The following is a 72089-nucleotide window of genomic DNA, read 5'->3' as shown; positions in this document are numbered from 1 at the left end:
TCATGGTCTCTTCATATTGTAGTTTCTTCAACATCTAGCTTTGGTGGTTTTTCAGGAATTTTTTTTTTGAGGATCAACTTGAGAACTTGGAAGATGGTTCCTTGTTCTTCTTGGATTTATCATTCAGGGGAGGAATGTTAGCCTCACTCTCTTAAAAATCAATAATAAATCCAATTATTAAATTAAATAAATAAAATCATGAGAATTCCTCAAACTAAGGAGTCTAGTTTTTATGAGAGATTCTCTCCAACTAGTTCTCCTAAATTAGTATGTAAGTTGAAAAATTGTCTCAAACAAGTGAGTCTAATATAGACTCGCTATCTTAATACCACTTACTCATGTATTTAAATGTAGTATTAAATTATTTGAATAATGTGAATTATATGAGCATGAGAGACCAGATGATGGCTCTCTGCCTTTTCAGCAAGTTTAATTTTCGTGTGTTAATTTACTGTGCATATGGTTATATGGATTTGTGATTAATTTTCATTTAATCAACCTTTTATTTAAATAGAAGACATCAAGTAAATAGAAGACATCAAATAAGGTTGCGTTTTGAATCGAAGGTAGATAGTATTTTTTATGGTGCTTTCACTCATATCTATAGTGGAAGTAGATATCATTGGGAAAGAGAACTACCATGAGTGGTCCAGGAAGATAAAGCACACATTGATTTTCAAATAGTTGTGGGAAGGAGTTTGTGAAGGAGAAGGGAACAATGCACCAAAAAATACCACTTCAAACAAGGAACTTGCCATTTAGGAAAACAAGAACAACAAAACCTATTCTTTGATTGCAGTGTCGATAAATGAAGAGGTGAGTGGCCATATTTATCCATTTTGAAAGGCCTTTGATGCCTTAAAGAATTTGAAGGAATTGTATGACTCACACTCTGAACTTGAGGTTTCTCTATTGATGATTAAGCTGTTCAATCTTGAATTAAAAAATGATGACCCTCTTGCCTTAGCATCAGAAGTGAGATCCATTATGCATGACATAAAAGCCACTAGTGTTGAAATAGATATACCTCTCATAACTTATGTGAAGGAACTATATCCCACTTATTCACATTATCTTGAGTCATTTCAAGCAAGTGGAACTCAAGGAGATTTCCTTTGACTCCCTTGATAAGAAGTTTGTTCAAAGAGAGAAGGCTTTTGGGAAGAAGACAACTGCTCAATATTTTGAAGAAGTTGTGTGTCTTTCACAAAAAGAGAATAATCATGCACAATATTCTTCTAGAGGAAGAGGTGGCCGAAGAGGAAGAGGAAGAGGAAGGAATAATTTTAGAGGCAAGGGGGGCAGTCATTTCCAAGGAGAAAGGTTTGATCCTCATTGCATACAATGCAATAGAGATGGACATGTTGCATCCACATGTAAGCTACCTTGGGAAAAATTTGAGTAGGAAATAAATGAAGGAAAGGGTAAAACAACTAATAAAGGGAAATAAAATTACCTAAGTCCGCTCATTATGTTGTAGCACATTGCAACATTGGAGTAGCAGAATAGTTATTCAATGATTCACTTGCTTCATGGAAAGATGCTTAGTTTCTTGATTCAAGAGAAACTTGCCACGTGACTTTCAAAAGAGATTTCTTTGAATGATTCACTGATAATGTTGATGGAATAATATACTTTGCAAACAAGTTGAAACTCAAGCCATCAGGGTTTGGCACCATCAGGCTCAAACTGTATGGTCTTCCAAACTTTCTTCTACATGATGTTCTATACCTCATGGAGTTGAGGAGAAACTTGTTGTCTTTGGTACACATCTGCCAACAAGGACACTCTGTTCACATATTTGATGGCAATGTTAAGGTCATCAGATCAATCACTTGTCATGACTGGGATAGAAGAAGAAAGACTTGTGAAGCTACAATGCACCTTTGCTCGTGCACAAAATGTTTCATCAAATTATCGCTATGATGAAGGTACACTTCCATCAAGTCTTTTATGGTGTTGTACCTTAAGAAACCAATCTCCTGGCTGTAGAGAAATTATGCTTAAGACATTAATAAATATTATTTACTGTCACTTATTTGTCACTTAGATATATGTTGTGTTCTCAAATGAAGGACCCGGAGACTTGGTTTTTACTCTCAATACTTAGGTGACAAGGAAATATGAGAATGCCATTTGCTAGCTAAATATGAATGATAAATGAAGAAAGCTTGAAGAAGTTAAAAATATTATGTTGCCTTACGCAGAAACTACTCTCTGTAACTTAGAAGAACTATGAAGGTGAGAACTGAATCATGGACAATATGTTGTTTAACACAGAACCTACTATCTATGACTCTTGGAGAAGTTAAAGATAACATGCTGCCTTGCACAGAAACTACTATCTGTAACTTAGAAAGAAAGGTGAAAATTTCAAGTACAGGAGCATTATTTTAAGGAACTTTAACTTTATCTACCGAAGAAAATAAAAATTTGTAGCTTCATTACCATACTTTAAGGAAGATAACATAAGACAGCACATAACAGAGAGTCATAAAATCATACCCAAAAAATGCATGGAAACTTCTGATTCTCCATTAATCAATAATTATATCATGAATACAATGGCCTTGTCTCTAGGTTCTCCAAAATTCAAACCACAACCCTTTTCTTTGTAGTTTTTCTTCTCTTATACTTTGGTAATACTTACTGATCTCTGAAACTATCAACCTACTTAACTTCTTCTATAACTATTTGAAGCAAAAAATATTATAGAATTTTATAGAGGGTAAAAGACACCTCAAAGAACATACAATAACAAGAAATAACTGAACTAGAAGATGACGATAACTGCTGCCTTTTCAGCTCTGTTAATCGGCTCTTGAGTTCCTCTGTGGATGCTTTAATAATTCTTAATCCGCTTTAACTGCGTTAGAATTTGACTTGTGCGAAAAATGTGTTATGAAACCAGCTCACAAAAAGATAGAAAAGATAGTTGAATGCCTTAGAATTTAGCCTCTTCAAGGGGGCAACCTCCTTTACATTACACAAATGAAAAATTCTTGGATGATTCAAATGACAAAACCTCCTTTCTATATATAGGAGTCTAAGGAGTCACAATATAACCTAGCCGACCTAACAATAATAATATAAAGCCACAAAAATAACAATAGAGGGATTTTATGGGGCACAGTAATAACAATATGGGGACAATAGGGGCACAAACATATTAATAAGGGATACAACTACAATAGTAATGGGGTAATCACTAGTATTATAGGGACCTAACATGCCCCTCTCCTTCAAAAAAGTGTTGTCCTCAACGCTTGAGTAGTTTTGGATACTTCTGTATAAAATTCTCATCCTCCCATGTGGAATCTTCAGTGGATAAGTTCTTCCACTTGATGAGATACTTTGAAATTGATTGATTTCGTAGCTGTCAAGTTCTTGTTTCTGTGACTGCTTCCGGTTCCAATATAATTTTTCCTTCTTCGTCAAGTTCTGACAATATTGTTTGAACTGGGAGCTTGTCGCCTATAACCTTCTTTAAACATGAAACATGGAAAACTGGGTGCACTCGAGAAGCTACAGGAAGCTCCAATTTGTATGTGATAGTACCAATCTTTTGCAACACCTTGTACGGACCATAATACTTTGGTGATAATTTATCATCCTTCTTAGCTTGCTTGAGGGACATTTGTTTATATGGTTGTAGCCGTAGGAATACCAAATCACCTACATCAAAACTTCTTTTGCTGTGATGTTGATCTGCTTGTTGTTTCATTCTATTCTGTGCCAACACGAGGTTATCCTTTAAGAGTTGGAGGACTTGTTGTTGATGTTCGATGTGATGTTCTACTACTTAAACCTGAGAATTTTCTCTTAAATATGATGTGATGGATGGTGGCTGATATCCATAAAGTGCCATAAATGGGGTCATTTTTGTTGTTGTATGGAAGGAAGTGTTATACCACCATTCACCAAGAGACAACCATTTGACCCATTGTGTCTATTTATCAGATACAAAGCAACGAAGATATCCTTCCAAACATTTGTTTACTATCTTAGTTTGCCCATTAGATTGAGGATGATAAGTTGATCTATGAGCTAACTAAGTACCAAGACAAGAAAATAATTCTGTCCAAAAATTTCCAGTGAAAATGGGATCTATGTCACTTACAATAATCTTTGGATTTCCATGTAGCTTTTGAATTGTTTCCATAAATGCAGTAGAAATTGTACTAGATTTAAATGGATGTGATAATGCACAAAAGTGTGCATACTTGGTAACTCTGTTAACTACCACCATGATGACACTCTTTCCCTCAGACTTGGGTAAACCTGTGATAAAATCCATTGAAACCTCCTCCCAACATTGGCTTGGAATGGATAAAGGTTGTAATAGACCCGGGGTCTTAATTGTTTCAACTTTATTTTGTTGGCAAACCAAAAATTTTGCCATAAACTTTTGAATATCTAATTTAAGGCCATCCCAAAAAAATTCCTTCTTAACCCTGTGGTAAGTTTTTAAAAATCATGAGTGCCCTCCTAAGGGAGAAGTGTGCAATTCCATAAGAATCTTTTGTTTGAGTTGGGAATTGTTACAGAGGTATAAGCGATCTTTGTACCATAACGAATCATTTTGCCAGCTAAATGTATCAGATGTACTGGAATCTTGTTGTAACTTTTGAATAAGTGCCCACAATTCTTCATCATTCTTCCATTCCTCCCTTTCTTCGTTTATCCAATTTGGTTGGATAATAGAAATGGTGCACAACAATGCTTCCACATCCTCATCCTTTCTTGAGAGTGCATCTGCCACCACATTTTGCTTCCCTTTTTTGTAGATGATCTCAAAGTCCCCACTTTTGTTGCTCTTTAGAGGATAATCTTTGTTCTAAAAAGTATTTAAGGCTATCATGATCCGTTTTTACCTTGAAGTGCCTTCCCATTAGGTATGGTTGCCATTTCTTAAGTGCATGTAGTATTGCCAACATTTCCTTCTCATAAATAGCTTTGTGTAAAAACTTTCCCTTGATTGGACGACTTTCAAAAGCAATGGGTCTTTCATCTTGCATTAAAAAAACACCAATTCCATTTCCTGAAGCATCACATTCCATAATAAAGGTTTTTGTGAAGTCCGTTGTAGCTAAGACTGGTGCTTGGCACATTGCCTCTTTAAGATGTTCGAAGGCCTTTGTTTCTTCTGGAGTCCATGAAAATGCATCTTTCTTCAATAATGTTGTTAAAGGTGCTGGTATTATCCCATAATTCTTAACAAACTTGCGATAATACCTTGTCAACCCAAGAAATCCTCGCAGATGCTTTATGGATGTTGGGATTTTCCATTTCTTAATGGCTTTAATTTTGCTAGGGTCTACCTTAACTCCTTCATGAGATACTATATGACCCAGATATTCCACCTCTTGTACTCCAAAGAAATATTTGGATCTTTTTGCATATAATTGTTTCTCCTCCAATAGTTGTAGTACCCCGTCAACATGTTCAACATGATCCTTCCAAGACTCGCTGTAGATTAGTATATCATCAAAAAATACTAACACAAATTTTCTAAGGAAGGGTTTGAAAATGGAATTCATCAAACATTGAAATGTAGAAGGTGCATTGGTAAGGCCAAAAGGCATGACCACAAACTCATAATGACCCTCATGAGTTCTAAATGTTGTTTTCAGAATGTCTTCAGTCTTCATTCTGATTTGATGATATCCTGAATGAAGATCCAACTTGGTGAAGTAAATTGATCCATGCAATTCATCAATGACAGGAATGGGAAACTTATCTTTAATAGTGAGCTTGTTGAGCTCCCTATAATCTGGACACATGCGCTGTGATCCATCCTTCTTGTGCACCAATACTACTGGAGCAGAGAAATAACTTTGACTAGGTTGAATTATACCAGCCTCTAGCATTTCTGCAACCATACGTTCAATTTCACTCTTTTGGGCATAGGGATATCTATACGGCCTAGTGTTTGGAGGAGCACTTCTTGTAATCAGATGAATAGCATGAGCATGATCATGAATAGGTGGGAGACCTTTGGGAGTCTCAAATACCTTGGAATGATTGTCTAAGAATTTTGGAGATATGGAGAAATAGATGATTCTAATATGGAAACATCTAGCAAACATAATTGTGCAATTACACATCTTTGTTCCTTTTTAAGAAGCTTTGTCATATAATTAGAGCTGATTATCTTTCCCGATTTCCCTGCAATACCCCTTAATTCAACTTCCTTTCCTTTCGCAGAAAATTTCATGAAAAGTTCTTGAAAATTAAAAACTATTGTACCCAAGAATTGTAGCTATTGGACTCCTAGTACAACATCAACACTTCCCATTGGAATGGAAAGCATTGGGCTAGTCAATACATATTCTCCCATGGATAGCTTGATATTATGGCACTTTCTAGAGCAATTTATCGTTCCTCCATTTGCAACCATCACTTGACACTCTGGTGCTAGATATAGGAAGAAATTCAATTCTTTTTCTACCTTGCAATGAATAAAATTGTGGGTACTTCCTGAATCAATCAACACTATTACCCTTTTCTTCTTGATTTGTCGTTCTATATTGATGGTTTGAGGAGTGGTAATTCCAGCCAATGCATTACAAGATATGCTCGGATTCATTTCTTCTTTATCTAGGCTTTGTTCCTGGAGTATATCCTCTTCTTTTGACCTTTCTTGCTCCTTTTCTTCTTCCTCTTCACAATCTATGTAGAATAACTTCTCTCAGCACACTTATGACGTTTAGTGTATTTTCTATCACAATTGTAACAAAGCCCTTTTGCTCTTTTTCTTCTAATTGTTGTGGTGTCAACCTTATAGGTTGTGGAAGACTAGGGGCAACAACACTTCCATCTTTATAGTTGTGAGTGGTATGCTTCTTGGTTGCCATAATTTTGCTTTCCATTTTTCTTGCTAACTTGAATGCCTTCTCTAATGAATCAGGTTCCCAAAGGCAAACATCATGTTGGATATTATCCTTTAAAGTTCCTATGAACACATCAATCCTATGCTCCTCTAGAATATTTTTTACCCTTATATTCAATTTTTGGAACTCCTCAATGTGCTCCATTATTGAACCATTTTGTTTGAGACTTATCAATTCGTTAAAAAAAGTGTTACTTTTTGTATCCTCATAATGCACTACCAATTATTCTGTAAAAATTGCCCAAGTGATAATTTGTTTACGAGAGCAAAGCCATTGATACTATACAAACTGATTTGGTTCCAAATATAAAGTTGCAAAATGTACCTTTTGTGTGTTTTGCACATTATTGAGATCGAAAAATTGCTCCATCTGTAATATCCATGTTGCAGGATCCTTGCCATCAAACTTCCTCATATCGATTTTTGGAATATGGTGGGTCTTCGATCCAACATTAGAGTCTATGAAATCATGATTAACATTTCTTTTGTTCTCATCATGAGTTTCCTTTACTACCCTTTCACCATTAGTAAGAATTTATTGTAGAAACTTTGTCAAATCTGTTTTCAAATCTGTCTTCAAATGTTCCATGCCTGTCTTCAAATCATCCATCTTAGCTTCCACGTCATTCATCTTAGCTTCTACACCTTTCTTTAAACAATCCATCTTAGCTTCTACGCCTTTCTTTAAACCATCTATCTTAGCTTCTACATCTTTCTTTAAACCATCCATCTTAGATTCTGTTACTTTTTGTGCAAGTGACAATTGTTGCACTTGGTCTCGTAATTTTGATATATCATGTTGCATTTCTTCCTCTTCTTCATGAGTCATGCTAGAGCTTTCAGGTTGATTACTAGCTATTTGCATTTTCTTACCTCGAGGCATCAATTACCGATAATAATGCTTTACTATGCCCTTTGAATTCCTTCAAACTAATTTTTCAAACCAAGCTTATGCAAAAATTTAAAAAAACTACACACCTCTTTTCACTTTGTAGGAGCTTGATATTGAATTTGATGTATCTCTGTAATTTCGTATCATCCAGTTTTGAAATTGCGACCTGTGGTATCCCTCTATGTCCTCTTTCCAATACCACCAGTCTGATCCAAATTAGATTCTCGAGGGAAGAGTTATGCCAAATCTCCCACAATGACTTGATTATAGACAAGTTCAGTAGAGCAAACTTGTACGATGTGCCACGAGTCACTGTTTCGACCTTTGGCTCTAAAAAATATATACAGGAAAGTACAATCCATCCTATTTCTATACCTTCTTACGAAATTTCAATCCAATTCTCAAAGAGAATTTTATGACAATTTTCCCCAGGTCACCTGTTTGGAATGTAATTCAGGAGTCTGCAAAAAGACCAACTTCTTCAGATCATATCTCCGCAAATATAGTGCAAAAAGCTCTGAAATTCAGACCCGAGGCTCAGCGCGTCTCAAATGGTTTTTTGTTTTAGCTTCTGAAACGTCGCAGAAAAGAAGTTATAGCATAAATTCCACAACGACCTATTTGGAGCAGCAAAACCCTAGAATCCAAAGCTCTAATACCAAATGTTATGAAACCAGCTCACAAAAAGATAGAAAAGATAGTTGAACGCCTTAGAATTCAGCCTCTTCGAGGGGGAACCTCCTTTACATTACACAACTAAACAATTCTTGGATGATTCAAATGACAAAACCTGCTTTCTATATATAGGAGTCTAAGGAGTCACAATATAACCTAGCCGACCTAAAAATAATAATATAAAGCCACAAAATAACAATAGAGGGATTCTATGGGGCACAGTAATAACAATATGGGGACAATAGAGGCACCACAATATTAATAAGGGATACAACTACAATAGTAATGGGGTAATCACTAGTATTATAGGGACCTAAAAAAATGGGCTTATTTATATATCGGGCATTTTGATTGGCCAAAATACAAAGAAAACATGCCCAACTGCCTTTTCTTCGGATTTGGTTTTAACACTGATTTTCCCTTTATACAATGAAATTAACACAAAGCAGAACTCAAAAAGAATTAACTCTATTTCATAACCCATCGGATCTGCCCATTCAATACTCCATTGACTTTCCATCGCAAATCACAATCGGCTTTCAGTTGGTGTATCAATCCAAAACTTAACAATATGCGATATAACGAATGCGATGGGAAAATTGAACATAATATATGTAATATCGGGTCCGGCCTATCGCATATCGCAACCATATACCCAAACCTTAACGATTTGCGATACGGTGGACGTGCCAAGTTATAAGAGATAACATATAAACTACATAAAAGGCGCTCTGTGTTATTGCGGACCCACTAGCATTATAAACATAATATATATCTTTCCGGGTCCGTCATCGCAAATCACGATCGGCGGAACACATATGCATGTATATGAGGGACTTTACTATACAACGGACCCACCAGAACTTTACAACATAATATATATATGTTTTGGGTCCACATGCTCAACGCTTTATTAACTGCTCACTGCATTTTGCAATTGTGATTTAATAGCATTGCTAACACAAAATATCGGGTCCATTCTCCATCGTAGATTTCAACCCTAGGATTCGATGCCTAACATCGATTTTGGGTGGACTACTTGCACGAGAGTTACCCGCCCAAAATGAGTGGTTTTTCTTACTCATCTAGTTGCTACATGTCAACCATTGAATGGAATCGGGCGCTCTCCTCTAAAAACCACTTACCATTTTGCATTCGCTCGAAATCTCGCTTATAGCATTAAAACCATTCTTGGTCTTGGTTAATGCTTAGAATTGATTTGCTTCCGATGAGCGTAGATCTTCTACCATCGACGACTCCAATATAATGTTCCTAGTCTGACACGATTTGACTTGATCGCCTCGGCCAATTCTTTAACAATTTTATGAGAAAAAATATTTCGGTGTAAATCACATGATAGTACATTTTTCGACGCGTTTCGAACCAACGAGTGTGGTTCATCATCAGGACAAGTTGAAGCATCAGATCATGGCTACATCTTAAATAGGGAGAGCAGACTTTCCAATGGCTAGGTTTGACTGAAAAATGGCTATATTATACTGGACATGGAAAATGACTATAATTGACCTAGAAACAACTATATTTGACTATTTAATTAAAATAATATTATTATGTTAAAAAAAATCTTATTTTAATTTTTATTTTAAGCAATTTTTTTTTTTTTTTTATCAATTATGAGTAAAAAATCTAGGGAATGTGATAAAATTGTTAACTTGTATTATTAGAATAATCTTAATATTATATTAACATAATAAAATTATTCTTATTATTAATGGCTAGGTTAACTATTTAATATAAATTAATTAGTAAAAGACTAATAGATTAGTGTGTGGGGATTTAATGTATTATTATTATAATAGTATTATTATTAAAGGAAGAGTAACTCATTAATATGAATCTATTGGTAAAGTTGTATAAATATTAAATGTTAGATAATTTAATCTAATTAGATAGTTATGAAAAAGAATATATATATATATATATATATATAGAGAGAGAGAGAGAGAGAGAGAGAGAGAGAGAGAGAAATAAAAAATTCAAGGTATATATATTTAACAATTGATTTCAATATATAATAAATAAAATACTTCATTTCTTTTAGAGTTTGCAGATGTAAAGAAAGTAAGGTAGCTTCATTTAGGATGAACCCCTGCAATGATTTTAGATCGCGCATGGTGATAAAAGTGATAAATAAGCTTAAACACAAAATAAGCTACAACATATGACATGCTAGATTCAGGCACTTGAACTATGACAACCTCCACTTGTTGAAGAAAAATTGTGTTATTGGTTTGCTAACTATTCCTGGGAAACTTAAGAAATGTGATTCTTGTGGCTTAGGAAAGCACAACAAATAGTCTTTTCATGATTATCATTCTAGAGAACATAGAAATACTGAAATCATTCTTTTTTATTTGTGTGGAACAATGCATGTTACTTCTGCAAATGGTAATAAATATTTGATGACATTGATTGACGACTACACTAGAATGTGTTGGGTTTATTTATTGAAACAAATCTAAAGCGTTTGAAACTTTTAAGAACTTTCATGCATGGATTAAAAATTATGCATAATATCATATTGGATCTATTCGTACTAATAATGGAAAATAATACACTTCAAATGAATTTGAAAACTATCTTCACAAACATGGGATCAAACATCAAACAACCATGCCCTATAATCTCCACCAAAATGAAGTAGCTAATAGAATGCACAAGACAATCTTAAATATGGTACATTCCATGATGTTTTTCAATAATATTAAACTGATGTTTTGGGCTTATGTAGTTCTATGTGTTGTGTATATAAAGAATAGGTTTCCATCTCATGCTATAAAAAACAGACTCCCCATGAAATGTGGTATGGCCACATTCCTTCGGTGATGCATCTAAGGATTTTTGGTTCCACCTATTATGCCTTAATACCAATGGAATAAAAAAACAAACTCAGTGCAAGGAGTCACAAATGTATCTTCTTAGGGTATTTAAATACCTCCAAAGCATACCATCTCTATGATGAAGTGAATAAAATGTTTGTAATATCTAGAGATGTGATCTTTCTTGAATCTTCCAAGACTGACAATATTGTTGAGTGGTAGCTTAATCATTTGGATAAATTCAGACATGAAAAGTATAATCAAGAGTTTGATAATGAGATTCCACATCTTAAAGGGGGGATCCCTATACTGGATCAATCTATGGAATGTTCTTCTGAAGCACTCTCTCCGCCGCATGAAGATCCAACCACTAATGACACTTTGAGTGATGTGATTGATAAAATTAGGAGACTAAATTTTAATTCAACCCCATTTTTGTCAATTGAGAAACCTCATCCATATCAGAAAGGTCCTCCGAAATGGCTTACAAAGACACTTTAAAGTGTTTTTCATGATGAGGTTTGAAAGATAGGAACCAGAAGCTCAACTAGACAAAATGGAGGTGATGTAGACGATTTTTATCTACTTGTCGATATGGATGTTTCTTATATTGTAAATTAAATTTGTTTACAAATTTTGAACCAAATTCCTTAAAATAAGTTGTTTCTCGTGATGAATGGAAAGAAGCATTGAAAAAATAATATGATTCTTTGATAAACAATGGCACCTAGAAGTTGGTTGATCCTCCATTTGGAATGAAACCAATAGGCTGCAAGTGGGTCTTTAAGAAAAAGTATAAAGAAAATGGCTCACTTGACAAGCATATAGGAAAGCTTTTGGAAAAAGGTTTTGCAAATAAGGAAGGGTTGACTATGAGAAGACTTTTCCTCCACAACAAAATGGGCTACCATCAGGATACTGTTTACCTTGGTAGCTCGTAATGGTTGGAAAATCCATCAAATAGATGTAAACATTGCTTTCTTGAATGGAGATCTGAAAGAGAATACTTTTATGTCCTAATCAAAAGGATTTATTATGAAGGGTTAGGAACACAAAGTATGCAAGCTTGTAAAATGATTGTATGGACTCAAGTAGGCACCGTGAGCGTGGTACGAGAAGTTAACAGAGCATCTTCTGTAACTCAATTTCAAACATTATGATCTTCATGATGCAACTTTGTTTGTCAAGGAATTTGGAAAAATAATTTTATATCTTGTGGTGTATGTAGATGATATTCTAATGATAGGGAAAACTGAGAGCTACATTGCATCCATAAAAAAGGAATCGAGGAAAGATTTTGAAATGACAAATTTAGGCTATGTTAACTACTATCTTGGTATTGAAGTAACTCAACATCTCAAGATTATATTCCTCTCTCAGAAGAAGTACATTGGATATTTGTTGAATAGTTTTGGCATGGATGAGAATATTTATTTGTTGAGAAGCGTTTCTCAAGGAAAGACATGTATTCTATGTTCTCAAAAATAGTTGAAATATTGATCAATGAAAAAGAAATAGTTAAACAATCCACTTTCAAATTTATGAAACTCCTTGATAAAATTCCTTAAGAAAAGTTTCCAAACAATTTCATCATTTTCAATTACTATGAAAATGCTTTACCTACAAATAGTATATTTTTATTGAAGTAGGAGAAAATTTGGAATAGGAAAGAGTTAATGTAGGAGGCTTAAGTCATTGAAGAAAATATTCATGGAAGCAATGGTGTCTCTTAAAATTTCCAATGTGGTTCCAACAAAATAAGAAATGAAATCTAGAAGAGAAATCTAATGAAAGATGTGAAAATTTTTGTACATCACATTATGTTCCTCAAGATGAGAATTAAATTCTTTCATAGGAATACCATCAACCATGTGTTGAGAATCACTTCAAAGATGGAATGAATGAAACTCCATTAGATACACATGACGAATTTAGTCAATATCATTGTGGTGAAAATATCATAGTGGCTTCTTGGTGTAGGACTACCACCCGCACATACCCACAGTATGCATTAACAACAATAATGCATCCTCAACTGTCCCAGGATATCTAACTCTACAATGGAGCTAAATCTTTAGACCATAAATGGTCAAGTGGCCCTTTTCTACAGTTCCTGTGTATAGGAACTTCAATCACCCCAGTTAAAACCCTCTATCAAGGCTCTATATGCTCTTATAACCTTCACATAAGACTTTAACAAAGCCTTCCATTTAATCTCTCTCATCGGGACTTAAAAACCCTTCTTAAATATATATATATATATATATATATATATATATATATATATATATATATATATATATATATATATATATATATATATATATAACCAGTCCTCTCGACCTTGGTTAATATATATATTAACACAAAAATACTCTATCAGTGCTCTTCCTTAGAAAATCCCTATATAAAGGGAAAATGATCAAAACACAACTTTCTCTGCCACTACACGAGTTATGCACACACCCCGAGGTTATACCCCAATCACAACCGGCTGTCAGCTTATCCAAGGGTCACACATATATGCTCCTATCCCCCCTCCTCTTCCGATATGCAACTATTGGAGCGTTAACATATAACTTTAATGCAACATAATTTTACACATGAACCTTGCTCCAAATAGATATATTGGACTTCAAAGGTTATACAATTGCCACTATAACCTTGTCGGGTCCTCTCTTTAGTCGCCACTCCTCCGATAGGCCGAACTTCGCCAATGCCGATACATGATTTGTGATCAGATCTTGACCGTCGATTTGATCTACGATCCAACGGTTGAGATTAAGTCGCACTATCGCATATCACTCAACTTTAATGCTAGTTCCTTCCTTTTCCACACACCGATCCAATAACTTTTCGGACCTAATGGGTAAATAAACCAATCCCTAAAATATTTCAAGTTCGGCACTTGACCTTGACTGTGGTTTTCACCATTTCTTAATGTAATTCAGGTTTTTACATTCACGTGAGTTAAACTGTGTAATGACCCCGTCGATGCGATAGTTCGTCTTCCCGATTTGATCTCAGCCGTTGATCTTCTCAGATCCAATGGTTGCTGAGCATGAGTTCTTTAATTCTCTGCTCGTCCCTTTACTTGGGTTTTTCTGCGTTTTCAATGGTTTTCCTTCGGTTTCTTCAAGGGATTCTTTCTTCTGCTGCGCTGCTCAACTTCTCTGAGCTTTACTCCCTCACTCTGTTACCTCTCTAGTGCTTCTCTTCGCTTCCTTAATTGGATTCAAATATCCCTTTTTTATTCTTCTAAATCATGTTACGCATCTATGTATCCTTAAGGATTTTGCCAAGAATCTCCTGCATGAGAGCCTACAATTCAAGTAATTCATTCATGGAAACATTCTTCAATACTCTGATATAGTCAGAAATAAACTTTGAATATATATTAATGCAAAAGACATAGATTACATTCAAGACTCCTCGGTCTCACTCACACACATACACAGGCCTGATTCTACTATTGGTGGCCTCTTCTATGCCCGTAGGCTTACATATGTTTTTATATGGAAACTAGGATTGGATTACTATGAAGGACCTTATCCCATCCTTTAACAAAAAGCCTAAAGCTCGCTACATGCAGGCATACGTGGCAAACTTTATCCACTCTAGCTTTTTCTCTGTTTTAAAACAGAAAAGTCTCCTTATCAGCTCAATGGTCCATATCTACTCTAATTAAATCCTAAAAGCTCTCTCTTTCTCTTAGAGAGTTGGATTTGACTTTTACCACCCATGTTCTCATTTATTTATTTTGAGAGAATTTACATATTCTCCCATTATCTAATTAACTCACACTTAAAGGTCTAAATATTGCCTTAACTTGATACCTAGGAAAACTATTTCCTAAAATGCATGACCCCCTATGTCTACTATTTACAATGATTTTCCTTGGGCTGAATGCTCCTGCATCACTTCTCAGAGGCTACTACCAATTTATATAGATCCAAAAGAGGAATATCAAACTAAGAGGAGTAAGCATTATCACTTTACATCCAACTTCCAAGCTATTGGTTTCTCATCTCAAATAGAGTCTAATGAAAAGGAGGTATTTCCAATATCAACACCAAAGGGAATATACAATGAAAGGGATGGATTGCATGCTATATTTTATAACACAACAAGATTGTTGGTAAACAACAAGATCCAACCCTCTAGTGCTCCATGGATTCTTAACATCAATTCATTTTTGTAGCTTAATCATGGAATAGTTATAATTTTTTTATGGGGGAGTATCTTTAGAAGACTTCCAATCAACCAAGACTTTAAAACATTCTTGGAATGAAGCATATAAGTTTGTTATGTGTAAATGTCTCCATTTGAAGTCTACTTCTACTTGAGGTCTCCCATTCACTCTTACTATGTTAGGGTAGGTGGATATTGTATATAAGTTTGTTATTTTAGGTAATTTTTCATAAAAAGCATTTGTAAAATAAATATGATGGTTCGGGATAACTCCATTGCCCAATGATTAAGGAATTTACTTTGATTATGGGGTTCTCATCAACCCACAGGAATACACTATCTCTTAGTTGGAGCCAAATGTTGATGTATTTTTATGTCACACATCTAAAAGAGTGATTATGAAACAACATGCTTTTAGTCAATTTTAATGTTTCAAATCCTTTCATCCAAGACTGGAAATAATGGTGTCTTTGTTCAAAAGATGAAAGAAGAGAAAATATATTATAAATAATGAAATTACCCATGTCATACGTCAAATACAATGGTGTCCATTCAGTTAATTTTTAGTACAACTAATTGAGCATATTTTCCATGAGTTCTATAAATTCAATATATTTTTTATCAAAGCGTATACAATGCACTATGACCAATAATATTGCATCTATTAACTCTGTGAATTTAGATATATATGTTATATAGTGTGGCTCTAATAGTCAATTAAATCATTAATTCCATTCACACTTAAAGAATACATGGGAATATCTAATAGGTTGGACACATTAGCATGTGGTTTATCTAGCCCCGAGGGTTATCTCAATTGGTCGAGCCCCCTTCATTAAAGCACCTATGTTATTGAGAGGTAATGAGTTTAATTCTGTCAACACTCTCAAGGTCACACTCTATGGTTGACGCAACATGAAGTGATCACTTTAGATGGATATTCAGGGTAAATATTCCGTGAACATAGTGGTCACTAATCTTGGAGGTCTATGAACCACACAAAAAAAAGAACAGGGTTTATCTTGTATATATTCAATAAATATATCACGTAGGTGCTTCGTAGAATCTCCAAGTCCTATTGGATTGTTTCATCAATGGCCTTGCAGGGAAGTAATTGGAGAAATGAACTCACCACTGTGTTTTGTATTATGCTAGTATACACATCATATTGCAAATATTGTTATCACAACACAATAATGTACACACCATATTTTCTACCCGATATGATACCTTCTCTTGAATGGAAAGCACACAAACAAATCTATTAATTCTCTTCTTTGCAGGTGCCTTCTTCTCACTATGTATTATATACTATCTTTCTTTGGGTTCCTTCAACTACAATCCATGTGGAGAAAATGGTTGAGTAGGTTTTACATCCATTTAAAATCTAAGTAATTGTACTTCCTCCCTCTTTCCTAAAAAGAATGCATTTTTCTCTTAATTGTTGGTGTTGTTATTGATGGAAAGTAAATTTACCTAAATTTGTTGAAAAATGGAGGGCATACTCTTATCTTCAATGATATTTGGGATGGAAACTGTGATGGAGATAATTCACCTATGAAACATATAACAATTAAATAGCTTATAATATGGATGAATGAAGATAAGAAAACAAATCCCTTGATTTATACTTCTATAAGTGATGAGGTGAGTCATCATATAAGATCTATAAAATATTATTGGGTCGCTTGACAAGCATAAGGTGAAATTTGTAGTGAAATGATATTAGCAAAAATAAGGCATGGAGTATGAGGAAGCATTTTCATATAAAACAAAATGGGATACCATTCATGCTTTATTGGCTTTGGTATGACATAATAGGTGGAATTCTATTCATCACATGGATGTGAATACAATATCGTTGAACAAGGATTTAGAAGAGAATGACTAGATGTATTAACCAAAAGGAGTTGTTTTGAAATATCAAGAACATAAGTTACACAAGATTATCATTTATTGCATATCCTAAAGAGATCACCTGACACATGCCATGAAAATATAACTTAGCATCGTCTAAAGATAAATTTTAAGAAATTTAATATTCTTGATTATGCAGCATTGTTTGTCAAGAAAGTGGGGGGAAATGTAGTTTATCTTTTATTGCATCAAGATGATCTTTGTATAATGGAGAAGAATGAAGCTTCTAATGCCTATTTAAAGAAAGAGTTGTAGAAGGGATTTGAGATGAATGACATAGGACATCTTCACTACCATTTGGGTATTGAAGTAACTCATAATCCAAGTTACAAATTCATTTACCAAAAGAAGTACCTTAGTGATTTGTAGGGAAAACATTTAGGGACTAAGATTCACAATTGGGCTAATTTTGCATGCTTTTTGCAAAAAAATGATAATCTAATTTCCTTTTTTCCAAAAAGGATTCGCCAATATTGTATGATATAAAATGATTTTACTTTAGATATCACCAAAATTTTACAAAAGACTATATAAAATCATTATAAATTTGAATATTTTTACAAAATTATAGCCACAAATTTTATATTTTGCATGTCACGGACTAGTAATATTCATCAATATTTCTAAGCTTCAAGATATATTTCTATCCTTAAAATTTGCCATGGAGATTTGTTGAATAAATTTGTCATGGTAGATTATAATTCTCTCTCTAGTCCAATGGAACAAGATTTCATTCTAACACCAAAACGAGGGAATGAATTTGATGATGCAACTAAATATAGATAGTTTATGAGGAGTCACATATACCTCACTACTACTAGACTAAATATTTCATTTGTAGTTGGGATCCCTTCTAGTTTCATGCAAAACTATTTGAGGTACATTGGTGTGCTACAGAGTGAATTCTAGGGTACATGAAGGAAGATCAAGGCTTTAGTATAAAATACTCTAACACAAAGGACTTTTTAAAATAGTTAGATCTATGTTTTCAAAGATTGATGTGAATAAGGAGAATGAAGTGTATACTTTAGGATACCTCATGAGTCTTTGATCAACAACTACCTCTTCAAGATGATAGAAACTATTTATTTAAATAGATTCCACTATACAGGCAAAGTATGTGGTTGGCACAAAGGGAAAAATGAGATTTTGTGGCAAAAAAGATATTAAAGTATTTTGAAGAGAAATAAGTGAATGTTACTTCACTTTTGATTGACATTTCTTTAGAAATAAAGTTGGCTTAGAATCCTAGATTCCATTATAAAAAAAGTACATCAACATGAAGTACTATTCACTTTGACATCATGTAGAGGCCAAGGCCACTCACTTGATATATTGTTCCACAAGTGAGAAAATTTCAAACATCATCACAAAACACTTGAAACATAAATATTTGAAAAGTCCAAAAAAAATACATAAAACTAGAAAAACATCTTTGGATTAAGGGGTTAACACTGGTTACCTAATCCTATTTTATTATAAATATAATTATTCATTTATGATAATTATGAAGAGAAAAAAAGGAATAGGAATAGTCATCAAAATTGTTGGAATATAAAACTAAATATCATATTTCAATATATTTATTTGTAGCTGATATTAATAAAATTGATCCGTTCCTAAAGTTATTCAAGGCTTCTCATACATTGTTTGTTCCATTTCTATTTCTCATTATGTTTATCATTTGTTATTTTGAGTAGCATATACTATCACCTTTAGAAAAGCCTAAACATTGTCATTGCTCACGTATACTCTCATTACCAGTGTTTAGTCTCTAAACGTGATAATTCGTGATAGTTCTATTGTTAGGTTTGATAATGAGTATTTTTTTTTTTTCCATTCCTAAAGTTATTCAAGGCTGGTCAAACATTGTTTGTTCCATTTCTATTTCTCAGTATGTTTATCATTTGTTATTTCGAGTAGCATATTCTATCACCTTTAGAAAGACCTAAACATTGTCATTACTCACATATACTCTCATTACCAATGTTTAGGCTTTTCTAAACGTGATAGTTCTATTGTTAATTTTGATAGTGAGTATTTACTCTCATTACCAATGAGGCCTTTCTAAAAGTGATAGTTCTATTGTTAGTTTTGATAGTGAGTATTATTTTTTTCCGTTCTAATTATTGAGTAGATTTTTCAGTTGATTCCAGAGTAAAATTTAACACCTCTTTAAAAAGATATGAATCTACTAAATTCTTGTAAATAATATTCTTTCTTTACACCATCATAATATTCTTCCTTTACACCATCTCATTATTCATACTTCCACTAATTTAAGGAGATACGAATCACTAAATTCTTGTGGATAATATTTTCCCTTTACAGCATCTCATTATTTATGCTTCCACTCATTTTTCGAAGATTATTTTTATGTCCTATTTATTATGCTTCCACTCATTTTTCGAAGATTATTTTTATGTCCTATTTATTATGCTTCAACTCATTTTTCGAAGATTATTTTTATGTCCTATTTATAACCAGTAATGGTATATATCTTAGTAGTTTTTGGTGATCAAATTTATTATTATTGAACATCCTACTAAATCCATTTCCCTAATTTTCTTGACATATGTTATAGTGTTACTATTTTCATTTTTACACTTACATAATATAATTTATAATTTTTCTTTTTTATACTTCTATAATATAACTTCTTAGAATATCTTCAAATTGAGATCATTTTTAACTGCTTGAATTGAGACTAAGCCTTAAAAATTTATACTCGTTTTAGAAACTGCACCACAGAACCGTAGTTGGAACATGAAACTACTTGGGAGAACAAGAGTATGTAAAGATGGGAAACACAAAAAGGGTCGAGGCACCCACAGGAAATGATTCATAGCATCGAACTATGACCACAACCGAGTCATGGAAGTTTGTTGAAGGCTTGTGGTACTAATTAAACTTTTTGCGGGTATTACTGGTACCTTGATAGTATTTATGGGTGATTTCTATTTCCACCACAGTTTTTTAATTAATGCCTCCTGACATGGGGCGTTATAAGAAAATATAAGGCGAGAAAAAAATTAGAGGAAAAAAAACAATCTCATTATATTTCCTTATTGCGCCCCATGTAAGGGGGCATTAATTAAAAAACTGTAGACGAAATAGGAATCGCCGTATTCATGGGCCACATCGATATATTTGTGATCTACTCCCGCTATTAAGTCAAAAGTCAAATTTGTAGACGTCAAAGGTTGACTTCGGTGTTGACGATCGGTTGCCGCGTCCGCAGTGCCAGTGTATTTTAGGAGGGCCATTCGTCCGGATAGTTTAAAATTTGATGATATTGTAGATTTAGAACTCGGAGATTTGACTTCATCTCTATCCAAAAAAAGTCAAATTGTTCCAAAATCTACGCTCAACCTTTTACGTTCCAACGACTTATTCAAATTATTTCAAAATTTACGCTCAGCCTTTTATCTCCGTTGTCAATATTTCGCTGCTTTGAATGGAATTACGTCTTTTCAATTAAAGCACTTAAAGCTTTGACTGTCACTCAAAACGATAACGGACTTCATTTTGACAATGGTTATGTATGGTAGATAATGGTTGCGTTCAAATTTGATCACATTTAATTTATTTCAGAGTTGGTGCTTTCCTAAAACGTCGTCTAAACTACTATAATTTTGCTCAGGAAATAATAGAAATTTTGATTATAGCAATCAAGTTTTAAGAATCTGAATTCTCAGAGTTTTTTATTTTAGGGTGCTAAATTCATTTTTATTATAAAAAATAAAATAAAATAAAATTTAAACACTCCTCAATCAAATCTCACTGAATTCTAAAGAGAATTTCACCCTCCTGTCTAAATCTTATAGTTCAGTCCTTTAAACGCTTTTACCCCATTCCGATAATAAGTTAACGGTAATCCGTCGAATCCTTGAACCACAAAAATAATATCAGTAATATCTCACTCCCTCGGGCTAATGGTCTCGCTTATCTTTTTGTAGGATATCTCCTTAAAAGTTTGTTTCTCAATGAGAAATCGAATTGAACAAAATTTAATATTTTAGGGTTTTGAGGCCATTAGTTAGCTAAGGCCTGTTGGTAAAGGAGGTTTCGGAGGTGAGTGTTAGAAGGAATAATTCTCAGTTAAGTGATTGATCCCTCCTTTGCTGTCATCTCGTCCTGGTCCTAGTAAGGGAAAAATTCAAACGCTTTTTAAGAAGACTTGGTCATAGGAACCCGAAGATCTCACTTAGAAAAGTTGTTGGTGAGTCCAGGAACAAGAACATAGGTAAAACTCTTAATGGAAGAAAAATTATGAAATTTCCGTGTGATATTACCTAAGAAATATTATAATGTTTTTTTGACATTTATAGAATGAAAATATTCATGTTGAAGCTTTACGAGATAACTAGAAGTTTATGTTGAAAAAAAAAATGTGATAAAAAATATCTCAGAATAAATTTTTATAGAGTGATATATCGTATTATTGAAAATGGAAATGTGGAGAAGAAAATAAAAAAGCGAGGAAGAAATGCAGTTACCATATGAAAGACAAGTTAACTGCATGGTATCTAAGAATACATGGGGATATATCACAAGTACCTCAATGTACTCCTCAAGTGTTCAAGTGATCTCCATAGCCATATATTGTTCAACCCTATAATGGGGGATGAGGCTTCTGTATAATCACAATACCCAGAAATCATGGGCCAAAAGAAAGTCCAGTTGAGTGGTTAAGAGAAAAAGGATCACACGGAAGCTTCCAAGGATGGATGAAAAAGTGGAAATGGGTGAGTAAAAGAAGATAGTTTCCACTGCACATAAGTGCAAAGAGCCTAGCCAACATTACAACTATAACAACATTGATGGTCTCATAGAGAAGAAATACTAGAAATTACATCTAGAGTTGAATTCAAAGAATCAAAATAAGGATGCAAATAGGAAAAAATCATAGCAATAAAGGCAAGCAATCAAGTGGAAAACATCTTAGATGTGGATGATAATATTTCTTCACATTACTGTAGAATGAGGTCAATATGAATGGCGTTCATTAATAGGAAGAGAAAGAAGTGACCAAACTCTTCCATATAAATATATAAGGTAAGAAGACACATATTGATAATATGTTTGACTTAGGTTCACAAGAAAATATCATTGCAATAGAGTTACTCAATCAATTTGGATTAGAGTTATGAGATCATCCTATCCCATTTCCATTGGGATGGGTTAACAAGGGGGCAGAAATAAAGGTAATCAAACAATGTAAAATTAGATTGCTATTTTTGTTGATTTTATTAATGAAGCAAAATTGGATGTGTTTCCATTCGATGTATATGGGGTTATGTTTGGGAGAACCTATATTATATAAAATATTCACTATTCATGCAAATAACCAACCAATATCTCCTTATCAAGGATGGAAAATCATTCATCGCTAACACGCATAAGGGAAAGACAAATATTTCACTAGTAAATGCCAACCAAGCTAAGAAATTGATCAATTCTAGCAATAATTATGTTTTATTATTATTAAGAGAGAATGAGTCCATTGAAGGGTCAATTAGAGCAATAGAATCCCTAGAGGAGTGTACTAAACAATATAGACAACAATTGAAAGATTTTATACAAGCATACTGATGCAGGAGCATCCAGCTCCGAGGAGACTAATGACTATTGACAACTCACGGGAGAACAGAAACAAGTCAGAGGCTACAGAATTGGGTGGACAGACCACCGAGTTGGTTATTGTTTTTTTTAACTATTGTTTTATTTCCTTTTATCTCATAGCATTTAAGATTACAAAGTTGTTTAGGCCCAGGAAGGGAAAACTGTTTAGTTAAGTTTTTGTTAAAGAATAACTAAAATGACAGTTAGAATTCAGGTAGAGCAGTTTATCAATTAGTTATGTATCCATGTAGATTAAAAAGGAAAATAAACATTTGTACAGGGACTTCTTCCCTTCATGAAAAGCAAAAGAAATAGAAACGAGAACAAGAAACCCTCTGTACAGAACTACTGTTATTTTATCTGAGATAATCTATTGCTAACGACTCTTTTCATTATTATGCACATAACTGTTACTGTGTATTACTGTATCTAAAAGCAAATTAAAATAGGAGAAATTGTTGAAATGCAAGAGCGTTACAGACTTTGAATCAAGACCATAATATTACCAGAACCAGCATACAAAACGAGACAGAGTAAGGCGGTCACAGCACAGCGTATGAGCAAGGTGGATTTATTAACAGCATAAAGTTGCAGAACAAATACAAGAACGAGAGCGTTACAGGCATTCAAGGAAAGTCAGAATGCAACTGTAATAACCAGAACCCGTATGCCAAGCACGAGGAGAACGAGGTCTCGCAAAGTCCATATACAAGATTACAAAAAAGGTACCAAACCAACCATACTGTGTCCATTTAACTTAAATTAAATATTTCATAGTCATTGTGTACAGTAAGGACGAAAGCCTTACAACTTCATGTAACAAACCCCGGCATCGCCGTAAAGAAACACAAGTTCCAAACCCTTGCTATATGACAACCATCAACTGACACAAAAGAGAAGAGTACAGAGATTGCAAACGCCGGCAGAAGGCACGGCCAAACCCCAACAACCCAAACAAACTAAGATCTACAGCCACGGTCATAGTAAACACACTACAGGCAACTGTAACAGGAATAGACCCTACCCGTTTGCAAAGGGTACGAGGCCTGGAAAGATGTGAAGACTGCACAGCTCGGAACCCTCGGGAGCCAGCCCTCGGTTCAAACCTGTACACAGAAGCAACGAGAGGTTAGAACCACCAACAGCATACCGAAAACGAAGGAACAAACAAATGCAAGCGTGAAGGAACTCACCCACAGGTCGACGGAGAGCTGTCGAGGCAGAAACCCATTCCATAAACTGTAAACGGCACAGAACCTGTAAGTGTCGATAAAAGACAACCAAACCGGGTGAATCATAGCACGAAAGTTTACCTTCAAGGGCGGGAAGAGATTTGAAGAGCGGCAGCTTCAAGGACGCAGCTACCTGTACAAAGAATATAACTCAGTGACAAAGAATGCAAACACTTATACAGTGAACCCACAAGACATAAAGCAGCTTACCATAACTTCAGAACAGAAACCCTGAGCTATACAGGCCCACACAAATCGATAGACAGCATCGAAGACAGAGGAATAGCTCCTCAACAGAAACTGCAACCAGTGTAGCCATTGACCGAATGTAGAGTTCATCTACTGGATGTCACAGTGACCAGGGTTCGAAACCGGAAGCATCGCCACAGGATTACAGAAAGAGCAGCGGTCGAGTGATAGGCGGAAATGAGCCAAAGGCAAGACCTGAGGGTTTAACAAAGGCGGGAGTTGACGGAACCAGCCGGTAACTAAACCCTTAAACCGGCAGAGGTGTGAATTAATGAGCCTTGGGTTGAGGGCCGGGTAAACCGCGGGAGTTTTGTCCGCACATAAAGTGACCACCGGGCCTGAGGTGAGACCACGTGGTCTCACGTGACTGTGTGTCCACGTCACCAAGGGCTGGGCCATCAAAAGTGGTATCAGAGCAGGTTTTGAGTAAAGGAAAATGGAGGTTGGCAGAAGAGGAAGAGGAAGAGGAAGAGTCCGGAGGGTAGCAGAAGAGGGACTCCGTGAGGAGGTCCGTGTCTTGCGAGAACGTTTAGAAGCAATAGAAGCTGGGGGAAGAAGAAACCCGGCAGATAACAGTGATGAAGATGAGGCAGAACCAGAGGAAGAATTAGAGGGGGTGACACCAGAATTCAGACTGTTGAAGTCGGTTTTGCTATCAAGTCATAAGCCAAAACATGAGCTGTCAACTTACGACGGAAGTCTGTCCGCAGACGTGTTGTTGGATTGGCTAAGTGAAGTCAACAAATATTTCGAATTCGAGGAAACCAGTGAGGATAAACAGGTGAAGTTCGCCGCCACCAAACTGAAGGGACATGCGTCCTTGTGGTGGGACAGTATTCAGGCGGAGCGGAGGAGGCTTAACAAACAGCCTATAAAGAAATGGTCTAGAATGGAGGCCAAACTGAAAGAGAAATTCCTGCCGAAGGATTACCAGATTATGCTGTACCGGTAGGTACAGAACTTGAAACAAAGGGGAATGACTGTGAAAGAATTTACAGAGGAATTTTATAAGTTGAATTTACGAGCAGGATATGTGGAAGACACCCCGGAGAAAACAGCCAGATTTGTGAATGGTTTAAGGGGGGAAATCTTGGATGAAATTGGTATCCTTTCACCCCGGACATTGGATGAAGCCTATCAGTTTGCGCTGAAGGCAGAAGAAAAAATTAACCGGAAGCAAAATGCCAGAAGAGGAGGTGGAACTGGCAGGGGGAAAGGTAAGATGTTTGGAAGAGGCCAAGGTGCAGGTTCAGGTGAAGAAAGCAGCAGCTCTAAATCTGCTGGAGCAGCAGAAAAAGACAATAGCACTAGAGGAGGACGACCACCTCAGCGGGGGCGAGGATATGGTCGGGGCAGGGGAGCTGTCCAGTGCTATCGCTGTCACAAATGGGGACACAAGTCGTATGAATGTCCTGAAGGTGAACCAGCAGGTGGAAGAGGAGCTTATGTTGCTCAGCCAGAGGATGCTGAGGCAACACCTCAAGAAGCGGAAAATGCACCTGAGACAGGTGAAGCCTTGGTGTTGAATAAAGTGCTGTTGAAACCAGCAAAGGAGGTTGCAGAACCAGATCAACGGAAAGCGTTGTTTCGCACTGTCTGCAAGTCGCGAGGCAAATGTTGTAAACTGATCATAGATAGTGGGAGTACTGACAATTTAGTAGCTGTGGAGATGGTAGAAAAACTGGGATTAAAGAAGTTAAAACATCCCACTCCCTACAAAGTATCATGGCTGCAAAAAGGGCATCAACTGTTAGTTGACGAACAGTGTGAGGTGGAGTTTCAGATTGGTAAGTACAAGGACAAAATCCTTTGTGATGTCATGCCAATGGATGTCTGTCACCTACTGTTGGGGCGACCTTGGCAGTTTGATAGAAGTGCAGTTCATGACGGGAAAACGAATTGCTATAAGTTTGTGAAAGATGGGATCAAGCATACGCTTGTACCCATCAAGGAGGAAAATACAGCAGAAGCTAGTGGAGTGAAAGCACTGCTGTTAGGCGGAAAAGAGTTTATAAGACAGATTGAGGACAGCGAGATAAATTTTGCTGTCATAAGGAGACCAAAGACAGTGGTACTTCATACACAGGTTTCGGATTTACCTGAAGAAGTACAGAAGCTACTGCAGGATTTTGGGGATATTGTGGTAGATGATCTTCCAGATGAATTACCACCAAGGAGAGGTATTAGTCACTGTATCGACTTTATACCAGGAGCAAGCCTACCGAATAAGGCAGCTTACCGCATGAGTCCCAAGGACCATGAAGAAATCAGGAAACAGGTCCAGGAGTTGTTGGACAAAGGTTTGATTCGGGAGAGCATGAGCCCATGTGCAGTACCAACTGTTTTGGCTCCAAAGAAAGGAGGAGAGTGGAGAATGTGTACAGATTCCAGGGCTATTAACAAAATTACTGTTAGGTACAGGTTTCCCTTACCTAGGATGGACGATATGATGGACTGCTTGAGTGGGGCAGCTTATTTTTCGAAGATTGATTTGAAAAGTGGATATCACCAGATCCGGATTCGGGAAGGAGATGAATGGAAGACCGCTTTCAAGACAAACGAAGGGTTATATGAGTGGCTGGTGATGCCATTTGGATTGAGCAACGCTCCCAGCACATTCATGCGATTGATGAATGAGGTACTGAAGGAGTTTAACGGTAAGTTTGTAATAGTTTACCTGGATGATATTCTGATTTTTAGCAAGACTAAGGAGGAGCATTTCAGGCATTTACAGAGTGTGTTGAGGAAGTTACAGCAGAACAAGCTGCTGATTAACCTGAAAAAGTGTACCTTTTTCCAGCGAGAGTTAGTATATCTGGGATTTGTTATTGCAGAAAATGAATTGAAGATGGATCCAGAAAAGGTGGCAGCTATAGTTAGCTGGCCTTCTCCAAAAAGCTTGTTTGAAGTCCGCAGTTTCCATGGACTAGCCAGCTTTTACAGAAAATTTATCAGGAATTTCAGCGAGATTTGCGCACCTATGCTGGACACAATTAAGAAGGTAAATCAGCCTTTTCACTGGACTGAAGCAGCAGAAAGTAGTTTTCAAACTCTGAAAAAGAAGATTACAGAGAGACCGATATTGAGGCTACCTGATTTCAACAAACTTTTTCAAGTTCGTTGTGATGCCAGTGGGACAGCCATTGGGGCAGTCCTTAGCCAGGAGGACAGACCGGTCGCCTATTTCAGTGAAAAGCTAAATGAAAGCAGGCAAAAATACTCAACCTACGACAAGGAGTTTTACGCCGTTGTGCAGGCTTTGAAACATTGGAGACATTACCTGTTAGGTAACGAGTTTGTCTTATACTCTGACAATTCTGCGTTACAGTACATTATGCAGCAGCACAAATTGAATCATAAACATGCAGCTTGGGTTGAGTATTTGCAAAGTTTCACGTTTGTACTGAAACACATTAGCGGACAATCAAATAAAGTAGCAGATGCACTCAGTAGGAGGACGTTGCTTCTCCAGGAAAGCACGATGCAGATTTTGGGATTTGAACACCTAAAAGAGCTGTATCCGACCGACACTGAGTTTATGGAAGCCTATGAGGCTTGCCAAAACCCGCTGTTACGAAATGACAGCAAGTGGCTAGACTATAATCTACAGGAAGGATTGCTGTTCAAAGGAGGGCAGTTATGCATACCCAACTGTTCTATGCGGGAAAATATTGTACAGGAAAAGCACAGTGGAGGACTGGCTGGACACTTTGGTATAGACAAAACGATTGCTCAGGTACGACATTTCTATTTCTGGCCGAAATTGCAGCGGGATGTGCAGAGGTACGTGAGCAGATGTAAAGTGTGTCAACTAGCAAAGGGTCACAGTCAAAATACTGGTCTTTATTCGCCATTGCCGATTCCAAGCCGACCATGGGATTCAGTGAGCATGGACTTCGTTCTGGGTTTGCCGAAGACACAACGAGGTTTCGATTCAGTAATGGTTGTAGTTGACCGATTTTCAAAAATGGCACATTTTGTACCGTGTAAGAAAACCAGCGATGCTACTTATATAGCGCATCTTTTCTTTAATGAAATCGTTCGGTTGCATGGACTCCCGAAATCCATTGTCTCTGACAGGGATGTCAAATTTACTGGTCACTTTTGGAGAACTCTGTGGAAAAAGTTAGATACTCAATTGCAGTTCAGCTCCGCTTACCACCCGCAGACTGATGGTCAGACGGAGGTAGTGAACAGAAGCCTAGGAAACTTACTTCGAAGTTTAACAGGGGAAAATTCCCGGACGTGGGACCGTGTACTTGCTCAAGCAGAGTTCGCGTACAACGATTCACCGAACCGCAGCACCGGGTACAGTCCGTTCCAGATTTTGTACGGCATGCATCCGCGAGGAGTGCATGAATTGCGAGATTTGGGGAAACTTGAGAAACGGAGCGCTGATGGGGAAGAATTCGCTCAAGCTATGAGCAACTTGCACGAACAAGTCAAGCTGAAATTGCAGGACAACAGCCAAAAATATAAACAACGAGCTGACACAAAGCGTCGGGAAGTACAATTTAATGTTGGGGATGAAGTACTTGCATACTTACGTAAGGAGAGGTTTCCAAAACGGGAGTACAATAAATTGAAATTCAAGAAGATCGGTCCCTGCAAAATTGTCCGAAAGTTTTCTGCGAACGCTTACGAGATACAGTTGCCACCTGGAATTGGGATTTCTCCCATTTTTAACGTGGCAGATCTGTTTCCCTATGTCGCTGGTTCGGAGAATGATGCAGCAGCAACAATGCCACAGAACACCAACCATGGAGAAGACACTTGGATGAGACAGTTGCCAACAGCACCACCCCTTGAGGTCGAAAGAATTCTGGATACGCAGGTAGCTAGACGCACACGCAGGAAAGAGTATCTGCGATATTTAGTCAAGTGGAAGAACCGTCCAATAGAGGACAGTTCGTGGCTCAACTCAACGCAGATACAAAAGGCGGGCTATTCTATTGACGACCTCATGGAACGGAGCCATGACTTTTTGCCACCCCGGGAGCCTGATGCAGGAGCATCCAGCTCCGAGGAGACTAATGACTATTGACGACTCACGGGAGAACAGAAACAAGTCAGAGGCTACAGGATTGGGTGGACAGACCACCGAGTTGGTTATTGTTTTTTTTAACTATTGTTTTATTTCCTTTTATCTCATAGCATTTAAGATTACAAAGTTGTTTAGGCCCAGGAAGGGAAAACTGTTTAGTTAAGTTTTTGTTAAAGAATAACTAAAATGACAGTTAGAATTCAGGTAGAGCAGTTTATCAATTAGTTATGTATCCATGTAGATTAAAAAGGAAAATAAACATTTGTACAGGGACTTCTTCCCTTCATGAAAAGCAAAAGAAATAGAAACGAGAACAAGAAACCCTCTGTACAGAACTACTGTTATTTTATCTGAGATAATCTATTGCTAACGACTCTTTTCATTATTATGCACATAACTGTTACTGTGTATTACTGTATCTAAAAGCAAATTAAAATAGGAGAAATTGTTGAAATGCAAGAGCGTTACAGACTTTGAATCAAGACCATAATATTACCAGAACCAGCATACAAAATGAGACAGAGTAAGGCGGTCACATCACAGCGTATGAGCAAGGTGGATTTATTAACAGCATAAAGTTGGAGAACAAATACAAGAACGAGAGCGTTACAGGCATTCAAGGAAAGTCAGAATGCAACTGTAATAACCAGAACCCGTATGCCAAGCACGAGGAGAACGAGGTCTCGCAAAGTCCATATACAAGATTACAAAAAAGGTACCAAACCAACCATACTGTGTCCATTTAACTTAAATTAAATATTTCATAGTCATTGTGTACAGTAAGGACGAAAGCCTTACAACTTCATGTAACAAACCCCGGCATCGCCGTAAAGAAACACAAGTTCCAAACCCTTGCTATATGACAACCATCGACTGACACAAAAGAGCAGAGTACAGAGATTGCAAACGCCGGCAGAAGGCACGGCCAAACCCTAACAACCCAAACAAACTAAGATCTACAGCCACGGTCATAGTAAACACACTACAGGCAACTGTAACAGGAATAGACCCTACCCGTTTGCAAAGGGTACGAGGCCTGGAAAGATGTGAAGACTGCACAGCTCGGAACCCTCGTGAGCCAGCCCTCGGTTCAAACCTGTACACAGAAGCAACGAGAGGTTAGAACCACCAACAGCATACAGAAAACGAAGGAACAGACAAATGCAAGCGTGAAGGAACTCACCCACAGGTCGACGGAGAGCTGTCGAGGCAGAAACCCATTCCATAAACTGTAAACGGCACAGAACCTGTAAGTGTCGATAAAAGACAACCAAACCGGGTGAATCATAGCACGAAAGTTTACCTTCAAGGGCGGGAAGAGATTGGAAGAGCGGCAGCTTCAAGGACGCAGCTACCTGTACAAAGAATATAGCTCAGTGACAGAGAATGCAAACACTTATACAGTGAACCCACAAGACATAAAGCAGCTTACCATAACTTCAGAACAGAAACCCTGAGCTATACAGGCCCACACAAATCGACAGACAGCATCGAAGACAGAGGAATAGCTCCTCAACAGAAACTGTAACCAGTGTAGCCATTGACCGAATGTAGAGTTCATCTACTGGATGTCACAGTGACCAGGGTTCGAAACCGGAAGCATCGCCACAGGATTACAAAAAGAGCAGCGGTCGAGTGATAGGCGGAAATGAGCCAAAGGCAAGACCTGAGAGTTTAACAAAGGCGGGAGTTGACGGAACCAGCCAGTAACTAAACCCTTAAACCGGCAGAGGTGTGAATTAATGAGCCTTGGGTTGAGGGCCGGGTAAACCGCAGGAGTTTTGTCCGCACATAAAGTGACCACCGGGCCTGAGGTGAGACCACGTGGTCTCACGTGACTGTGTGTCCACGTCACCAAGGGCTGGGCCATCACATACAGTGGAGTGTTTCAAGAGACTAAAGGGCTATCTCCCAAAAGGGAAGTGAAGCACAAGATCCAAATTTTTCTAGAATTCCCATTTTCAAATATCAAGCTTTAAAAGTAGTCCATTATAGAAGAAAATTAGGTGAATAAGTAATTGGAGTAGTTGGTAGATCATGGTGTTATTCGACCAAGTACATTATCACATTGGTCAGCGATCATGATTATGACAAAGAAGAACAAGACTTGGTGAATGTGCATTCATTATATGGAATTAAAAAACTATTCTCAAGAATAGTTACCCTTGCCTATGGTAGAAGATTCTTTGGATTAGTTGCAGTTGTTCACACTTAATCTTTGGGATTAGGTAAACTAAAGTAAATATTGTAAATAGTAAAAATAAAACGAAGTTGAAAAATGAAGAGACATTGGGAGATGAAACTCAATAGTCTCCCTCTCCTTGTATATACTCATATTCTCCCTTAATGCAAAATAATTCAATTCGTAGAATTACTCTAGACCTGACATGGTATTAGATCCAACTACCAAATTTAGCTCTCTGCTCCTATATAACTCCGGGTACTTTCTTGCCATTATACTCTATCCCTCTGTTCTCTATCTATTTGTGTGTTAACTCCAAGACTATGTTACTCCTGTGCATTGGTGGAAAATCATTTTTGATGCACTGTGCGTAACTCCAATGTGTTGGAACAAGCTTTGCCTTGAATAAGCTTCGCATTGTTTTTGAAAGGGTCATTGGTTGAATTATTCTTGGTTTTGAATATTGTGCAAAAACATTTTTCTCTGATCTTAGCGTTGGTCATCGCCAAAAAATCCTATTGTACGAAGGTTGAATGTTCTCACTGATCTGACCTGCCAAAATGGTTGAATGGTTTGTTGCATAACTGGGGTGCTACGTTGAGGTGTGGCTATTGGGATGCGAGCCCAAGTATCGTATTCTTCCTCTTTTGGTGCGTATGATCTTTAGTTCGTATGTGTTGAAGGGAGCAATGTATGATGCAATGAGCATTGAAATCAATTTTGTTGTGTTGAAGCAGTGGTATATACAACAAATTCTAATTTCAACGAATTTCATTCTTATTTGTTCGAATAAGATAGAAGTTGTTTTTATGGTGTTTTAAATCATTTTTCGATGCTTGTATGTTAACCATTTTTGAATATCGGGTATTATATCAGTCGTGAAGTCTTGTTCCATTAAGTTCTTAAAGGGTGCACATATATAAACAATGAGTTTTTAAAGAGGAAATATGGTCATTATAAGAGATGGCATATTTAATTACTCATAAGCGAAGTTTTATAATATGAAATGTTTTATGTCCCTTTTTTGAAGACCATAAACTGTATGAGTGTTGTAATGAATATCACATGTAGTAATATGGTCTAACATATTATATGATGTGACTATTATATGGCGTGACTATGGTGTGGCATCACATTTATATGGTGTGAATAATTAGATGCATAAAAAAGAGTGAAGGTATGTCATTTACATATTCAATTAGCCTTTTATTTAAATAGACGACATCAGGTAAGGTTGTGATTTTGAATCGAAAGTTGATATTTTTTTATAATGCATTCACTCATATCTATAGTGGGAATAGTTATCACTGGCAAAGAGAACTACCATGAGTGGTACAGGAAGATAAAACACATCTTGATTTTCAAATAATTGTGGGAAGGAGTTTGTGAAGGAGAAGGAGACAATGCACCAGAAAATAGCACTTCAGACAAGGAGCTTTCCATTTGGGAAAACAATAACAACAAGGCCTATGCCTTGATTGCAATGCCAATAAATAAAGAGGCGAGTCACCAAATTTATCCATTTTCAAATGCCTTTAACGCCTTAAAAAAGTTGAAGGAATTGTATGACTCACACTCTGAACTTGAAGTTGTTCAATCGATGATTAAGTTGTTCAATCTTGACTTGAAAAATGATGACCCTCTTATCTTAGCATTAGAAGTAAGATCCATTATGCGTGCATAAAATCCACTAGTATTGAAATATATATACTCTGATATCCTATGTCAAGGAACTATATCCCACTTATTCATGTTATCTTGAGTCACTGCAAGTAAGTGGAACTCAAGGATATTGCATTTCAATCCCTTGAGAAGAAGTTTGTTGAAACAGAGAAGGATTTTGGGAAGAAGAAAACTCCTCAATATTTTGAAGAATTTGTGTGTCTTTCACAAAAATAGAATAAAAATGCACAGTATTCTTCTAGAGGAAGAGGTGGCCAAACAGGAAGAGGAAGAGGAAGGAAGAATTTTAGAGGCAAGGGGGGCAAACATTTCCAAGGAGAAAGGTTTCATCTTCATTGCATACGATGCAATAGAGATGGACATGATGCATCCGCATGTAAGCTACCTTGGGACAAAATTGAGCACGAAAGAAACAAAGGAAAAGGTAAAACAACCGATAAAGGGAAATGAAAAGTACCTGAGTCCACTCATTTTGTTGTGGCCAATTGAAGCGTTGGAGTAACTGAATACTTATTCAATGATTCACCTGCTTCATGGAAAGATGCTTGGTTGCTTGATTTCCAAGAAACTTGCCACATGAATCTCAAAAGAGATTTATTTGAATATTTCACTAACAATATTGATAGAACATTATACTTTGCAGACAAGTCCAAACTCAAGCCATCAAGGCTTGGCACCATCAAGCTCAAACTGCATGGTCTTCCAGACTTTTTTCTACATGATGTTCTATACCTCTTGAAGTTGAGGAGAAACTTGTTGTATTTGGTTTAGATTCGCGCGTAAGGACACTCCATTCACATATTTTATTGCAAGGTTGAGGTTAGAAAAACATCAGATCGCTCACTTGTCATGACAAGGATAAAATAAGAAAGACTTTTGAAGCTACAAGGAACCTTTGCTCATGCACAAAACTTTTCATACAATTCTCACTATGATGAAGGTACATTTCCATAAAGTATTTTATGGAATGCTATATTTGGACACTTGAACTATGACAACCTTCATTTGTTGAACAAAAAATGTGTTATTGTTTGCCAACTATTCCTAGGAAACTTAAGCAACGTGATGCTCATGTCTTAGGAAAGCACAAAAAAAATCTTTTCATGATTCTGATTCAAGAGCACATAGAAATATTGAACTCATTCATTCTGATTTGTGTGTCCAAATGCGTGTTCCTTCTGCAAATGGTAATAAATAAATGATGACATTGATTAATGACTACACTAGAATGTGTTGGGTTTATTTATTGAAGAACAAATCTAAAGCGTTTGAAACATTTAAGAACTTTCATGCATGGATTAAAAATTATGCACAATCTCATATTGGCTCTATTCATACTGATAATGGAAAATAATGCACTTCAAATGAATTTGAAAACTATCTTTGCCAACATGAGATCAAACATCAAACAACCATGCTGTATAATCCCCAACAAAATGGAGTAGCTGAAAGAATGAATAGGACAATATTAAATATCGTATGTTCCATGATGTTTTTCAAGAATGGTAAATTGATGTTTTGGATAGTTCTATGTGCTTTGTATATAAAGAATAGGTTTCCATCTCATGCTATAAAAGCCAGACTCCCTATGAAATGTGGTATGGCCACATTCCTTTGGTGAGGAATCTCAGGATTTTTAGTTCCACCTGTTGTGCCATAATACCCAAGGAATAGAGAAATAAACTCAGTGTAAGGAGTCACAAATATATCTTCCGAGGGTACTCAAATATCTCCAAACCATACCATACCTATGATGAAATGAATAAAAAGTTTATAATATCTAGAGATGTGATATTTCTTGAATCTTCCAAGTCTGACAATATTGTTGAGTGGTAGCTTGATCATTTGGATAAATTCAGAAATGCAAAGCATTTTGAATAGTTTGATAATGAGATTCCACATATTAAAGGGGGAATGCCTATACTGGATCAATTTGTAGAATCTTCTTCTGAGGCACTCTCTCCCTCAGATGAAGCTCCAACCACTTATCACACTTTGAGTGATGTGATTGGCAGAATTGGGAGACTAAATCTTAATTTAGCCCCATCTCAGTCAAATGAGTAGCTTGGTCCATCTCAGAAAGGTTCTCCAAAATGACTTATAAAGACACTTGAAAGTGTTTGTCCTAATGTGGTTGGAAAGAAAAGAACAAGAAGCTCAACCGAACAAAATGGAGGTGATGTAGACACTTGAAAGTGTTTGTCCTAAGGTGAAGTTCCTCGATTTGCAACCATCACTTGACACTCTAGTGCTAGATATAGGAAGCAATTAAATTCTTTTTCTACCTTGCAATGAATAAAATTGTGGGTACTTCCTGAATCAATCAACACTATTACCCTTTTCTTCTTGATTTGTCATTCTATCTTGATGGTTTGAGGAGTGGTAATTCCAGCCAATGCATTACAAGACATGCTCGGATTCATTTCTTCTTTATCTAGGCTTTGTTCCTGGAGTATATCCTCTTCTTTTGACCTTTCTTGCTCCTTTTCTTCTTCCTCTTCACAATCTATGTATAATAACTTCTCTCAGCACACTTATGATGTTTAGTGTATTTTCTATCACAATTGTAACAAAGCCATTTTGCTCTTTTTTCTTGTAATTGTTGTGGTGTCAACCTTATAGGTTGTGGAAGACTAGGGGCAACAACATTTCCATCTTTATAGTTGTGAGTGGAATGCTTCTTGGTTGCCATAATTTTACTTTCCATTTTTCTAGTTAAGTTGAATGCCTTCTCTAATGAATCAGGTTCCCAAAGGAAAACATCATGTTGGATATTATCCTTTAAAGTTCCTATGAACACATCAATCCTATGCTCCTTTAGAATATTTTTTACCCTTATATTCAGTTTTTGGAACTCCTCAATGTGCTCCATTATTGAACCATGTTTGAGACTTATCAATTGGTTAAAAAAAGTGTTGCTTTTTGTATCCTCATAATGCGCTGCCAATTATTTTGTAAAAATTGCCCAAGTGATAATTTGTTTACGAGAGCAAAGCGATTGATACCATACAAACTGATTTGGTTCCAAATATAAAGTTGCAAAATGTACCTTTTGTGTGTTTTGCACATTATTGAGATCGAAAAATTGCTCCATCTGTAATATCCATGTTGTGGGATCCTTGCCATCAAACTTCCTCATATCGATTTTTGGAATATGGTGGGTCTTCGATCCAACATTAGAGTCTATGAAATCATGATTAACATTTCTTTTGTTCTCATCATGAGTTTCCTTTACTACCCTTTCACCATTAGTAAGCATTTATTGTAGAAACTTTGTCAAATCTGTTTTCAAATCTGTCTTCAAATGTTCCATGCCTGTCTTCAAATCATCCATCTTAGCTTCCACGTCATTTATCTTAGCTTCTACACCTTTCTTTAAACAATCCATCTTAGCTTCTACGCCTTTCTTTAAACCATCTATCTTAGCTTCTACATCTTTCTTTAAACCGTCCATCTTAGATTCTATTACTTTTTGTGCAAGTGACAATTGTTGCACTTGGTCTCGTAATTTTGATATATCATGTTGCATTTCTTCCTCTTCTTCATGAGTTATGCTAGAGCTTTCAGGTTGCTTACTAGCTGTTTGCATTTTCTTACCTCGGGGCATCAATTACCGATAATAATGCTTTACTATGCCCTTTGAATTCCTTCAAACTAATTTTTCAAACCAAGCTTATGCAAAAATTTAAAAAAAACTACACACCTCTTTTGACTTTGTAGGAGCTTGATATTGAATTTGATGTATCTTTGTAATTTCGTATCATCCAGTTTTGAAATTGCGACCTGTGGTATCCCTCTATGTCCTCTTTCCAATGCCACTAGTCTGATCCAAATTAGATTCTCGAGGGAAGAGTTATGCCAAATCTCCCACAATGACTTGATTATAGACAAGTTCAGTAGAGAGAACTTGTACGATGTGCCACGAGTCACTGTTTCGACCTTTGGCTCTAAAAAATATATACAGGAAACTACAGTCCATCCTATTTCTATACCTTCTTATGAAATTTCAATCTGATTCTCAAAGAGAAATTTATGACAATTTTCCCCAGGTCACCTGTTTGGAATGTAATTCAGGAGTCTGCAAAAAGACCAACTTCTTCAGATCATATTTCCGCAAATATAGTGCAAAAAGCTTTGAAATTCGGACCTGAGGCTCAGCGCATCTCAAATGGTTTTTTGTTTTAGCTTCTGAAACGTCGCAGAAAAGAAGTTATAGCAGAAAATCCACAACGACCTATTTGGAGTAGCAAAACCCTAGAATCCAAAGCTCTAATACCAAATGTTATGAAACCAGCTCACAAAAAGATAGAAAAGATAATTGAATGCCTTATAATTCAGCCTCTTCGAGGGGGAAACCTCCTTTACATTACACAACTAAACAATTCTTGGATGATTCAAATGAAAAAATCTTCTTTCTATATATAGGAGTCTAAGGAGTCACAATATAACCCAGCCGACCTAAAAATAATAATATAAAGCCACAAAATAACAATAGAGAGATTCTATGGGGCACAGTAATAACAATATGGGGACAATAGGGGCACCAAAATATTAATAAGGGATACAACTGCAATAGTAATGGGGTAATCACTAGTATTATAGGGACCTAACAAAATGGGCTTATTTATATATCGGGCATTTTGGTTGGCCAAAATACAAAGAAAACATGCCCAACTGCCTTTTCTTCGGATTTGGTTTTAACACTGATTTTCCCTTTATACAATGAAATTAACACAAAGCAGAACTCAGAAAGAATTAACTCTATTTCATAACCCATCGGATCTGCCCATTCAATACTCCATTGACTTTCCATCGCAAATCACAATCGGCTTTCAATTGGTGTATCAATCCAAAACTTAACAATATGCGATATAACGGATGCGATGGGAAAATTGAACATAATATATGTAATATCGGGTCCGGCCTATCGCATATCGCAACCATATACCCAAACCTTAACGATTTGCGGTACGATGGACGTGCCAAGTTATAAGAAATAACATATAAACTATATAAAAGGTGCTCTGTTTTATTGCGGACCCACTAGCATTATAAACATAATATATATCTTTCCGAGTCCGTCATCGCAAATCACGATCGACGGAACACATATGCATGTATATGAGGGACTTTACTATACAGCGGACCCACCAGAACTTTACAACATAATATGTATATGTTTTGGGTCCACCTGCTTAGCGCTTTATTAACTGCTCACTACATTTTGCGATTGTGATTTAATAGCGTTGCTAACACATATATATCGGGTCCATTCTCCATCGTAGATTTCAACCCCAGGATTCGATGCCTAACATCGATTTTGGGTGGACTACTTGCACGAGAGTTACCCGCCCAAAATGAGTGGTTTTTCTTACTCATCTAGTTGCTACATGTCAACCATTGAATGGAATCGGGCGCTCTCCTCTAAAAACCACTTACCATTTTGCATCCGCTCGAAATCTCGCTTATAGCATTAAAACCGTTCTTCATCTTGGTTAATGCCTAGAATTGATTTACTTCCGATGACCGTAGATCTTCTACCATCGACGACTCCAATATAATGTTCCTAGTCTGACACGATTTGACTTGATCGCCTCGGCCAATTCTTTAACAATTTTATGAGAAAAAATATTTCGGTGTAAATCACATGATAGTACATTTTTCGACGCGTTTCGAACCAACGAGTGTGGTTCATCGTCAGGAAAAGTTGAAGCATCAGATCATCGCTACATCTTAAATAGGGAGAGCAGACTTTCCAATGGCTAGGTTTGACTGAAAAATGGCTATATTAGACTGGACATGGAAAATTACTATAATTGACCTAGAAACAACTATATTTGACTATTTAATTAAAATAATATTATTATGTTAAAAAGAATCTTATTTTAATTTTTATTTTAAGTAATTTTTTTTTATATCAATTATGAGTAAAAAATCTAGGGAATGTGATAAAATTGTTAACTTGTATTATTAGAATAATCTTAATATTATATTAACATAATAGAATTATTCTTATTATTAATGGCTAGGTTAACTATTTAATATAAATTAATTAGTAAAAGACTAATAGATTAGTGTGTGGGGATTTAATGTATTATTATTATAATAGTATTATTATTAAAGGAAGAGTAACTCATTGATATGAATCTATTGGTAAAGTTGTATAAATATTAAATGTTAGATAATTTAATCTAATTAGATAGTTATGAAAAGGAATATATCTATCTATATATATATATATATATATATATATATATATATATAGATATATAAAGAAAAAAAAGAAAGATAAATAAAAAATTCAAGGTATATATATTTAACAATTGATTTCAATATATAATAAATAAAATACTTCATTTCTTTTAGAGTTTGCAGATGTAAAGAAAGTAAGGTAGCTTCATTTAGGATGAACCCCTGCAATGGTTTTAGATCACGCTTGGTGATAAAAGTGATAAATAAGCTTAAACACAAAATAAGCTACAACATATGACATGACATGCTAGATTCAGGCACTTGAACTATGACAACCTCCACTTGTTGAAGAAAAATTGTGTTATTGGTTTGCTAACTATTCCTAGGAAACTTAAGCAATGTGATTCTTGTGGCTTAGGAAAGCATAACAAATAGTCTTTTCATGATTATCATTCTAGAGCACATAGAAATACTGAACTCATTCTTTTTTATTTGTGTGGACCAATGCATGTTCCTTCTGCAAATGGTAATAAATATTTGATGACATTGATTGACGACTACACTAGAATGTGTTGGGTTTATTTATTGAAACAAATCTAAAGCGTTTGAAACTTTTAAGAACTTTCATGCATGGATTAAAAATTATGCATAATATCATATTGGATCTATTCGTACTAATAATGGAAAAGAATACACTTCAAATGAATTTGAAAACTATCTTCACAAACATGGGATCAAACATCAAACAACCGTGCCCTATTATCTCCACCAAAATGAAGTAGCTAATAGAATGCACAAGACAATCTTAAATATGGTACATTCCATGATGTTTTTCAATAATATTAAACTGATGTTTTGGGCTTATGTAGTTCTATGTGTTGTGTATACAAAGAATAGGTTTCCATCTCATGCTATAAAAAACAGACTCCCCATGAAATGTGGTATGGCCACATTCCTTCGGTGATGCATCTAAGGATTTTTGGTTCCACCTATTATGCCTTAATACCAATGGAATAAAAAAACAAACTCAGTGCAAGGAGTCACAAATGTATCTTCTTAGGGTATTTAAATACCACCAAAGCATACCATCTCTATGATGAAGTGAATAAAATGTTTGTAATATCTAGAGATGTGATCTTTCTTGAATCTTCCAAGACTGACAATATTGTTGAGTGGTAGCTTAATCATTTGGATAAATTCAGACATGAAAAGTATAATCAAGAGTTTGATAATGAGATTCCACATCTTAAAGGGGGATCCCTATACTGGATCAATCTATGGAATGTTCTTCTGAAGCACTCTCTCTGCCGCTTGAAGATCCAACCACTAATGACATTTTGAGTGATGTGATTGATAAAATTAGGAGACTAAATTTTAATTCAACCCCATTTTTGTCAATTGAGAAACCTCGTCCATATCAGAAAGGTCCTCCGAAATGGCTTACAAAGACACTTTAAAGTGTTTTTCATGATTAGGTTTGAAAGATAGGAACCAGAAGCTCAACTAGACAAAATGGAGGTGATATAGACGATTTTTATCTACCTGTCAACATGGATGTTTCTTATGATTGTAAACTAAATTTGTCTACAAATTTTGAACCAAATTCCTTAAAATAAGTTGTTTCTCATGATGAATGGAAAGAAGCATTGAAAAAATAATATGATTCTTTGATAAACAATGGCACCTGGAAGCTGGTTGATCCTCTATTTGGAATGAAACCAATAGGCTGCAAGTGGGTCTTTAAGAAAAAGTATAAAGAAAATGGCTCACTTGACAAGCATATAGGAAAGCTTTTGGAAAATGGCTTTGCAAATAAGGAAGGGTTGACTATGAGAAGACTTTTCCTCCACAATAAAATGGGCTACCATCAGGATACTGTTTACCTTGGTAGCTCGTAATGGTTGGAAAATCCATCAAATAGATGTAAACATTGCTTTCTTGAATGGAGATCTGAAAGATAATACTTTTATGTCCTAATCAGAAGGATTTATTATGAAGGGTCAGGAACACAAAGTATGCAAGCTTGTAAAATGATTGTATGGACTGAAGTAGGCACCGTGAGCGTGGTACGAGAAGTTAACAGAGCATCTTCTGTAACTCAATTTCAAACATTATGATCTTCATGATGCAACTTTGTTTGTCAAGGAATTTGGAAAAGTGATTTTATATCTTGTGGTGTATGTAGATGATATTCTAATGATAGGGAAAAATGAGAGCTACATTGCATCCATAAAAAAGGAATTGAGGAAATATTTTGAAATGACAAATTTAGGCTATGTTAACTACTATCTTGGTATTGAAGTAACTCAACATCTCAAGATTATATTCCTCTCTCAGAAGAAGTACATTGGATATTTGTTGAATAGTTTTGGCATGGATGAGAATATTTATTTGTTGAGAAGTATTTCTCAAGGAAAGACATGTATTCTATGTTCTCAAAAATAGTTGAAATATTGATCAATGAAAAAGAAATAGTTAAACAATTCATTTTCCAATTTATGAAACTCCTTGATAAAATTCCTTAAGAAAAGTTTCCAAACAATTTCATCATTTTCAATGACTATGAAAATGCTTTACCTAAAAATAGTATATTTTTATTGAAGTAGGAGAAAATTTGCAATAGGAAAGAGTTAATGTAGGAGGCTTAAGTCATTGAAGAAAATATTCATGGAAGCAATGGTGTCTCTTAAAATTTCCAATATGGTTCCAACAAAATAAGAAATGAAATCTAGAAGAGAAATCTAATGAAAGATGTGAAAATTTTTGTACATCACATTATGTTCCTCAAGATGAGAATTAAATTCTTTCATAGGAATACCATCAACCATGCGTTGAGAATCACTTCAAAGATGGAATGAATGAAACTCCATTAGATACACATGTCGAATTTAGTCAATATCATTGTGGTGAAAATATCACAGTGGCTTCTTGGTGCAGGAATACCACCCACACATACACACAGTATGCATTAACAACAATAATGCATCCTCAACTGTCCCAGGATATCTAACTCTACAATGGGGCTAAATATTTAGACCGTAAATTGTCAAGTGGCCCTTTTCTATAGTTCCTGTGTATAGGAACTTCAATCACCCAAGTTAAAACCCTCTATCAAGACTCTATATGCTCTTATAACCTTCACATAAGACTTTAACAAAGCCTTCCATTTAGTCTCTCTCATCGCGACTTAAAAACCCTTCTTAACCTTTAGTTAAGCCTCTAGTTGCATACATACATATACATATATATATATATATATATATATATATATATATATATATATATATATATATATAACCAGTCCTCTCGACCTTGGTTAATATATATATTAACACAGAAATACTCTATCAGTGCTCTTCCTTAGAAAATCCCTATATAAAGGGAAAATGCTCAAAACACAACTTTCTCTGCCACTACACGAGTTATGCACAGACCCCGAGGTTATACCTCAATCGCAATCGGCTGTCAGCTTATCCAAGGGTCACACATATATGCTCGTATCCCCCCTCTTCTTCCGATATGCAACTATCGGAGTGTTAACATATAACTTTAATGCAACATAATTTTACACAGGAACCTTGCTCCAAATACATATATTGGACTTCAAGGGTTACACAATTGCCACTATAACCTTGTCGGGTCCCCTCTTTAGTCGCCACTCCTCCGATAGGCCGAACTTCGCTAATGCTGATACATGATTTGTGATCAGATCTTGACTGTCGATTTGATCTACGATCCAACGGTTGAGATTAAGTCGCACTATCGCATATCGCTCAACTTTAATGCCAGTTCCTTCCTTTTCTACACGCCGATCCAATAACTTTTCGGACCCAATGGGGAAATAAACCAATCCCTAAAATATTTCAAGTCCGGCACTTGACCTCGACTGTGGTTTTCACCATTTCTTAATGTAATTCAGGTTTTTACATTCACGTGAGTTAAACTGTGTAATGACCCCATCGATGCGATATTTCGTCTTCCCGATTTGATCTCAGCCGTTGATCTTCTCAGATCCAATGGTTGTTGAGCATCAGTTCTTTAATTCTTTGCTCGTCCCTTTACTTTGGTTTTTCTGTGTTTTCAATGGTTTTCCTCCGGTTTCTTCAAGGGCTTCTTTCTTCTGCTGTGCTGCTCAACTTCTCTGAGCTTTACTCCCTCACTCTGTTACCTCTCTAGCGCTTCTCTTCACTTACTTAATTGGATTCAAAGATCCCTTTTTTATTCTTCTAAATCATGTTACACATCTACGTATCCTTAAGGCTTCTGCCAAGAATCTCCTGCAACAAAGCCTACAATTCAAGTAATTCATTCACGGAAACATTCTTCAATACTCTGATACAGTCAAAAATAAACTGAATATATATTAATGCAAAAGAAATAGATTACATTCAAGACTCCTCGGTCTCACTCACACACATACACAGGCCTGATTCTACTATTGGTGGCCTCTTCTCTGCCCGTAGGCTTAAATATGTTTTTAATATGGAAACTAGGATTGGATTACTATGAAGGACCTTATCCCATCCTTTAACAAAAAGCCTAAAGCTTGCTACATGCATGCATACGTGGCAAACTTTATCCACTCTAGCTTATTCTCTGTTTTAAAACAGAAAAGTCTCCTTATCAGCTCAATGGTCCATATCTCCTCTAATTAATTCCTAAAAGTTCTCTCTTGCTCTTAGAGAGTTGGATTTGACTTTTACCACCCATGTTCTCATTTATTTATTTTGAGAGAATTTACATATTCTCCCATTATCTAATTAAATCAAACTTAAAGGTCTAAATATTGCCTTAACTTGATACTTAGGAAAACTATTTCCTAAAATGCATGACCCCCTATGTCTACTATTTACAATGATTTTCCTTGGGCTGAATGCTCCTGCATCACTTCTCAGAGGCTACTACTAATTTATATAGATCCAAAAGAGGAATACCAAACTAATAGGAGTAAGCATTATCACTTTACATCCAACTTCCAAGCTATTGGTTTCTCATCTCAAATAGAGTCTAATGAAAAGGAGGTATTTCCAATATTAACACCAAAGGGAATATACAATGAGAGGGATGGATTGTATGCTATATTTTCAAACACAACAAGATTGTTGGTAAACAACAAGATCCAACCCTCTAGTGCTCCATGGATTCTTAACATCCATTCATTTTAGTAGCTTAATCATGGAATAGTTATACTTTCTTTATGGGGGAGTATCTTTAGAAGACTTCCAATCAACCAAGACTTTAAAACATTCTTGGAATGAAGCATATAAGTTTGTTATATGTAAATGTCTCCATTTGAAGTCTACTTCCGCTTGAGGTCTCCCATTCACTCTTACTATGTTAGGGTAGGTGGATATTGTATATAAGTTTGTTATTTTAGTTAAATTTTCGTAAAAAGCATTTGTAAAATAAATATGATGGTTTGGGATAACTCCATTGCCCAATGATTGAGGAGTTTAGTTTGATTATGGGGTGCTCATCAACCCACAGGAAGACACTATCTCGTAGTTGGAGCCAAATGTTGATGTATTTTTATGTCACACATCTAAAAGAGTGATTATGAAACAACATGATTTTAGTCAATTTTAATGTTTCAAATCCTTTCATGCAAGACTGGAAATAATGGTGTCTTTGTTCAAAAGATGAAAGAAGAGAAAATATATTATAAACAATGAAATTACCCATGTCATACATCAAATACAATGGTGTCCATTCAGTTAATTTTTAGTACAACTAATTGAGCATCTTTTCCATGAGTTCTATAAATTCAATATATTTTTTTATCAAAGCGTATACAATGCACTATGACCAATAATATTGCATCTATTAACTCTGTGAATTTAGATATATATGTTATATAGTGTGGCTCTAATAGTCAATTAAATCATTAATTCCATTCACACTTAAAGAATACATGGGAATATCTAATAGGCTGGACACATTAGCATGTGGTTTATCTAGCCCCAATGGTTATCTCAATTGGTCGAGCCCCCTTCATTAAAGCACCTATGTTATTGAGAGGTAATGGGTTTAATTCTGTCAACACTCTCAAGGTTACGCTCTATGGTTGAAGCAACATGAAGTGATCACTTTAGATGGATATTCAGGGTATAAATATTCCGTGAACATAGTGGTCACTAATCTTCGAGGTCTATGAACCACACAAAAAAAAGAACAGGGTTTATCTTGTATATATTCAATAAATATATCATGTAGGTGATTCGTAGAATCTCCAAGTCCTATTGGATTGTTTCATCAATGGCCTTGCAGGGAAGTAATTGGAGAAATGAACTCACCACTGTGTTTTGTATTATGCTAGTATACACATCATATTGCAAATATTGTTATCACAACATAATAGTGTACACACCATATTTTCTACCCGATATGATACCTTCTCTTGAATGGAAAGCACACAAACAAATCTATTAATTTTCTGATTTCCATGTGCCTTCTTCTCACTATGTATTATATACTATCTTTCTTTGGGTTCCTTCAACTACAATCCATGTGGAGAAAATGGTTGAGTAGGTTTTACATCCATTTAAAATCTAGGTAATTCTACTTCCTCCCTCTTTCCTAGAAAGAATGCATTTTTCTCTTAATTGTTGGTGTCGTGATTGATGGAAAGTAAATTTACCTAAATTTGTTGAAAAATGGAGGGCATACTCTTATCTTCAATGATATTTGGGATGGAAACTGTGATGGAGATAATTCACCTATGAAACATATAACAATTAAAAAGCTTACAATATGGATGAATGAAGATAAGAAAACAAATGCCTTGATTTATACTTCTATAAGAGATGAGGTGAGTCATCATATAAGATCTATAAAATATTATTGGGTCGCTTGACAAGCATAAGGTGAAATTTGTAGTGAAATGATATTAGCAAAAATAAGGCATGGAGTATGAGGAAGCATTTTCATATAAAACAAAATGGGATACCATTCATGCTTTATTGGCTTTGGTATGACATAATAGGTGGAATTCTATTCATCACATGGATGTGAATACAATATCGTTGAACAAGGATTTAGAAGAGAATGACTAGATGTATCAACCATAAGGAGTTGTTTTGAAATATCAAGAAAATAAGTTACACAAGATTATCATTTATTGCATATCCTAAAGAGATCACCTGACACATGCCATGAAAATATAACTTAGCATCGTCTAAAGATCAATTTTAAGAAATTTAATATTCTTGATTATGAAACATTGTTTGTCAAGAAAGTGGGGGGAAATGTAGTTTATATTTTATTGCATCAAGATGATCTTTGTATAATGGAGAAGAATGAAGCTTCTAATGCCTCTTTAAAGAAAGAGTTGTAGAAGGGATTTGAGATGAATGACATAGGACATATTCACTACCATTTGGGTATTGAAGTAACTCATAATCCAAGTTACAAATTCATTTACCAAAAGAAGTACCTTAGTGATTTGTAGGGAAAAAATTTAGGGACTAATATTCACAATTGGGCTAATTTTGCATGCTTTTTGCAAAAAAAATGATAATCTAATTTCCTTTTTTCCAAAAAGGATTCACCAATATTGTATGGTATAAAATGATTGTACTGTAGATATCACCAAAATTTTACAAAAGACTATATAAAATCATTATAAATTTGAATATTTTTACAAAATTATAGCCACAAATTTTATATTTTGCATGTCACGGACTAGTAATATTCATCAAGATTTCTAAGCTTCAAGATATATTTCTATCCTTAAAATTTGCCATGGAGATTTGTTGAATAAATTTGTCATGGTAGATTATAATTCTCTCTAGTCCAATGGAACAAGATTTCAATCTAACACCAAAACGAGGGAATGAATTTGATGATGCAACTAAATATAGATAGTTTATGTGGAGTCACGTCTACCTCACTACTACTAGACTAGATATTTCATTTGTAGTTGGGATCCCTTCTAGTTTCATGCAAAACTATTTGAGGTACATTGGTGTGCTACAAAGTGAATTCTAGGGTACATGAAGGAAGATCAAGGCTTTGGTATAAAATACTCTAACACAAAGGACTTTTTAAAATAGTTAGATTTATGTTTTCAAAGATTGATGTGAATAAGGAGAATGAAGTGTATACTTTAGGATACCTCATGAGTCTTGGATCAACAACTACCTCTTCAAGATGATAGATACTATTCATTTAAATAGATTCCACTATACAAGCAAAGTATGTGGTTGGCACAAAGGGAAAAATGAGATTTTGTGGCAAAAAAAGATATTAAAGTATTTTGAAGAGAAATAAGTGAATGTTACTTCACTTTTGATTGACATTTATTTAGAAATAAAGTTCGCTTAGAATCCTAGATTCCGTTATAAAAAAAAGTACATCAACATGAAGTACAATTCACTTTGACATCATGTAGAGGCCAAGGCCAGTCACTTGATATATTGTTCCACAAGTGAGAAAATTTCAAACATCATCACAAAACACTTGAAACATAAATATTTGAAAAGTCAAAAAAAATACATAAAACTAGAAAAACATCTTTGGATTAAGAGGTTAATATTGGTTACCTAATCCTAGGGATTATGTTTTATTATAAATATTATTATTCATTTATGATAATTATGAAGAGAAAAAAAGGAATAGGAATAGTCATCAAAATTGTTGGAATATAAAACTAAATATCATATTTCAATATATTTATTTGTAGCTGATATTAATAAAATTGATCCGTTCCTAAAGTTATTCCAGGCTTCTCATACATTGTTTGTTCTATTTCTATTTCTCATTATGTTTATCATTTGTTATTTTGAGTAGCATATACTATCACCTTTAGAAAAGCCTAAACATTGTCATTGCTCACGTATACTCTCATTACCAGTGTTTAGTCTTTTCTAAACGTGATAATTCGTGATAGTTCTATTGTTAGTTTTGATAATGAGTATTTTTCGGTATGTTTATCATTTGTTATTTCGAGTAGCATATAATATCACCTTTAGAAAGACCTAAACATTGCCATTACTCACCTATACTCTTATTACCAATGTTTAGGCTTTTCTAAACGTGATAGTTCTATTGTTAGTTTTGATAGTGAGTATTTACTCTCATTACCAATTAGGCCTTTCTAAACGTGATAGTTCTATCGTTAGTTTTGGTATTATTTTTTTCCGTTCTAATTATTGAGTAGATCTTTCAGTTGATTCCACAGTAAAATTTAACGCCTCTTTAAAAAGATATGAATCCACTAAATTCTTGTAAATAATATTCTTCCTTTACACCATCTCATTATTTATACTTCCACTAATTTAAGGAGATACGAATCACTAAATTCTTGTGGATAATATTTTTCCTTTACAGCATCTCATTATTTATGCTTCCACTCATTTTTCGAAGATTATTTTTATGTCTTAGTAGTTATATATCTTAGTAGTTATTGGTGATCAAATTTATTATTATTTAACATCCTACTAAATCCATTTCCCTAATTTTCTTGACATATGTTATTGTGTTACTATTTTCATTTTTACACTTATATAATATAATTTATAATTTTTCTTTTTTATACTTCTATAATATAACTTAGAATATCTTCCAATTGAGATCATTTTTAACTGCTTGTATTGAGACTAAGCCTTAAAAATTTATACTCGTTTTAGAAGCTGCACCACAGAACCGTAGTTGGAACATGAAACTACTTGGGAGAACAAGAGTATGTAAAGATGGGAAACACAAAAAGGATCGAGGCACCCACAGGAAATAATTCATAGCATCGAACTATGACCACAACCGAGTCATGGAAGTTTGTTGAAGGCTTGTGGTACTAATTAAACTTTCTGCGGTACTACTGGTACCTTGATAGTATTCATGGGGCCACATCGATATATTTGTGATCTACTCCGCCACAATTATGCTATTAAGTCAAAAGTCAAATTTGTAGACGGCAAAGGTTGACTTCGGTCTTGACGATCGGTTGCCGCGTACGCAGTGCCATTCGTCCGGATAGTTTAAAATTTGATGATATTGTAGATTTAGAACTCGGAGATTTGACTTTACTTCATCTCTATCCAAAAAAAAAGTCAAATTGTTCCAAAATCTACGCTCAGCCTTTTACGTTCCAACGACTTATTCAAATTATTTCAAAATTTACGCTCAGCCTTTTATCTCCGTTGTCAATATTTCGCTGGTTTGAATGGAATTACGTCTTTTCATATAAAGCACTTAAAGCTTTGGCTGTCACTCAAAACGATAACGGACTTCGTTTTGACAATGGTTATGTATGGTAGATAATGGTTGCGTTCAAATTTGATCACATTTAATTTATTTCAGAGTTGGTGCTTTCCTAAAACGTCGTCTAAACTACTATAGTTTTGCTCAGGAAATAATAGAAATTTTGATTACAGCAATCAAGTTTTAAGAATCTGAATTCTCAGAGTGTTTTATTTTATGGTGCTAAATTCATTTTTATTATAAAAAATAAAATAAAATAAAATTTAAACACTCCTCAATCAAATCTCACTGAATTCTAAAGAGAATTTCACCCTCCTGTCTAAATCTTATAGTTCAATCTTTTAAACGCTTTTGCCCCATTCCGATAATAAGTTAACGGTAATCCGTCGAATCCTTGAACCACAAAAATAATATCAGTAATATCTCACTCCCTCGGGCTAATGGTCTCGCTGATCTTTTTGTTGGATATCTCCTTAAAAGTTTGTTTCTCAATGAGAAATCGAATTGAACAAAATTTAATATTTAGGGTTTTGAGGCCATTAGTTGGCTAAGGCCTGTTGGTAAAGGAGGTTTCGGAGGTGAGTGTTAGAAGGAATAATTCTCAGTTAAGTGATTGATCCCTCCTTTGCTGTCATCTCGTCCTGGTCCTAGTAAGGGAAAAATTCAAACGCCTTTTAAGAAGACTTGGGCATAGGAACCCGAAGATCTCACTTAGAACAGTTGTTGGTGAGTCCAGGAACAAGAACATAGGTAAAACTCTTAATGGAAGAAAAATTATGAAATTTCCGTGTGATATTACCGAAGAAATATTATAATGTTTTTTTAACATTTATAGAATGAAAATATTCATGTTGAAGCTTTACGAGATAACTAGAAGTTTATGTTGAAAAAAAATTTGTGATAAAAAATATCTCAGAATAAATTTTTATAGAGTGATATATCGTATTATTGAAAATGGAAATGTGGAGAAGAAAATAAAAAAGAGAGGAAGAAATGCAGTTACCATATGAAAGACAATTGGTTGAGGTGTGATGTTAACATCAAAATGAAGTCGGTGTCATATTGCGGAAGGGACAAAAACTTTTTTTTGTCATGGAGGAGAACTTTTTTTCGAAGATAAGATGTTTTTTTCAGTATATATTTTCCTGCACAGTGTTACAATATAAGATATACATCTTGCAGCATCCATGAAACATCAATATATTTACACAAGATTAGATACAATCATAGAAGTTGACCTGTTGTCATTAACCACCATGGTTTGAGACTATGTAACATCAAGCCCTGTTACTCGTGGAAAAAGGGCTAGTGACATGAGGATTATAAAGAAGACCTTAGAAGGCTCGACTTGTTACTCATGTTGAGGGTTGAATGGGTTAAATTTAACCCCTACTTGGCTATCGTGTTGTGTTATAACTAAGTCACTAGGAAGTAAAGAAGTTCTGTTCTATTTGATTGCATTTTTTCCATAGTGGAGCAGAGTAAATGACTATGGAGAGAGAGAGCAATCTTAGAGGGTTAATCTTTTATAGCATCCCATGGTCCATAGGTCTTTGGGAATTTCATGAAGAGTTCATTCTCCTTTGTACTCGCAACATTTTTATTGTAGACAAAAGAAAGTAGTATATCCTCACCTTCTAGCTGGATTATTGTAAGGGTTTTCTAGAGCATATCTGAGCATTCATTGTGGTTTGAGAGTGATTGTATTTAATCGTTATCTATTTTTTTCATATTTTATATTTCATTCATAAACAACAAAAATAGTAATAACAAATCGAAAATTTAAAAGGAATTAGCCCTTAATGGTATAGTTTTTTTTGTTTTTTTTGATATATTTATTGTGATGAACTATTTAGTGGAATATCCACAACATTTTATAGATCATATTGGTATAAGAGTAGGTGTCTTTGGGAAGTTTGTTCGAAGTTGTAGGGAAGCAAATATGTTTAAGTAGAAAGACATAAAATGACATCCATGGATGTGAATAAATTAATGATAACCCTTGAGAGTTGACAAAAGAGTAGTTTGTGTGGCTAGAGGCTCATGTGATAGATATAAATCATATTTTGAGCCACCTCATGGCATCCCTAACTAGTAAGATGAACTTGTGGAGAAGATGGATGTTTGAACTCCAAGTTCATATTGGAGGGAAACTAAGAAATTAGGAACAAGCAGACTTTAGGAAACTTAGAAAATAGAAATCAAGTCGAATGGTATGAACCATTCACAATATGTCTTCAAGATGGAAGTGAAGGTGTATATCAAGTTGTATCATATTGAAGTAAATGACTTGAAATTAAACCATTGGTTGCAACAATTAGAGGTTATTTTAATAGTATTCACCATATAGATGAGAAATAGAAAATATAATTTTCTTGTTTAAAATTAGAAGGTCATACATTCACCTAGTGGGCAATACACACAAGAACCCTCTAGTAAGTAAGTGGGATGATTTTAAAACACTCATAAAGTCCCAATTCTACCTTGCCCAGTATGTAGAGGGCAATGGGTTCAATGCAATTACTTAAAGTAGAGACAGTGGTAGAGTGTATAGAAGTACACCATAGAAAACGAAAAGATGGAAATAATGTTGGGGATATATCACAAGTACCTCAATGTACTCCTCAAGTGTTCAAGTGATCTCCATAGCCATATATTGTTCGAGCCTATAATGGGGGATGAGGCTTCTGTATAATCACAATACCCAGAAATCATGGGCCAAAAGAAAGTCCAGTTGAGTGGTTAAGAGAAAAAGGATCACACAGAAGCTTCCAAGGATGGATGAAAAAGTGGAAATGGGTGAGTAAAAGAAGATAGTTTCCACTGCACATTAGTGCAAAGAGCCTAGCCAACATTACAACTATAACAACATTGATGGTCTCATAGAGGAGAAATACTAGAAATTACATCTAGAGTTGAATTCAAAGAATCAAAATAAGGATGCAAATAGGAAAAAATCATAGCAACAAGTGCAAGCAATCAAGTGGAAAAGATCTTAGATGTGGATGATAATATTTCTTCACATTACTGTAGAATGAGGTCAATATGAATGGCGTTCATTAATAGGAAGAGAAAGAAGTGACCAAACTCTTCCATATAAATATATAAGGTAAGAAGACACATATTGATAATATGTTTGACTTAGGTTCACAAGAAAATATCATTGCAATAGAGTTACTCAATCAATTTGGATTAGAGTTATGAGATCATCCTATCCCATTTCCATTGGGATGGGTTAACAAGGGGGCAGAAATATAGGTAATCAAACAATGTAAAATTAGATTGCTATCTTTGTTGATTTTATTAATGAAGCAAAATTGGATGTATTTCCATTCGATGTATATGGGGTTATGTTTGGGAGAACCTATATTATATAAAATATTCACTATTCATGCAAATAACCAACCAATATCTCCTTATCAAGGATGGAAAATCATTCATCGCTAACACGCATAAGGGAAAGACAAATATTTCACTAGTAAATGCCAACCAAGCTAAGAAATTGATCAATTCTAGCAAGAATTATGTTTTATTATTATTAAGAGAGAATGAGTCCATTGAAGGGTCAATTAGAGCAATAGAATCCCTAGAGGAGTGTACTAAAGAATATAGACAACAATTGAAAGATTTTATACAAGCATACAGTGGAGTGTTTCAAGAGACTAAAGGGCTATCTCCCAAAAGGGAAGTGAAGCACAAGATCCAAATTTTTCTAGAATTCCTATTTTCAAATATCAAGCTTTAAAAGTAGTCCATTATAGAAGAAAATTAGGTGAATAAGTAATTAGAGTAGTTGGTAGATCATGGTGTTATTCGACCAAGTACATTATCACATGGGTCAGCGATCATGATTATGCCAAAGAAGAACAAGACTTGGTGAATTTGCATTCATTATATGGAATTAAAAAACTATTCTCAAGAATAGTTACCCTTGCCTATGGTAGAAGATTCTTTGGATTAGTTGCAGTTGTTCACACTTAATCTTTGGGATTAGGTAAACTAAAGTAAATATTGTAAATAGTAAAAATAAAACGAAGTTGAAAAATGAAGAGACATTGGGAGATAAACTCAATAGCCTCCCTCTCCTTGTATATACTCGTATTCTCCCTTAATGCAAAATAATTCAATTCGTAGAATTACTCCACACCTGACATGGTATTAGATCCAACTACCAAATTTAGCTCTCTACTCCTATATAACTCCGGGTACTTTCTTGCCATTATACTCTATCCCTCTGTTCTATATCTATTTGTGTGTTAACTCCAAGAGTATGTTACTCCTGTGCATTGGTGGAAAATCATTTTTGATGCACTGTGTGTAACTCCAATGTGTTGGAACAAGCTTTGCCTTGAATAAGCTTTGCATTGTTTTTGAAAGGGTCATGGGTTGAATTATTCTTGGATTTGAATATTGTGCGAAAACGTTTTTCTCTGATCTTAGCATTGGTCATCGCCAAAAAATCCTATTGTACGAAGGTTGAATGTTCTCACTGATCTGACCTGCCGAAATGGTTGAATGGTTTGTTGAATAACTGGGGTGCTACGTTGAGGTGTGGCTATTGGGATGCGAGCCCAAGTCATATTCTTCCTCTTTTGGTGCGTATGATCTTTAGTTCGTATGTATTGAAGGGAGCAATGTATGATGCAATGAGCATTGAAATCAATTCTGTTGTGTTGAAGCAGTGGTATATACAACAAATTCTAATTTCAACGAATTTCATTCTTATTTGTTCGAATAAGATAGAAGTTGCTTTTATGGTGTTTTAAATCATTTTTCGATGCTTGTATGTTAACCATTTTTGAATATCGGGTATTATATCAGTTGTGAAGTCTTGTTCCATAAAGTTCTTAAAGGGTGCACATATATAAACAATGAGTTTTTAAAGAGGAAATATGGTCATTATAAGAGATGGCATATTTAATTACCCATAAGTGAAGTTTTATAATATGAAATGTTTTATGTCCCTTTTTTGAAGACCATAAACTGTATGAGTGTTGTAATGAATATCACATGTAGTAATATGGTCTAACATATTATATGATGTGACTATTATATGGCATGACTATGGTGTGGCATCACATTTATATGTTGTGAATAATTAGATGCATAAAAAAGAGTGAAGGTATGTCATTTACATATTCAATTAGCTTTTTATTTAAATAGACGACATAAAGTAAATAGAAGACATCAAGTAAGGTTGTGATTTTGAATCGAAAGTTGATATTTTTTTATAATGCATTCACTCATATCTATAGTGGGAATAGCTATCACTGGCAAAGAGAACTACCATGAGTGGTACAAGAAGATAAAACACATCTTGATTTTCAAATAATTGTGGGAAGGAGTTTGTGAAGGAGAAGGAGACAATGCACCAGAAAATAGCACTTCAGACAAGGAGCTTTCCATTTGGGAAAACAATAACAACAAGGCCTATGCCTTGATTGCAATGCCAATAAATAAAGAAGCAAGTCACCAAATTTATCCATTTTCAAATGCCTTTAACGCCTTAAAGAAGTTGAAGGAATTGTATGACTCACACTCTGAACTTGAAGTTGTTCAATCGATGATTAAGTTGTTCAATCTTGACTTCAAAAATGATGACCCTCTTGTCTTAGCATTAGAAGTAAGATCCATTATGCGTGCATAAAATCCACTAGTATTGAAATAGATATACTCTGATATCCTATGTCAAGGAACTATATCCCACTTATTCACGTTATCTTGAGTCACTGCAAGTAAGTGGAACTCAAGGATATTGCCTTTCAATCCCTTGAGAAGAAGTTTGCTAAAACAGAGAAGGATTTTGGGAAGAAGAAAACTCCTCAATATTTTGAAGAAGTTGTGTGTCTTTCACAAAAATAGAATAAAAATGCACAATATTCTTCTAGAGGAAGAGGTGGCCAAAGAGGAAGAGGAAGAGGAAGTGATGCAGGAGCATCCAGCTCCGAGGAGACGGAAGGCAGTTGACTGTCTCATGGAGGGAGAACAGGAACAGGACAAAGATTACATGCTTAGCTGGACAGGTCATTAGACTTGTTGTTGTTGTTTTCTTTTTATTATTATTATTTGTTTCATTTCCCAGAAGGTCGTTAGAGACCATAGCATTATAGTTGTAAGTTGTTTTAGCTTAGGAGATAAATAACAGTTAGTTAACATTTTTATAAAAAGAAACTGGCTGGCAGTTGTAAAAGTTCTGGTTGGACAGTTCAACCGAAAAGGGAAGCAGTTATGCTCTCCCGTGTATTAAAAAACAGAGAAAAGAAATGAAAGGGAGAGAACCTCCGGCACACAAAAAAAAGAGATACAGCAAATAAAACCTCTGTAATACAAGCAATCGAATACTTTATACTTTTGCCAACAATCCATTGTCTTTGTTCTGTACACATTCATATTCTTTTTGTATGTTTTAGAAACACACTTTAAACGAAAAACTACCAAGCTGCAATAGGACCCGAGAAGACAAAAAGATATTACTACAGAGTCATTTTACAGCAACAAAAGTGAAGAATCAACTAACGGTCGCAGAAAGTGTTGCTACAGACAACCATACCCAGTAAACAAAGGGAAGAACCATTCAACCGTCGCAATAAGAACCAGGTACTGAACTTGTTTCATTCTATTTACAAATTAACATAAATACAGAACGCAAGGAAGAGAAAATAGTTTAGCATCCATCGTTATTACAAACCCAATATATTACAAAACCTCCTGAGCAAACAGCATTCGGCCAAAGATAAATTTTTTCAAAGCATAGTGTTCAAATTATTACAACAGAGCAGGCTATCCAAGCCACAGACGCAGAATGAAACACAGTCAATTACGACTTTAACATTGCAGCAAAAACAGAACCAGGACCAAGACCTCTGAACCCTCCATGGAAAATTTTAGGGCTAATGTTCGCCCAGTGGGCTAATTTTCCATGATTTTTCCACAAAAAAGATTCGCCAATTTCCAATTTTATAAAAGACGATTCGCCCAAATTTTAGAATATAAAATTATTTTACCTTAAAAATCGCCAACATTATATAGAGACTATATATAAAATAATTACAAATTTGATTAATTTTACAAATATATCAATAAACATTTATAATTTGCATATTAGGGATTAGTGAGATTCGCCAATGTTTTAAACTTCAAGAAAATTTTCCATCCTTAAAATTTTCCCTGGAACCCTCCATAACCTGATCACCAAACTACAGTTGGGAAAAGATCCTACCCGTTGAGAGACTGGTTGGGGTTCGAAGATTGGGAGCGGACAAACCCTCAGCGGCCAACCATCCCAACGACCTACAAGGAAAGTGAGCGAGGGTTAGAACAGAGCAAGAAGAACGAAAAACAAAAACATAACAGATGGGGAGAGCCACGGAAGCCACATTGCTTACCCGTTGTTGGAGAGGTAAATCCCCTCTATGGATAGAGGTGATCCCTACTAGCCCAGCAAGGGTCTAGCAACAATCACACAATGCTGCTATGCATGTTCCTAATTACAATTAAACAAGAGGTAAAGAGCACCTACTTGGATTCCTGCGCTGTAGTTTGACGAAGAGATGCTGCCCTCGCTCCTTCGCTTTGGCTGGTCACGATCCTCTGCGATCCCCGCGAATAGACACCTGTACACATGAAGAGGAAACAAACGCAAGCGTGAAATCTAGTAAAAGCAACCATACATCAGTCAGAAAAGACGTAATTCACATTTAACCATTGTATAGACAAATGAGAATGGAACAATAGTAGCAGTCATCTATTATTAATCAAAATAGAGAAGAGTACAACCAAATGTTCTGACGTCGGTATCCTTCCCAGGAGGGGCCAGTCAGCAAGCGTCTCAAGCATTCACCTTTGGAAATGGTTCTCCCAAGGCAAGAAACTCTCTCTCACACAAGCAACACAAAACAACCTTCCCTAAGCTATCAATCACTTCCACACTTAGCACACCAAATACCTATGGTAGCATCAATCTGAACACTATAAGCTCTACACAATCCAAGCTATTCCAAAACTAGCTGCTCATGGTAATGGTGGAAGTTTATATAGGAGAAGGAGCCTCCTAAAAGGGTGGAAGGATGAGCTTATCCTTGAGAGAAGTGGTTGCAAAGGATCGAACAGACATGCCATAGAAGGGGGTCGATACTCACAAAGCCAACAACCAAACCTGGAGTGATCTGGAAGGCTGGCTGTTGGAACAAATTCGCCCAAACAGGATCAGCGCGGATTATAAGGTAACTGATGCGTTGACGTCGCGCCTCGATAACTGGGAAAGTCATGTCAGCACGACCCAATACAAGGTAGAGACGCGCTAGCTCATAAAATGCGACCAGCGCGGAAAAGTGATGTGCTTCCGCGCTGGCAGCGCACTAAATACACTAAAAGCCGCCGGTCAGCACGGATATTTTAGAAACAGACGCGCTGATGAGGAAAACTATGGAAAAGCGGGTTTTGGGCCAGTTCAGAAGGCATGAACTTGATTATCGTGAATTCTTGACACAGTAGGGTAACTGACAGGGAGGCAGTGACAAATTACTGTGTAACAGACGCCCCCTAAAGCATGAAGACCGAGAGAGTGGGAGGGGTGAAATGCTTTACAACACTGTGCCGAACTAGAACACCACCAGGAAGGACCGAATATCTCTGATAATCAAGTACATGCAGTCTAGGCATGGGCGCAGCCATCCAAAAGACACGCGAAAAGGTCTGTGGAATGGACACAGCCACCCAGCTAAAGAGACCAGAATAATGATAAGGTATGGTTGCAACCACCCATGAAGACTCAGGTATGGGCGCAGCCATCCATCAATGAGTCATGTAATGATCATCCACAAAATCGCAGCCTGGACCATAACCGACAAGGATCCAGGGTCTTGCGCTCCGTCTCGACCCGAACAAAGTACAAGTTCAAGCGTGTGAATACATGAGCTGGAGTTGAACGCGCATGAACATCGTCTGATTACCAGTTAATGATGTAAACTGTTAACAGACGCGAGAGGTACCACCAATAATGACAATGGCCCTCAAGGTACTATAGGTACAATCCGCGGAGTGTGAATCAATGAGCTGGTGTCGAACACCCACGGAATCATTCGATCGGAGGCCAATGATGTAAACCTCGCGTCGAACACGGAGAACCTGCCATTGAGGCATGCAGGCTCTAAGGCACCTGAAGGGAGTCTCTAAGTCACCTTCCTGGATAATGAGCTAAAGTCGACAGGAAGTGACCTTGACCGAAGGTGGGCCATAATGTTTCCCACATCATCGACACGAGACAGAGGTAAAATGATTTGTGTGAGATAGCAGATGAGGTTGTATTATTGTAGAGGTCGACTTCTCTTGAACATATCGTCGGCACTATAGCAGATTTGGCAGTATTGACATCAAATGAGCAAAGGGTATGACAACGATGGCAATGAGCAGATGATAAGCCAAAATAGGATAACCCAAACCCACGGAAGCCAGTGAAAAGCAAGATGAGATGGTCCCACCCAGACACGAAGCAGAGGAGTGCCATGTTCAAGAGCGACATACTGCCGACACAACTATGGTTACAGTTCCATGTTCCCCACCATTTCTGGCAGGTACCCCGATTATTTTTTGGATGACAAGCTTGACGGGGATAGCATATGCTTGAAGAGTGTCATTTCGACAATGTCCGATGTCATCAAGTGTTTAACGAGCCTGACAAAGGGAAAACTCGGCGTCTTTTCTTGTTTAGAGAGTCTGAAAAGACAACGGAAAAGGAGACTCCAAGGGGGGTCCTTTTTCGTGCAGTTGTGTCTCTCGAGCCCGAAAAAGTATAAAACAATGCCCGAAAGAACCGCCCGACCATTACGATCGAGGAGTACTTTTCGTAAATAGTGCTTTCGACCTGAAAAAGTAAAAAAGTGGTCGAAAACACGTCGTTTTAGAGCCGATAACGAGTGCGAAACGACAAACACCCGGCAATCTTTTTAAGTTACACGGTCAGAAGAAGAGCTTAAAATGACCACCTCTCATTCCCTTTAACGAGCTGAAAGGAGACTCGGCCATCTTTTCTTGTTTTGTGTCGAAAAAGAGCTCAAAGACGACATTGTTTGCGATCAAGTGATTTTAGGATCATTATGATTTTCACCATTTCGAAGGACCTGCACAATAAAAATACCCACATAAATCTGTTCGACATGTTAAAAACATACTAAAACATGTATAAAATATTGACAGAAGCGCTAAATCCATGGTAAAAGTATGACCATAAACCCGTATTCGTAAAACTTATAGTCAATTAAGCCATTTTTACTATAAATAGAAAGGTAAATAGTCATTTTCACCATTGTTACCAAATTGAGCCTCTGAGAACATTGTGAAGCTGTGAAGTTGACGGAGCCAATTCTTCCTCGTGCGGACACCATTTGGCGAACAGCTTGCTCCAGGTAGGTTCCTCTTGCCACGCGCCCTTTTTTGAGCCTTTTTATTCGTAATTTGACGGTGGGATTGGCCCAATTGGGCGATTTTTTGAGCCATTGGTGCGCTCTCGGTCAGCGCGGGTTTCCCGCTCGGGACCGCGCTGACCGATGAAAATTACACGTACCAAATTTCGGGTCAGCGCGGAAAACCCGTGTTCTTCCGCGCTGACCTGGAGAAAATACAAAGGTCCGCCATTGTCAGCGCGGCTGTTTTAGAAACAGCCGCGCTGGCGCAGTTAAATTTTGTTTTTTATAATTTGAACGTGAAATTTTTATTAGCCAGCGTTCTAATTGCTTTTATTGTTCATGCAGGACGCAATGGCCTTCCAGTGGCAAGAGAGGGCTCACGATGTTGAGGACATAGCCACTTTTGCGAGAGCGGATTGCCGAGATGCCATGCGGGCATGTGGATTCTTAAAATTCTTCCTGACTCCACGCTTGAGAGCTCATCATGACCTACTGGAGTTCCTGATCCGGTCATGGAACCCAATAGACGGAAAATTTACCATCCGCGGTAAAGACATCGAGTTTGACTACATGGACATATATTTCTTGACCGGTTTGTCGTGCTGGGGGGCGAGGCCTATCCTGGAGGGGCAACGGCCCAGCGGCGAGACTCTCGACCAACTCATGGCTCGAGTATGTCCAGAGGCAGAGAAAACACGGAGTGGGAAGGTGTCAATTCCCACGGTGAGAGACATAGTCCTTCGCACCATTCTGTTTATGGTGACCCGGGCAGCGGGAAGCTTGGCCAATCACGAGGCCTCGAAGACCCACCTGCTACTAGCTCTTGACTGTCTATAGCCTACAGTGTTTGATTGGGCCACTGCGGTGACCAACAGCATGAAGAGGCAACTCAACAACTGTCGACGCGGAGAGTCGAAACAGTTTGGCTATGGGTCGCTCTTACTCCCACTCATTCTGGAGCAGGTACCAGTTATGCGGCTGCAGACTATAGCCGTGGATCCTCCCAGGAGTCCGCGGGAGACGAGGGCCACTCTATGGGCTCGCATCATGCCACGCGGGGGTGGTGGCCGGCCAGCTAATTGGGGAGTGGTTTTTCGAGAGTGGTTGGAGCAGCAGATCGTTTTCGTTGAGGATTGGCCGTACGCAGGTATGGATTTCCGCAACGATCTTGACATGCCATAGAAGGGGGTCGATACTCACAAAGCCAACAACCAAACCTGGAGTGATCTGGAAGGCTAGCTATTGGAACGAATTCGCCCAAACCGGATCAGCGCGGATTATAAGGAAACTGACGCGCTGACGTCGCGCCTCGATAACTGGGAAAGTCATGTCAGCGCGACCCAATACAAGGTAGAGACGCGCTGGCTCATAAAATGCGACCAGCGTGGAAAAGTGATGTGATTCCGCGCTGGAAGCGCACTGAATACACTAAGAGCCGCCGGTCAGCGTGAATATTTTAGAAAAAGACGCGCTGATGAGGAAAACTATGGAAAAGTGGGTTTTGGGCCAGTTCAGAAGGCATGAACTTGATTATTGTGAATTCTTGACACAGTAGGGTAACTGACAGGGAGGCAGTGACAAATTACTGTGTAACACTCGTAATTGACAAGTCGACACAACATAACCGAAACAAATGAACCAAACCTGAGACAAGGGGCAGTAACGCAAGGAACTATAACAGAAAAAGATGCAGAGTGAAGCATAGAAACATTGTTACCTTGGGGGCGAGGACCAACGCATCGAACCGGAAGCACCAGAGCTAAAGAAACCCTGTCACAGTTGCAAACAATTAGATGCCAAAACCGAGAAACAACCTGTGTAACAAAAACTGCTCATAAAAAATTACCAAAGCCACCATTGAACAGAGCAGGGGAGCAACAGGGTTAACATTCGCCTGGGAATTCATCCACACAGAAGAGAAGCCGAAGGCGCGACAACCATAACAGAGTAGAGCTCAATCATGAGCACAATAACCCGCCGGAAAACCACAACGGAGCAGCATACAGATGCACAGTTAACCTCCAGGGAAACAAAACCTCGACAGAGCAAAGCCCAAAAGCAAACACGATGAAATGGAAAAGTGACATAAAACCCGAGGAGTAGGGTTTTAGCAAAAGGCGGGAGCAATAGACCGATAGAACCGACAGGTGGCAACCCTCAACCGGAGAGGAGGGACAGAAAATAAAAACCCACAGATTGCAACTGATACGGGAATTTAATAACATCACCCTTGGACATGACAACCAACTTAAACCGAGTTGATCGCCGAAGGGTCGAGAGGGCCTGTAAGTGTTGGTGTGGTTCCAGATACACACGTCAAAACTTCCACACGTTTGCACACGTCGGGGGTTGGGCCATCAGGAAGGAAGAATTTTAGAGGCAAGGGGGGCAAACATTTCCAAGGAGAAAGGTTTCATCTTCATTTCATATGATGCAATAGAGATGGACATGATGCATCCGCATGTAAGCTACCTTGGGACAAAATTGAGCAGGAAAGAAACAAAGGAAAAGGTAAAACAACTGATAAAGGGAAATGAAAAGTACCTGAGTCCACTCATTTTGTTGTGGCCAATTGAAACATTGGAGTAACTGAATACTTATTCAATGATTCACCTGCTTCATGGAAAGATGCTTGGTTGCTTGATTTCCGAGAAACTTGCCACATGAATCTCAAAAGAGATTTATTTGAATAATTCACCAACAATATTGATAGAACATTATACTTTGCAGACAAGTCCAAACTCAAGCCATCAAGGCTTGGCACCATCAGGCTCAAACTGCATGGTCTTCCAGACTTTTTTCTACATGATGTTCTATACCTCTTGAAGTTGAGGAGAAACTTGTTGTATTTGGTTTAGATCCACGCGTAAGGACACTCCATTCACATATTTTATTGCAAGGTTGAGGTTAGAAAAGCATCAGATCACTCACTTGTCCTGACAAGGATAGAATAAGAAAGACTTTTGAAGCTACAAGGAACCTCTGCTCATGCACAAAACTTTTCATACAATTCTCACTATGATGAAGGTACATTTCCATAAAGTCTTTTATGGAATGCTATATTTGGACACTTGAGCTATGACAACCTTCATTTGTTGAACAAAAAATGTGTTATTTTTTGCCAACTATTCCTAGGAAACTTAAGCAACGTGATGCTCGTGTCTTAGGAAAGCACAAAACAAATCTTTTCATGATTCTGATTCAAGAGCACATAGAAATATTGAACTCATTCATTTTGATTTGTGTGGGCAAATGCGTGTTCCTTCAGCAAATGGTAATAAATAAATGATGACATTGATTAATGACTACACTAGAATGTGTTGGGTTTATTTATTGAAGAACAAATCTAAAGCGTTTAAAACATTTAAGAACTTTCATGCATGGATTAAAAATTATGCACAATCTCATATTGGCTCTATTCATACTAATAATGGAAAATAATGCACTTCAAATGAATTTGAAAACTATCTTCACCAACATGGGATCAAACATCAAACAACCATGCTGTATAATCCCCAACAAAATAGAGTAGCTGAAAGAATGAATAGGACAATATTAAATATCGTATGTTCCATGATGTTTTTCAAGAATGGTAAATTGATGTTTTGGACAGTTCTATGTGCTTTGTATATAAAGAATAGGTTTCCATCTCATGCTATAAAAGCCAGACTCCCTATGAAATGTGGTATGGCCACATTCCTTTGATGAGGCATCTCAGGATTTTTAGTTCCACCTGTTGTGCAATAATACCCAAGGAATAGAGAAATAAACTCAGTGTAAGGAGTCACAAATATATCTTCCGAGGGTACTCAAATATCTCCAAACCATACCATACCTATGATGAACTGAATAAAAAGTTTATAATATCTAGAGATGTGATATTTCTTGAATCTTCCAAGTCTGACAATATTGTTGAGTGGTAGCTTGATCATTTGGATAAATTCAGAAATGCAAAGCATTTTGAATAGTTTGATAATGAGATTCCACATATTAAAGGGGGAATGCCTATACTGGATCAATTTGTAGAATATTCTTCTGAGGCACTCTCTCCCTCAGATGAAGCTCCAACCACTTATCACACTTTGAGTGATGTGATTGGCAGAATTGGGAGACTAAATCTTAATTTAGCCCCATCTCAGTCAAATGAGCAGCCTGGTCCATCTCTGAAAGGTTCTCCAAAATGACTTATAAAGACATTTGAAAGTGTTTGTCCTAATGTGGTTGGAAAGACAAGAACAAGAAGCTCAACCGAACAAAATGGAGGTGATGTAGATGATTTTGATTTACCTGTCGATATGGATGTTTCTTATGATTGTGAACTGAATTTGTCTACAAATTTTGAACCAGATTCCTTCAAATAAGTCACTTCTAATGATGAATGGAAAGAAGTGATGCAGAAATAACATGATGATTTGATAAATAATGGCACTTGGAAGCTTGCTGATCCTCCATTTGGAACCTAACCAATAGGTTGCAAGTGGGTCTTTAAGAACAAGTATAAAGAAAATGGCTCACTTGACAAGCATAAAGCCAAGCTTTTGGAAAACGTCTTTGCACAGAAGGAAGGGTCAACTGTGAGGATACTTTTTCCCCCACAACAAAATGAGCTACCGTATAGACACTCTTTCCCTTGGCAACTCAGAATGGTTGGAAAGTCCATCAAATGGATGTAAAAACTACTTTATTGAATGGAGATCTGAAAGTGAATTCTTTTATGTCCCAACTAGAAGGATTTATTGTGAAGGGTTAGGAACAAAAAGTATGCAAGCTTGTAAAATCATTTTATGACCTCAAGTAAACACCGCGAGCGTGTTATGAGAAGTTAACTGAGCATATTCTACAACTTAATTTAAAACATTATGATCTTGATGATGCAACTTTATTTTTCAAGGAATTTGGAAAAACAATTATATAATTTTTGGTGTATGTAGATGATATTCTAATGACAGGGAAAAATGAGAGCTACATTGCATTCATAAATAAAGAATTGAGGAAAGGTTTTTAAATGACAGATTTGGGCTATGTTCACTACTATATTAGTATTGAAGTAACTCAACATTTGAAGATTATATTCCTCTCTCAGAAGAATTACATTGGAGATTTGTTGAATAGTATTAGCATGGATGAGTGCAATCCTTTGACTACTCTAATGGAATAGAGCTTAAATTTCACATCCACTGGAGGAAAAGAATTTGAGTATGCAACAAAGTACAAACAACTCATAGGAAGTCCCAACTACTTGACTACTACTAGGCCATACATTTCATTCTCTGTTGGAATCCTCTCTAGTTTTATGCAAAATCCTTGTGAGGGTCACTTGTCTGCTACAAAAAGATACCTGGAAGACTACCTCCTAAATCAAAAAGATTTTTATGAGTGGTTAGTCATTCCTCATGACTTATGCAATGTGTTGGGTATTTGTTCTATTCTTTGCACGACTACCTACATGCATTATATGTTGTGTTGAACATAACAATTGGATCATGGTGAGGGATATTCCACTACTTTGGATATTCATGGGTGGTTCCCTTGAAAAAACTATTTTATGTGGATAATGTTGGTAACACAGTTGAATTCCATCTCAAAAATGGGTGACTCTACATGCTCACCAAGCTATGTGTTCCTAAAGGCGAGTGACTGTAGCTAATGAGGGAGGACCACAAATCCATGGCTACAAGGGATTTTGGCATTGGGAATACAATTTCTAGATTGTATATTATACTAGCCTCAGATGTAAGAATATGTAGTTACGTTTAATAGATGATATATACCCTATTATACCATCAAACCCAAAAATACGAAATAGGATCTATATCACCCTTTACCTATACCCACTCATCCATAGGAGATAATTTCTAGGGACTTTATGAGAGGTTTAGCAACAAAGAGGAAGGGACATGACTACTTGTTCAATATAGTAGGTTATAGGTTCAATAATATGTGCATTTGCATGGATTGTACAAAGAGTATTAGGGGTAAAGAAATGACACACTTATTCTTTGGATAGGTTTGGGTGCATTTTGGGATGCCAAAGAGCATCATTTAATATATGGAAACTAGATTTCTCTGTGGATTTTGGACTGCATTATTGGATAATATAGGCATGACATTGAAGAGGTGTAAAACACTGCATACATGAAAACATGGGAAAACAAAAGTAGCCAACAATATTGGTGCATATTTTGAGGGGTTGTAATCAATAAACTATGAAGGCCTGTGATGAAAATATGGTTTTTTTACATCACTCCTACAATAGAGAAATTCACACTTCAACTGGTACGTCACCATTTGAGACTTGTTTTAGACATTTTCCATCTTCACTTTTGGATGTAGTAGATGGAAAGTAAGGATGAATAAGAGAGGATATCACAGGGGATGATTGAAGATTAGAAGAAAACGCTGATAACATTAGACAAATCCATTTATAGGTAAACATGATCAACATAGGACAAAGAGTTCATTTAGTATGGGACACATAGTATAGATATAGTTAAAAAATGAAAGGCTATAGGGTCCTAGTAAGAAAGTCAACGAAATATGATATGGTCCTTTCGAGATACCATAAAAGGAGGGAGATAATGACTACATACATAGTTGACCTATATATGTACATTTTCTAAATGGTGAATGTGAATATCTAGAATTATATGATCCTTCCATGTCAAACTAAGAAGAGTGGAAGGTCCAACCATGCATAAAGGATTTAGCACAATATGTTTAGGCATAGTTAAGAAAGGATACAATTTTTAAAGGAGGTATAAAACTACAGGACAAAGGAATCATAAATTCTAGAAAAATGAATTGAAAGGAAAGCTTCCAAGGAGTGCTAAATGGTACTCCACAGAGAAGGTAAAGGAAAAATTTCCTTACCTCATTCAGTAAAGCTTTTAGGGACAAAAATCCTCCCAAAATGGGTAGATATGGCCTATATTGTATCAACATATAATTTTTCATCCATATCAATGCTTTCAATGTGGAAAATATGAGGAATTATCTTATAGGAGCATTTTTATCTGTGGGACTGAGTTTAGAGAATATGGGTCTCAAACCTTTTGGGGTTAATTTCTATTTTAGGTGTTGAACCCCGTGGAACTATTCTATACTTAAAAATATTTACAATGATGCAATAAATGTGTTAATCAAAGTTCATATGCAAACGATATGCATCTCGGATGTTGACCTATCATTATTAACCACACGAGTTCGAAAGGATGCAATGTAGACCCTTGTCACTCATGGAATATTAGATAGCCACATGGGGAATATGAAGAAGAATTCTATAAAGGTAGGGTTGTAGCTCATGTTGAGGGTTAAATGGGTAAAATTTAATTCCTAGTTAGGTATTAAGCTATGTACTAATCAAACGACTAGGATGAAAATGGGTTGCAATATATTTGCTTTTATTTTGTTCTATAACAGAGCAGAGTAGCTAAGTGTAGATAGACAAAGATCGTACTAGATGGGGATTGTATTCCATAACAAATCACGAGAAATAAGCCTTAGGTAAATCGATAGAGAGCGCATCATTCTCTATATTTGCACCATTTCTAGTAGCCTCACCTTGTAGTAATGGTTTCCCAGAGCATATCTTGTTATTCATTATGGTTTGTGAGTGATTTTATTACTTATTTTTTCTCTATTTTAGACATTAACTATTGCATGCATAAACAACACAATAGTAATAATAAATATACAATCTAAAGGAATTAACCCTTCATAGTATAAATATTGGTTTATATTAATAGACCTATTGTGACAAATAGTCAATTGGAATATCCATGATATTTTATAGAGCACTGAACTAATATCCATAATCAAGAAAAGTTAGGTTTTCAAAAATGGAAAGGGTGAAAGCATGGAGCTCGGTTACACTTTTTGGAAAAATAAGTTGCATTTGGGTGGAAAAATGATGGCTTGATTGAGCCATTTAAGTGCTCAATAGAGCCTTTTTTAAGCGCTCGATCGAGCTCCGTGGGTGCTAAAAAGGTAGCTTGATCGAGGGTTATAACTAACCCTTGATTGATTTATAGTGCTCGATTGAGCCCTTTCTTTTTAATATATACCATTTCCACGATCTGCACACACCATTTACACATACTGCGAGAGCTTGATTGAGAGTGTGATAGTAGCTCGACCAAGAGTATTGTAGCTTGATCAAGCAACGGAGCGTTTAAATCAATCTCACTAACCACGCCACCAATGTCCTAGAGGCTGAACCGAAGGTAGGAATTCTATCCTTTATATTTCTTGTTTAAACTTTTTTGCAAAAATGTAACAAATTAATTATTAAAAAAAAGTACAAAAACCATGAAAATCCATTAATTAAAAAAAAACCATAAAAAAACCACGAAAACCAAAAAAAAAACCATTTAAAAAAACATAGAAAATCACAAAACCAACCAAGAAAACCATTTAAAAATAACCCCTTCAAAACAACTTAGAAAACCGAAAAACCAACCTAGACAACCATAAAAAAACTCTTTAAAACCACAAAAAAACTATAATTTAGGTTTTAAATCTGTTTCTTACTTGCAATGGTTTTTTTATTAAATGTTAGCCTCACTCTCTTAAAAACAATTATAAATCCAAATTAAATTAAATCATGAGAGTTAGTTCCTCAAACTAGGGAGTTTAGTTAGGAGGAGAGATTCTCTCCAACTAGTTCTCCTAAGTTAGTGTGTAGTTGAGAAATTGTCTCAACCAAGGAGTCTATGATAGACACACTATCTTAAGACTACTTGCTCATGTATTTAAATGTATTATTAAATTATTTGAATAAGAGAGAGAAATACATGAGCATGAGAGACCACATGATGGGTCTCTGCCTTTTCCGCCAATTTGTCTTTTGTGTGTTATTGGTTTGATATTATTATGTTTTAATTTGTGTGAGTGGTTTATTACTTGGTTAATTTTCTTTGTGGTTATATGGCTGTGTGAAATTCCTTAATGTGGTATCAGAGCTAAAGAATCCTCTCCTGTGTGATATGAGGAGTTGATGAGTGCATCGTATATAATTGTGTATTGTGTATGCATTAACTAGTATGGATCTGCGCTGAGGAGCGATCGAGTTAGAAGAAGACGAACAAAATTAATTTGATGGTGGTGTTCGATTCGATTTTTTAAAGTTGCACTTTGAGGTTTTCTTTGTTTTGAAGCTTTCTCAGCACAAAATTGTAACAGGTCACATTTGGAGGGCAACCCATTTCATTCAAGAAATCAAAAACCTTGTGCACTTTTGCCATTTGGTTGTTCCAACCATGAGTGACCAAGAGAGGCCAAAATGTCAAGGGAGTTAGAGCGCACCTAGCCTTGTACATGTCCTTCAAGGCAGATATGGCAGAATCTACATAATCCTCCTTACATAGTGCAAAAACCATCATATCATATGCATTTTTTTGTGCAAAATTCTCCAACTGTTTAATTGTTTCAGTGACTTCCCTAAGCATATCTACATCATCATGCCAAGTAGTGGCAAAGGAGAATGTTTTTGTAGAATTAAAACATTTCTCAGCTACTCTCTCTGTGGGCAACATCTTTAGGGCTTCAAAGTCTTTACAATGGCTAGCCATATTGACGAGCTCGTCATACATGGCAGAGTTCGCCAGAAACCCTCAGTGCACATCACTTTTTCCTGAAGGCTTAAACCAACACTGGTTGCACTTAGCATGCTTAAATCCTAGCTGTGGGTACAATCAAACTAAGCTGACAGGGCAAAACTACGAGACAAGAACATAAACAATGGCTTCAGTGATCTGAATGGACACCAGAGCAGCGAATTCGATAGCATTACACCTTTCAAACTTGTGAACTTACAGCGGCTCCAACCGATTGAAACTCTCAATTCGAAAATCTTTGTAAACGGTATGTACTCTGCCCATTTTCGTGCTTCAAATTTTTGCTTATCGAGAGTACACAAAGATCCTTGTTTGAATCTAGACAATATGAAGCACCTCAAATCACAATCGATAGCTGAGAAACATATTTAACAGTATCTACTGGCATATTGATTTGACTTTTTGAAGCATACATAACATTAAGAAGCTCTGTCTTGCTCAATTTTAATCGCTGCTCAGTATTCAGGGGTCTCAGTAATAATGTTAATACAACGTCATTGACCATCTGAATTGATTTCCCATCACAGTTATCATGTCCTACAATAATTCCCTCACACATATTAGTCCGTTTGTCATCCATGAAGTCTTCCACCTCTACGAAGGTCATACTACAAAGTTCCATAGCCATCTCTTTATCATCATGCCTTCCTCTAGTTACTGCTCGAAATGAAACAGATTTGGAGGCATTATGAACAAAAATAAGCTGAAAAATTTGTGATTCTTCTTCCCGAATGTTGTGCTTTGCCCTTTGCAGTGTTGGGGATTTTTCTGAGAAAATCCCAAAAACAAACAAAATAAACTCCACAGAGGCAATGCTCTGTTTCCTCTCCACAGGATCTTTTGTGCACAGGGAAGCTTTAAAAAAAAATGACTGAGAACAGAGTTTTACATATCTAGAAAATATTTCTATTCATTAAAACAAAATGCCTGTTACAAACTTCATCCTCTTTCACTCAGAGGGATTTACCAAAGATACATTCAACCAACTCTGATACATATTCATCCTCTTTGCTGAGAGGGATTCACCAAAAACAATATTCAACGAAAACTCTGTCTCCACCTGAGAATTTACACTGCTAGGTAAAGTTCTCTTTTTGTTTTACTGCTGTAAAACCCCCATTTACATTACTGTTGTAAAACTATTTTTCACTTACTGCTGTAAAAATAAATTTACATATATTCCTGTAAAAAGAACTTTTACATTACATTCACTGTGAGGTGAAAAACCATTTCTTTACTCACACCATTTACACTGTTGTGTAATACATTTCTTCATCTGCTCCTCCTCGTTTTCTCTATTCGCACTGCTGTGCATTCATCCTTGCAAAAATCAACACATATATAAAAATTTCTCACTGCTCCCCCTGTTTATCTTAGCTTGCACTGCTATGCAAAAACCTTAACTTTCGCTGCTGTGTTTTTACAATAGTTAACTGCATAAAAACATTCGCACAAACATATGCGTTCCCACGTTTTTATTTATGCACTGCTGTGCAAAAATTACATGGTTCTTTGCTGCTCCTCCGTTTTAAAAAAAATGGTCAACGCACATATTACAACCACCCTTTTAATATGAATGCCATACAAAAAAAATATCACATAACGTGTATATCAAAACAAAATAACACATGCGGTAAAACTTAAGAGTTTTACCAACCCTCTGCAAATCCCATTTAATTCTCAGCATGGCATTTATTTAATTTAATCGGCGGTCAACCAGAATTCCTTTTACACCACGCAAGGCCTTTAATTGCTGGCTCGAATGCAGGTTTGGTTGATGGATTGCGGAGAGTGAAGGATTAAATCAGACGGCTGGAATGGATATCGAGAGGCCTTACTTGACTGAACGATAGTACCCTAGAAATGACGTTTGCTTATGTATGCTGAGAGCCACGCGACAACACTATATTATATCGGGCTCAAAAATACGGAAACAACTTTCACTCAAAAATGGTCCGAGATTGAAAGGTGGTTTTGGAGGAGCGGTTTCAAGCGCTGTACGAGCCTGCTGAGTCGGCTACCCACGTCTGCCTGCACGGTGTCTGCAGCCTGCAGTTGGAATTAACATTCCAACACTCCCCTTTAATTTCAACTGCTGGGCATTTAGTCATACCCAAACGCTTCCTCACATAGAGGGATTCACCAACACTGTTGTTACAAAGACATCTTCCTCACATAGACGGATTCACCAATCTTCCTCGCATAGAGGGATTCACCAACTGCTTCTGATGCAGTTCCACAAACAATCAAAGTTGTCTTCC

General features: G+C 36.3%; 1 protein-coding gene across 1 annotated transcript; it reads right to left on the bottom strand.

Annotated features, from left to right (window-relative positions):
• Positions 1-30273: 30273 nt before the first annotated feature.
• Positions 30274-31118, bottom strand: LOC149197929 (uncharacterized). The gene is made up of 4 exons (XM_089408871.1): positions 30990-31118; positions 30861-30912; positions 30741-30786; positions 30274-30653 (listed from the first exon to the last, which is right to left on the bottom strand). Exons 1-4 carry the CDS (start codon positions 31116-31118, stop codon positions 30413-30415), a joined length of 468 nt encoding a protein of 155 aa, XP_089264997.1. The 3' UTR covers positions 30274-30412.
• Between the last annotated feature and the right edge of the window lie 40971 nt (positions 31119-72089).

This window comes from Pinus tabuliformis, chromosome 2_2, assembly GCF_031772625.1.
Source record: "Pinus tabuliformis cultivar Carrire ecotype Pingquan chromosome 2_2, CPIR1, whole genome shotgun sequence".
NCBI lineage: Eukaryota > Viridiplantae > Streptophyta > Pinopsida > Pinales > Pinaceae > Pinus > Pinus tabuliformis.
Note: the sequence above shows the minus strand (reverse complement) of the source record. Positions and strands in the feature narration are given on the sequence as shown.

Bases quoted from the DNA above. Each gene is read 5' to 3' on its own strand.
- LOC149197929 (XM_089408871.1), bottom strand. From the start codon at position 31,118: ATGAACTCTACATTCGGTCAATGGCTACACTGGTTACAGTTTCTGTTG. The intron at 30,913-30,989 runs GTAAGCTGCTTT...TTCTTTGTACAG, and splicing joins GTTTCTGTTCTGAAGTTATG to GTAGCTGCGTCCTTGAAGCT. The intron at 30,654-30,740 runs GTGAGTTCCTTC...TTCTGTGTACAG, and splicing joins AGCTCTCCGTCGACCTGTGG to GTTTGAACCGAGGGCTGGCT.